The sequence below is a fragment of the Borostomias antarcticus genome, assembly GCF_949987555.1.
Source record: "Borostomias antarcticus genome assembly, chromosome: 10".
Taxonomy (NCBI): Eukaryota; Metazoa; Chordata; class Actinopteri; order Stomiiformes; family Stomiidae; genus Borostomias; species Borostomias antarcticus.
Window position 1 is genome coordinate 17,974,636 of NC_140243.1, and position 71,795 is coordinate 18,046,430.

The 71,795-nt window shown below is 47.8% G+C and overlaps 1 protein-coding gene across 3 annotated transcripts; it reads left to right on the forward strand.

The window, feature by feature from the left end:
* The first annotated feature begins 4,473 nt into the window (after positions 1–4,473).
* On the forward strand, positions 4,474–48,603 carry map7d1a (MAP7 domain containing 1a). 3 transcript variants are annotated; one of them, XM_084444211.1, is made up of 18 exons: positions 4,474–4,817; positions 21,612–21,812; positions 25,740–25,808; positions 26,429–26,449; positions 30,970–31,133; positions 31,514–31,625; positions 35,620–35,742; positions 36,926–37,083; positions 37,217–37,332; positions 38,800–39,059; positions 39,776–40,070; positions 40,999–41,179; positions 42,158–42,262; positions 43,497–43,550; positions 43,685–43,736; positions 44,874–44,955; positions 45,292–45,527; positions 47,437–48,603. In XM_084444211.1, the coding sequence occupies exons 2-18, from the start codon at positions 21,662–21,664 to the stop codon at positions 47,445–47,447; spliced, it is 2,190 nt and encodes a 729-aa protein (XP_084300337.1). In that variant the 5' UTR covers positions 4,474–4,817; positions 21,612–21,661; the 3' UTR covers positions 47,448–48,603. The 3 variants fall into 3 exon arrangements, with proteins under 3 accessions (XP_084300337.1, XP_084300335.1, XP_084300336.1); XM_084444209.1 differs by having other exon boundaries at positions 4,474–4,788; XM_084444210.1 differs by having other exon boundaries at positions 4,474–4,788; positions 25,746–25,808.
* The last annotated feature ends 23,192 nt before the right edge of the window (positions 48,604–71,795 follow it).

Consider the following 71,795-nt stretch of genomic DNA (forward strand, 5'->3'; position numbering starts at 1 on the left):
AAGGACAGAGAGCTTTTTGGCATCAGTGTTAATTCTGAGGTTGTTTACAACTTTGACCAGTGCTGTCTCTATACTACGATGAGGGTGAAAACCAGACTGAAAAGTATCAAGGATGGAATTTGAATCTAGAAAGTCTTTAACTGTTGGAATACGACAGGGGAGGTTGGAGATCGGTCTAAAATTACTGACGACCGATGAGTCTAGGTTATTTTTCTTCAGGAGAGGTTTAACCAGGGCAGTTTTAAGGGCCGATGGGGAAAAGCCTGTACTGAGGGAGCAGTTAACCATGGCTAAGGTGTCCTCAGACACAGAGTTAAAAAATAGTCTTGAAAACTTTGTCGGCATAGGATCAAGAGGGCATGTAGATGACTTAAGTTGTGACGCCATTTTGCTCAGTATCTCTGTGTCAACCGATGCAAACAAGCTCCCTGCTCTGGAGACGGAAGGTCAGCAAGCAGAACATTTGGTCTTGCCTGGGTGATATTCAACCTAATGTTGAATCTTATCTCTAAAATATGCTAGAAATTCCTCACACTTGGAAATAGAGAGCATGTTGACAGGTGTGTTGGGGGCGGGATTTATCAGGCGGTCAATTATTGAGAAAAGTGCCCTGGAATTGTTATGATTTCTGGAGATCAATTTCGAGAAGTGATCTCTCCTAGCATTCTTTATTGCCTTATTAAAGGCAAACAGATGTTCTTTAAAAATTAGGTGATCTCATCAAAAGTAGGAATGCCAAGCCAATGTAACTATGTGTTGAAAGCTTCTTTGATCCACAGTGCCAACATTTCATAGCGGCGTTGTTCTCAAATACTGCACTCCAGAAATAACACTGAGCTCTCACTGTATGTTAAAAAATAGCATTTCAGCAATCTGGGATGGTGTCTAACCATCGTTAAGTGGAATTGTGCCAAGTGAAATTCAGTTGGTTTTTGGACGACAGTGCTGCGACCCGTGTCACTGGCTCCTTTGTGTAGTCTTATCACGCTGCATTCCCTCAGCACATGGCAGAGCTGCCATATTCATATTTCTCTGATACAGTAAGGACTTTTATCATGCACTGAGTACACTGTGCATACTCTCCTACAGAGATAATAATGCTATTGCAACAACAAGCTCAGTATTTTCAAAACTCTCCAAGTTTAATTTTGCCATGAGATCTATGTTCATGAGTGTGTGTATGTGTGTGTGTGAGTGTGCATAGTGTGACAGAGAAGAGGAGGCAAAGCTAAGGGTAAGAAAGAAAGAAAGAAAGAGGAGGATAATTGAGAGGGGATGAAAGGATGGGGGAGAGCAGTTAAAAGGGGATAGAAAAGATAAGACGCGTTTGCAGAATGCTTGAAAAGAGCGGTTGAAAAGGAGCGTGCTTCAACATGGAGACTGAAAGGAGTCCATAGATCTTTTCTCTTTCAAGATGGGCTATGAGGGGCCAGGAGAGAAAGGCTCTTGAAATCAAAAAGTTGAATCAGTAACTCCCAGGTGGGACCCTGCACTCAACACTCACATTTGTTGGGGTTTACAGATTGTACCTCTTTTCATCTTCTCACTACAAAACAGGATATCTGTGTGTAGGGTGCTTCCAATGTTCTTCCAGTTCGGAGATGATCGAATATCAAACAGTCTAAGCGCAATGTTCCTCTCCCAGTTACCATAGACTTTACACTGATCCTTTACGCTTAAGCTCTCATTGTGAAATGTTTGCATTTGTTACATATGGGTGAATAATTCAGGAATGTCTCAGCAATTTGAATACAACAGAATAAAGCTCTTAGAATAGTATTGTATTGTTGATCAGGTCATTATTCCGACCTGGTTTGCCATGGATTGTGGACCTACATGGACAATAGTCTTATAATCCAGATCATTGTTTAACAGAAAGAACTGAACTGAGAAAAAAAAAGTAAAAAAAAAAAAAGTGCTTACTCATCAGTTTGTTCATGGAAGAACAGGTAGGATTACAGTGACGAACCAAAAGAAAATGACTCTAAAGAAATGGTTCATAATCCTTTTAAACCTCCAGATCTCCCAAATACTGCTCTAACTTCACACTCATGCTGAATTATATCTAATGACCTACAATCTGCTGGGTTTTGATCCCCAGAAACAGTCATTACAGAACAGCAAGACTTTCTCAGCATTTTCTGAATCGCTAACAGATACCACAATTAAGAAAACATAGTCTATGTGGAGTCTTTGTCTATTACATTGTAATGGATAACTCAAGTTCAAGTAATGAAAACAGATCAAAAGATGTATTTCCCAATATCAAGCATTATTGTATCTCCCTGAATGAAAAACTCAAAGCTTCTGGCCTTCTCTAGGACAAATCTATTCCTGATTTAGAAATTATACAATATTCATTCGTAATTGCCTCTCCATCTGAAATTAAATGTCATGCCATCCCTTGATCCAATTAAGAGTTATTCTTCCTTCGTTTAATTTTTCAGTGGGAATTTTGCTCTCAATAAAATGTGCTAAATTAGCTGGGAGTCATCTGCAATATCTTCCCAATGGTGTAGTAGGCCTACATTACATTATGCACCCAATGATTGGGAACATCTTTGTGCCTGGTAGAACACCAACCGCAAGAAAGGACGTCTCTCTTGCCACTCTTTTCTTAATTCTCCTCAAGAGCCCCCCCCACACACACACACACTCCATAAAAGCCCTAACCCCCCCATCCCCTCCCCAGCCCTGTCGTTTCCAGCTGCAGTGACAGGTGGCCCTTGGGGGTTTGTGCTAACGCAGCTCAACAGCTGCACAAAGGGAGAGGACCGCACCAACTAACCCAAACGATGAAGAAGAAGCTGCACAAAGGAGCTCCACAGGGTCTTTTTCAGGGGGACGGGATGTCCCCTCTCAAGCGTGCCGATCACCCCCTGCCCAGCGCCCCCCTCCCCATACTCCCTTAGCAGATGCTCTCTGAGAGCCACAGGTGGTGGATAGCGCGCTTCAGTTGGAAGGGGGAGATCCACATTCAGGGTAAGCAGACATACTGCATGTTTGCACTACGTTAACTCATGAGATGGACTAAAACAAGGATTCTGGATTTTCTGTCCAGTCAGATCGTGCAGGGGCCTTAGACGTGTGTGGGACAGAAAATACACAGAGACAAATACCAACAATTCTTCTTCATTTCAAAATAGTGTGTGGGCCCTTATTGGTATGACTGTTCTGCGAACACAAACAAACACTATCTTGGGTGGAGCATGAATTTCTAAACAAGACCCGGTGAAAATATAATCCATCACACACTAAAACATAAAGATTAGATTCCGAATGAGAGGGCACTGAGCTCTTTTAAATGCAGTTATTTCTTCTGAAGTCTCATACAACATGGTACTAACTAGCCTCAATTGAATATTGAGAACCATTCGTAATTTTCAGTGTTAGGCAGTGATCATTGCTTCAAAATCAAAAAGCCATGCACAGTTTCACTGTTCTGTTCCAGTTCAGCACATCGGCCATCAGCCTTATGAACAAGGCTCCCCTCTGACTCTCTCCTCTGACCCCTGCATTTCTGCACTATTCTGACTACTCCACCGTCTCTTTTGTAGGACAAATGCACTGCTAGTTTTTGTATTTTGCACTGCCCTGTCCTGGACATTGTTGTGTTGTTGTTGGCTCCACAATGCCGCAAAGAATTCCTATGTATGTAGTACAATGGCAATAAAAGGATTCTGATTCTGACAGTCTCGCTGTATGCACCCTCTGTCCCTAGTTTAGTCATAATCCCTGGAGGTCTGGAACAGTCTACCTCAGCTTCTTTTACTCACTGATAAGTGTTAGAGGGGGCTTTCATGTGCTGTCTCACTAAACTATCAGTCTGCCTGAGGTGGACTGTCTGGGTAAGATGCTGAATCAGTGATGCAACTCTCAGGAACATATCATTTTGTTCCTTGTAAATGTGTTGTAGCCCAGGTGTTAATCATTGGTTCACTGCAAATGACAAACAGGGGTCTCACAATCTTGCAATGGGTATGCCTAAAATCCTGGCATGAGAAATTACAGTCCACAGAGCAAAACCCTTGAACGAGCATGGGTAAGATAAAACAACGATGTTTGTATGATATGGTGCCTTACAGATGCAGTGAACAACAGCTGTGCAGAGCAGACTTTCTCAAAGATTTGTATTTTTCTGGCGGGTTAATCCATTTGAAATTAAGGGAGGGGGGTGAAATTATATTGGATATTTAATTTGTCGATTTGAATGCAGCCGTCGGTCTGACATTATAAGCGCGGTCATTATGAACTTCAGGTGTATCACATATTTAGTGGTGATTGAATAATTCTAGATACAGCTTGGCGGTAGCGGTGATCTAACATTTTACACCCCGTTACGTGGCATGGAACAGTCCGATCCGGCAAGGCTTGGACCATCTGCACAATGAGCATACCATCAGCTGTTGTGTCGGTGTGACCAACTTCCCTTCTCTCCCCTGCCGACTTCCCAAAGTCTTTCTGCCACTAAAACTAAAATTCTAACCCCGTGGAAACTCTGCCGGTGTAGTAGCCGCCAGAGTTCCCCCACAAGAAATACACGTCTATATTTGCCGCTTAATTAGTGTTGCCTTTTTGTTTTACAAAGAATACGGTTCCATTAGCCGCTCGGCTGTGCGTTTCCAGCGTTTTCCATTTGGACATAGGAGCGCGCGCTGCCGAGCAACCGGAGTGACTCGACCAAGTTTCCCTCTGCCTGAGGAATGAGTGGACGAAAAGCGCATGGTTGAATGAACGAAATGGAAAGCAACATTGATACCGACCTGGGGGAAAATGTAAAAGCAACGTGTAAGTCTTTCGTATTCGAGTAACATAATGTAAGCATAGCCTATGCATGGTCTGTAGTGAAGTGTTCTGACTATTCCTATATGTCATACACAATTTCCCACATTCTCTCACACATCCCATCTCGCAAGGGAAACAGTGACAGCTGTTTCTATTATCGCTATAAATCATTGTCAAATTGTTCTTACTTAGACGCATGGACTTTTTATTCTAATCTGATCGTGCATGTATCGTGCATGTATCGAATGCACCATCAATTTGTAGCTCAGTGCAGACATGGTAAGCAGATATGCCTACAGTCAACAACCCTACATTGATGTAGGGCATGCTAGAAAGCTTATTGCCATCCTACTAATTCTAATCCCTACGATAACAATAGATACATTTCTGATCTTTGATGATACATTGCGTAGACTCACTGTTGCCGAGACCGTCTATTTCGGAATCAACTGTTGGAGCGTGTTCATCTTGTTAACTATTTTTCATGCATTCGAGTGTGAAGATGAATATAATAGAAACAGCTCTTGATGAGGTAATCCGCTGTCCCCCTCCCCCTCATTATGTTAACGGTATGCGGTCACCGGTCTGGCATCCGCGCCTCCTTTACCGCTCGACCATATGAGACGAGCATCCGTCAACCGGGCAATGGACGCCTGTATCTCAGTCGCTGTGTTGCTGGGGATCACACCTCTGTATTTTACCCAGCAGGTGCCTGCAAGAGCTCCAAAAGGTTACACAACGAGCCTGCTGTTTACTGAGACCAGAATGCTCTTTAATCAGAAGCCCAAAGTGCAGGCACTGAGTCAACCTCATCATCTATCCAGAGACTTATTTACTGTAGAGGTGGAAGTGCATGGGTTGTGGTTGGTTTTATGTGTGCAGCTGCAACTGTGTGGCCCCAGGGTGCTTCAGTTCAAGGGCAAAGTCACCTGTGGTTGTAAGGTGGTTCATGCTTTGCATGAGGGCAAACAGCAACCTGCCAGAGAAGGGCATGTCCAGGACGGAGTCCCACTTAGGCCAAGCAGTAGCAACGCATTGTTATTATTACAGTGGCTGTCCAGAACTGTGTGAGAGTTCAACCATCAGCTACTCTCAGTTGTGTTGACAGCCGAAGACACACAGCAGATCTGCTCATTAGACCACAGTGGCGTGAGCTTCCTTCCTGCTGCTTGAGGGGGTGGGGGGTTCTGGGTGGGAGTTGAGGCTGTTTTTATATAGAGTCAGGAATGGAGACCTGCACTGCTCGTGGGAACCTTGACCAGAGAACCCACCTCTATATCACTTCTTGTTCTCGTTCTAGCACCGAATCTATCGCCACTAGTAGACTACCGTTCTTCAGAAGGTGTTATATCATCATTGTGATGTGTCGTTAGAACACCTTCACTTAAATCCACAAATCCACTCAGAAGTTAGGCAGGGCAAGAATGTTTGCAAAATAACTTAAGTATACAATGTGTAGGATGCATCTAGAACCCCTTCTTTTGTAACCTATCGTCCGACGGAACACGGCTGTCATTATGCACACGCGGTAACGTGCGTACGGATCGTGATTGGTGGCTGAGGCGCTCAGCCGGCTGTGTTACATCATGTATGCCCTCCACCCTGGCTGGAAGGGATCAGACGCCGTGCTGGAGCCGGCTGGAATGAGTGGTGGTAACCGGAGCCGGAGCAGGAGTAACAAAGGGAGGACTCACACAGCGCTCCCTGAGAGATAGGTCCAGATCCCCGTCACATACCTCAGGCAGGCAGGGAGGGAGGGAGGCCATGTTTCCGTCAGGCTGGACCGGCTCGTTCTCTGGAGGTGGATGTGTTTTTTCTCACTCCCAAACAAAGAAGCTACAGTGTCCGACGAGGATTAGCTTGGAGAGAAACAAATGTTTGTATGTTTTGAAGGCCAAAAACTCATGTAACTTTTGCTGTAATCCATTTTGTATGCATTGCTATGTTGAGAGGGTGGAGACATGGTTTGCTCTGGGTCAAATCATTTGGAAAGTTTATTGTGGTATTCATGTCTTCACACACTTCAAAATATGTTCTGTTATCAATTAAAGTTACACTTTTTTTTTTTCTTATCCCGAATTAGTTGCACAGTATTGTGGGGGGGGAAAATATCACAATACTCAGCTTTAGCGTTTTAGGTTTTTTTGTTGTTTTTTGCACAGCCCTAGTTGGAATTCTTACTTCTGTTTACAGAATTCATACCTAAATACCCAATGATAGCCAGCCATAGAGCCAGTGGACCAGGGCCCCTTGCAGTGGGACTGCAGAGAGTCTCGTTAGTCTGGTCAGGCATTGTGGAATTCTGCTCTGTCAGGACTTTAGAGGAACATCTTCTAATCCCTCTTTTCTTTAGATTTGCATTCAGGCACTCTCCTCTCTCTGGGCTCACTCGTCCCATGGCCTTTGCAGACGGCACCTTTTTCACCTGCTCTCTGTCAGCCTGACTCCACGAAGGCGTTTCTTTAATCTCTTCTCTTCTCAAAGCTGCCATCAGTTCACCTGTCTGAAATTGTTATTGTGTGAACTTCACAAGCGCCGTGATCTTGGCTAGCTATAGCGACTAAGTTAGAGCCAAGGCCATCACCTTTTAAGCACCTTGTCAAGGCGCCCGGAGGGACAGAATGAAGAGAAGCCATTTTGACATGTGAATTCGGCATCAGGTGCATCATCTGCATACTGATGTAATGGTACATTATACATTTAAATGTCGACGAGATTCCTCTTTAATTATAATTTCCTAACCATTTTGCTTTCATCTGTTGCCTACACCTCAATGTGCCATCTTGTTGGAGTTAGATATCGGAATATTAATGTGTTTTTTGCCCTGGCACGTAATCCCTGTCTGTCTGATGTCAGAAAAATCATATAGATTAAACGATCATAGTACGTCAGCATTTTTGCGAAGTCTGAGTCGTAGCGTGCGCATCCCTGGGAGTTTGCATGTCGTTGTGGCGCGCGCATCCCTGGGTAGCGCTGTTTGAATGTCAAGTGCACATCTGCATCATAAACCTACATCGTAACTTCCTTATTCACCTGCACGTCTGTTCTTTAACCGTGCCCTTAAGATCAGAGTAATGCTTCTTGAGCTCAGTAAACCAGCAGATCAATGACTTCATGGTCAGTGTAATTTGCTCTTCACGGTTCAGTCTGAATGTAGCTATTCATTGGGCCATAATTCAATGTCACTACTCACTCGTAATCATGGCACTATCTGAGCCTGTGGGTGAGTGACTAAACCTTGTGAATTCATGGCTCATGGTATCGGTGTTGTCATGTCACTATTCGGCTAAATGAATGTGATTTGATCTGGCAGAGCACTCAGGCTCCCCCTCCCAGCTTGTGCAAACACGCTGGTCAGTTTTAAACAGATAAAGAGCTTTAACAGACTTGCGGGGAAGCTGATCATGCGTGGCGCTCTTCTATTGTGTAATGCCGGGAGCCTGCGCCAGTCTGAGCGGTCAGTCCTGCAGGGAGCAGGATCAGTCAGGGTCAGTCTCTGCCTCGGCCTCTGGAGCTCGACTGACTGACCGGGAGAAAATGGTGTCCCATGTTTTTGAGAGAAAGCTGCGTCTGTGTGTCTGCGAATTAGCAACGGGCAGGAAACGAGGTGCCTTCCGAGGTTCAGCTCACAGCTGGGGGGCGCGGCTCCCTGGTCTCAGAAGAAAACGCCAAGATCTCACACGGTTACTTAGGTGTTTCATTATTGTTTGCTGAACTTCCATTCATTTTGACCGTAAATTTGCAAATTGGGACCATAAGTGTGCCTTTATGTGCGAGTACCCTCTAGCTAGCATACGTCCACTTTGTATGCACAGTAATCAAATGGGTGTCATACTGTAGCCTACATACTACATACTAGCCTACATACTACATACTAGCCTACATACTGCATACTAGCCTACATACTAGTCTACATACTCCATACTAGCCTACATACTCCATACTAGCCTACATACTCATACTAGCCTACATACTACATACTAACGTACATACTACATACTAGTTTACATACTACATACTAGCCCACATACTCCATAGCAGTCATTGCAGCGCTCTCTCATTTGGTTTCAACATCAAAGCTGGCCCAGAAATGTGCCGTGTGTGTTGCTGTGTGACGAGCTACCTACCGGCAGATGAATAAGTAATTGCCTCTAAAGACCTCAACATGCATGCAGAGCAATCTTTGACTGGAGGGAGGAAACGGTGGTGTGGAAAAAAAAAAGTCTTGCATAATCTCATAGTTTTGCCTTTCGTCTTTTAATCTCATTTATTTATTACCAGATACAGTGCAGAGGGAAGGCCTACCAAAAGGAACGCTCTACCCGCGTAATCCAAGTAATCCCATAGTATGGTTGTATGGTTGCAACTCAAGATAATGTTGCCACTCCAAATGCCGGTTTCTCAACATATTAATCCTCTTAATTATTTTGGAATACTTTAATGTATGCATAGCAAAAAGGATTAGGCAACATCCCAGTATTTGAATTAAAATCAGCACAATAAGGAGAATAAGGCTGAAGCTAAATATACTAAAAATACTAAAATATGCTCTTTTCAGAGTTATGGCTTTCTGCTGGAATGCTGATGGACTCCATTACCCCTCTTAGCCCCTAAGTTACGCCGATGTCTCTTAAATGGTGCGGTAGGGGAGTTTGAAAGGGGTGTTAGCAGGGAGGCACTCTTTCCCACACGCTCAGAAATTCATAAAACCCACACTCGGCATACTGTACAGCGGGGTTTTGTTATGAATACGGACAGGAGGGGAGAAGAGAAAGGCGTCGAGGCTGAGGGCTGCGATGCAGAACGTGACAGAAGTGCTGCCAACATTGTGGGTTTTTTGAAGTCTGGTCTTCAAACAGCGTGCAAGTCTATGCTGGTAGAGGGGCTAATGTTGTTCTCTCCTGGTGACAACGGGTGGGTGGTACTTCACTCTTTCTCTTCAATTATAGAGGGGGCCCTGTCTGTGTGTGTGTGTGTGTGTGTGTGCGTGTGTGTGTGCGTGTGTGTATGCGTGTGTGTATGCGTGTGTGTGTGTGCGCGCGTGTGTGCGCGTGCGCGCGTGTTTGTTTGGATGTTAAGCATTCTTTTCATGCTGGTACATCCGTCGTTTCAGCAGAAGAGGCTCCACCGTTGGCCAACCACGAGGGAGGGAGGGAGGAGGAGGGGTGGAGGGAGGGATGACAGAAGTGTATGGGGAGAGGGAGAGAGGGGACTAAGTGAGATATCCTCCCCTGGGCCGGTCTCCCCGCATGCAGACGGGATCACGTCATCCCTGGTCAGCCCTGCAGCACCCAGCTGGCGTAAATCACATCGGTCAGACGCTGACCTCTCTGAGGGGAACGGAGGGCTGCTACATTTCCACCCCTCCTCTCGGGAAAAGACAAATAAAAGCAGGGCCTAAGTAACCAGCACTCAAAAGTGAGCAAACTCAAACCTCCCACTACATCTTCCCTGGCTGAGGATACTAAAAGCCAGGTGATTTGTGCAGATGAATAACGACACGCAGTCTACGTTTGTTTTAGTGAACTTTTGACCCTGCAGAGACAGACATGAGACCGAGCTGTTGCTTGGCATGATTGATGTTTCTTTCATGGTGGGATTCTACCGCACACACACAACAAAAACAAAAACAATCGGTGCTTTGTCTACAAATGTGTTTTTGGAACTGACTCTCCAAACATTAAGAGGATTAGCAGTACCTGTATGCCTTATGAATGAAAAATCTTACTTGGTTTAGTTTTAGATGTCAAGAACACGCTGAGTGGTCGGTCAAGCTGGTTTCAAACAAAGACAATAGGTTTATTCTGATGTTTACGGGTTTGCAAAGCGGACTCTGCACAGGAAGTGTTTCCTACGCGAGAGTGGGGAATCTCACTCTGGAGTGATACCTTATAACGTGAGAAAGGAAGTGACATGCAGTTTCAGGATGAAGAGGACAGGGAAGGGATGTCACACAGAAACAATTTGTAATTTTAACAGACTGATTCTAGGGGAACGAACTACAAAGTTAGAACAGTCAGGTAGGAAAACAAAGAAAAGAACAAATGGTGTGGGTAACATTAGTGAGACTGAAATTTCATTCACAGCCTGAGTATGAACACTAAAGTTTACTGGTTCCATTTGCGTTGTGGTCTGAACCTCTTCAATCCCACATTTCACAGGCTGAGTCATCATCCAACAGATGTAGCCTATACTTCACCCGCCTGAAAGAAGTAACAGCTAGTTCTTCTTCTACTGGCTCATGACAGCCATTGTTTCAGTGAATTTAGGTTCCCTTGCTTTTGGGGCCCATTCTTGTGATGATAATTTGCTCCGTTAAGCACAGTTGTGTGCATATTCATGCTGATTTACAGCCCATTACATACTGTTAGTCACACTTTTAGCCTTTTCTGAGAGTCAGGGCAGGGCTCAGCTAGATGAGTCTGGTTGAGCCCTTATAAGACATGGAAGCTTCCCCAAATCCCCAGATCTTTGATGTTTCAGGTGGACCGGACATCTTCTTTATGTGTAATTCTCTAAGGCTGATGCAGGCTAACAGCTTAAGGCGAATTGCAGAGGATAATGAAGCTCTTTGAAATGGATGTCGCGGTTTAGTGGCTGAAGTCACTGAAGATGAGGGAAGGCAACTGCATAACATTTCAACAATTTCCCCTCAGGATAAATAAAGTACCTATCTAGTATCTAACATCCAGAACAGGTTTTTTCATGTGTCGTTTGAGGAAGTTGATTCATACTACTATCTTTGAACTCAAGTCTGTAGGGACTCTACCAGGTGCTGCACAGGAATTGAAAACCAGAAGGCCTAACAGGAAGTGACCGAATACCAGAGACGCACGCTTTCTCACAGCTGACCCCTCACTCTCAAAACACGAGGGGCCCTCAGAAGTGCGTACGCGTATGTCAGCTATTTAAAAAAAACTCAAATTTTTTCCTCCCCCCACCCTCTTGTCCTCCCTAATTGTCTCACTCATCTCTCTCTCCTCTGTGACTTGTGAAGACTTCAGAGCTCACAGCCTAATTATATTCCCAAACAGCTGTAGCCCACTTTTCACTGGTACGACACAGCAAGGACAAGAGGAGACGGACTCTGGCTCTGGACTCCATAGACACTTCCTGCCACCACCTCTCCTCTCAAAATAAACCAGACGAGCAGCACGCTGGTGGTCTGAAAACCCCAGTCACCAGACCTGCCTGCTATTATTAGACAGGTGCTGGTCAGCGAAAGGGCACGGTCTAGTTCTTGTGTGCTGTGATCCTAATCAGCCCCCCCTTCTGGTCGCATGGAATGTCCATCAGAGCGGTCACTGCAGCTGGGGTCCATTTTCGGACATCTAGTTTCGTATGTGTTGAGGATAAGTGTAATATCCTAATTTGTTGAACAAACTGTTCTTCCAGAAAACTCAACTCCTATGAAAGTGTCCATAAATACATTTAGCTCTTTACATCAGAGTATAAGAGGTGGCTTTTAGTAAACGGCCCTCCGTTAGAAAGCCAGTCCCTCCCATGGAAACTGCAGAATCTGGTTTCTGTGGGGGTGAGATTGAACGTTACTCGTGTTAGTGGCTGTGTTCTTGTGAAACCTATAATTGGAGCTCTTGCCATCCAAGCGTCCCTGGACTTTGGGCGGGACCATAAAAACCCAAACACCAGTCTAACGAGGACTATAGGACTCTCCTTAATTGTATGTTTCACTGCTGGAACCTGATGGTGTTTTCCTGAGGTAATGACTCTGAAAATGACTATGATTGAACAAAATGACAAAGTTCATATCCTACCTACCTCCTGTAGAACACACACAGTCTGAGACATGTCGACATGTCAACAAGCTCATAATGGCATAAAATGACCTTTATTACTGGTGCCTGGCCTGCTTGTTTTCGTGAATGACACCATCTCCATGAAGCTACAGGAAGCATTGATGATGAATAACCCACATTAACTTGTTTTATCATCTTTATTGTTCTTCTCCTATCTGGCTCCAAATCACAGCTCTGAGCTGAGCTTGAAACCCAGTCACCTGACAGGGGAAACGTGGCTTTCTCTGTCACTGGGGAGGTATAGAGAGAGGGTAGAGGTAGCCAAGGTGTTCAAAGCAGTTTTAATGACTAACCCACCTCGGCCAGACAGCTGTGTTTTGTAATGGGTATCTGGCCAGATAAAGGTTGTGATTTCATTTAAGTCTACTCTATGCATGGCTGCTTTATCTGAACTTGGCCTTCCTAGTCACATCATGAGATCCATCTAATCACACACACACACACACCAGACGCCACCCACCTTGAACCTGCTGAACGGCCAATGACGTCTATTAGTTGGGTGAACTGTTTTTTTTGCTTCCCTCTGGAAAATGTATGGGTAGAACCATTGTCCAGCCCCCCCATTGCTCTCTTTAAAGCGCATTGGCCCTCATTTACTAAGTGATCGCAGGACAAAGAACTGTGCGTACGGTCATTTCCATGCCAAGTTCGGCATTTGCAGTATCAATCTGGATGTGAGCGGAGACTGCGACCAAATCTCACATCAAGTCTCAGCTCTGTAGCAAGTTTGAGAATTGTCATGAGACTGATTCTGACTGGCATCTAAGCACAGCCACATAGGCCTATTCATCACTTCAAAACATGTAGCCTACCCTATGGCAAAATATTATATTTTGTAAAGGCCTCTTCTATGTGTCATATATCCCTAACATAAATCATAAGTCACTTATTGAAATAAGGGCTTTGACAGTCATATCGGTAATGTCTCTGTAGAAGACCTATGCGTCCTATCGTTGAGCCAGTAGCTAAAGTCTTTGGCCGTTGTGAGCCATTCCCTCCACTCGGAGCTGCTTCTCCTCCCTGGTTCTGTGTGTTCTGCGTGGTGACGGCGGTGTGGCGAGCCAAGCGACCACCTCGCTGTGATCATGACAGGATTGAAATATCGCCTCTGTTCCCGACCGCCAAGGGGGCAGGGAGCAGGTTGCCACCGGCGACCGTCCGGCATGCCGATGGCGGAGTTCCCGGTTATGAATGGCGGTCTGCGCGACAGAGATATCCCGCCCACCGCCGCTCTGATGTCATTGAATATGGCAGCGGCCCTGACGTGAGAGCAGCAGCCCTATCATTCTTTATTACCACTGGGTCTGTGTAGAAACCGAGTTGGTCTAGAAGGGACCCCAGGGAACTGCCGTTTCAGATGGAGTGCTTGATCGGGAGTCTGGAGCTGAATGACGAGTCATCGTTCTACGAGGCCAGGTGGCAACACTCAAGTGGTGGCAGACATGCCTATTCACTATCAAACTGATATAGTATGAACAAAGATTACCTTTTAAAGCTGGCTTGGGCTTGGGCTCATGGTTGCCAAATCTAGTTTTAGAATTCATTAACGTCAGGCTTCCATATCAACTAGATATTAGCTATGTTTTTTTAATAGCAAGTGTTGTTACTTTTTAGTTCTACTGCATACAGTTTGTTCATGATTCACTGCCTGTGTTTTCCCTGCGGTGTTGGCGGCAGGTCAGGCCATAGGCTTGCAACGTGAAATTCAGGACGCTCACTCACTCAGTTTAGTTTAGTCGTTTAGTCGAAACTCCGTGGCCGTTTGGTCACGCGCGTTGCGCAGTAGGCCGGCACACATACGAATGGAATGCTACTAGCTACTAGGGCTGCCGCGGAGAAGACATTTCCCAAGCGGTTATATAGGGTGGCTGAAACGTCCTTTAGCTGCGAGAATGGTCACGGTAGAAACAACTTATGAGCTTGCAACACCAACACTGTAACATATGTAAACAAATGAGCCCCTCTACGCTCTGACCAGGCCAGCTCACACAGCTTGCTCCCGTTCTCCCATCCACACCTATTCAACAGTATTCACAGTGTGCCCTCATTTATAGGTCTGGACTATCCGAACCCATTTATCCAAACCCGTTTATCTATAATTAAACAATAATACACCAGTCGATGCGTAGCCCCGCTGTCGTCTTCGCCGTGGGCATCAAACCGCCACCCGCGCTTGTTTTCACTACTCCAGTCCTTCCTGGACACGAAATGACAATCAGAACGTTTGAACCCCAGCGACACACACACACACACACAGAAAGTGAATGAGCTTGGCGTAGTCAGGGGCTGTTGTTGACACTGTGCTTCCAGTGTGTCTGGTCCCCCAGCCCCCCGCAGAGCCTGACGTCACCCCATCCGGGGACAGAGGGTCGAGGGGGTGAGCGGGGGGGGGGGGGGGGGTTGGGGGGAGGGGTGGCGGTGAGGTCATTCATTAGTTCCCTCTCCGGCTCAAATGAGATGCAGATCCCATTCTCTCCCCGCCTCCGAATTTCCGCCTCTTTCCCTTTCCAGTCTTTGATTTCACGGCCTGCACTCAGAGATATTTCCTATAGGGTCTTGGTTGCTTCATTTCCATTTTACAAGGCAGTGCAATGGGTTTCCCACCCTGTTTACGTAGAGCTCAGTTTTTGGCAATGTTAATTTGAGACTTCTGTGTTCCACGTCCTTGAGTTTTTCGAGGTAGGCTAGTTGTCTTGCTTCTGTCTGTCTGTCTGTCTGTCTGTCTGTCTGTCTGTCTGTCTGTCTGTCTGTTTGTCTGTCTGTGTCTGTCTGGAGATGGAAAATATGTGCTTGAGAGCGTAGTTCATAGCTTCATCAATATTCCATGGCCTGTCCTATATTTCCTGTCTTGGCTGTGACCTACATCTCCACCCTGGATGAAACAGTGGAGGGCAGCTACCTACTGGCAGCTGTACCTCATCTGATTGGTCGCTCTTATGTGACGTGTGTCATTTGGAAGTCATCCACTCACACCCTGAGTTGGCTCTCAGCCAAAGACTATTACCATTCCCCCAGCTGTTGAGCAATCTCTGTAATATGCGTTTCTTGAATACTTGTGTGATTCAGTCACACAGTGTGTCTTTGATGTGGATTGGAACCTCATTGCTGATTGTTGCTCAATGCCCTCATGACAACACCTCACAATCACATGAGCTGGAGGTGGAAAAACAGGTCGAAGAAAGAGTTGTGGCACTAACACACACACACACACACACACACATGCTGTAAAGGTATGGTATGTGAGAAGGACTATCCATCCAAAGAGCTGTTTTTGCATGTTACTATTATGCCAGAAATAGATTAGACAGAAATAGAAATAGACAGAAAAAGGGGATTTTTTTCTAGCTGCGGTCATTGAAAATATCAAGCTCTGTTGTGAAGTGTTTGTGTTTAAAGACATTCATTTGGTGTTATTCATCAGATACATTCCCCAAACATCGAGTATGAGCCAGATTAGCAGCATCCAATATCTTTGGGAAAACAAACACACAATGTCTGTGATATCTGTGAAACAAACATGCTAATGATGTCTATAATTAAATTCCTAATTGTATTTCAGCTGCAATATCTCCAAGTGCTAATGTCTCAGTCAGCGACTTCTTCCATTAAGATTGTTGCTGTGCGCTTGTTTTGCTGTCTCTCTCTCTACCTGCAGACATAGTAGACTCTGTCTCAAATTAGACTCCCTGCTTAAAAATGAACGAAATGAAAAACAAGAACAGTACGATACTCAGTGATGGAAGGAAACATAGGCCGTGTTTCCATCGGAATCAAACCACTCTCCTCCTGTCGGACAGGAAGACGCTACTGAGAAGATAATGACCTGCTGATTCCCAACCTGCCGCTCTGTTTGGGCCCGGCGCACGCGCGCCCAGGTGGGCCGGGCCGACGCTGAGGGGTGTGTTGGTTTATCCCTCCGGTGGGGTCAGATGTACCAGTGGACGCCCAGATCACACAAGGAGGATCCTGGCTGTCGCGCTGACACCTGAGGAGGTCCGCGAGTCAACCTGCAGCGCGACGATCGCCCCTGTGAAGGGGAGCGGCAGGCCGCAGATTCCTCACGCTTGTCTGACTCGCTTCCCAGGCTCCGCTCGCCCCCTGTCCCCCCCCTCTGTCCCCCCCCTCTGTAGTGTGTTAAACCCACAACATGGCACTGGGGGGGACTGTGGTGCTGTACACACTCTCCCAACAAGCATGAAACCAGCGAAAAGGCGGTGTTTGTGTGTGTCTGTGTGCGCATCTATCCGTGCGTTCCCGAGTGCATGTGTGTGTGCCTGCGTGCGTGTGTGTGTGTGTATGAGAATTGCTATTATCAAGCATGGAAATGCGTGGCATTGTGGGCCTTTGATATCCATCTTCCTGTTCCAGTCCAATAATGCACTAAGGCCAAAGTGATTTTCCATGTTGGGCAGAGGAGCGGGCACCTGGGAAACTGTCAGAGTGAGTGCTGGTGGGGGTTATTATTTATGAGTATGAATAATGTGTCTCTAGAAGGAGGCCTGATAGTGTTTGACCGTCTGCTTCTTGGGAGGAAGGCATCAGGGAGCCTCTGGTGTGAAGATGACACGAGTGGAGGCCCTCTGAGACAGCCCAGTTGTAGATTTGAGGATTATGAACAGCCACAACAAGTACCTGTTAGCTTTGAATAGCCTGTTAGCTTTGAATAGCCTGTTAGCCTATTAGCTTTGAATAGCCTGTTAGCCTGTTAGCTTTGAATAGCCTGTTAGCCTGTTAGCTTTGAATTAGACCTCCGTAGGGACTGTTTTGTGAGGTGATGTTTTGGGATGAAGTGGGTGAATTCCACATATGAGCAGACCACCGGAGAACAGTGTTGCTGTGCTAGTGAGTTACTGTTAGAAGTCAACAGCTGTGCCTTTGGATGACTGTGGTTACAGAGACCAGCCTCAGGGCTGTATTTGAACGATTACTTAACAGATGCCAAAATCCATCAAGTTCAGCTGAGCAAATATCAGATGAGCATGTTTAAAAGCACATCATGCTAACTCATCAGTCAGAGAGTGTGGGCCAGTTCTGTTTGCTGTCAAGGTTGCATCTCACCTGAGGTTTAAACAGTGCTGGTTGCACTGATCACAATTCAAGCACCACACCAAACCACACACACTTTGGTCAGTGTTCTGTATATAGATTCGATCATGGATGACCTAGTCTCATGATACCAGACAATTAGAGATCTCCGCCTACTAACCTATGCCTACTGCTTTGGATTGGTTCAAACCGGAACAACCCTACGCCCTAAAGACTTTGGATTGGTCAAATCTTAACAACCTTACACCCTAAATACTTTGGATTGGTTAAAATCTGAACAAACCTACGCCCTAAAGACTTTGGATTGGTTCAAATCTGAACAACCCTATGCCCTAAAGACTTTGGATTGGTCAAATCTTAACAACCTTATGCCCTAAAGACTTTGGATTGGTTCAAATATGAACAACCCTACGCTCTAAAGACTTTGGATTGGTTCAAATATGAACAACCCTACACCCTAAAGACTTTGGATTAGTTCTGCAATGTTTTTTTTTGGTTTTTACTCTCTAATAGTTTCCACCCAGTTTTAGCAACAAAAGCTTGGAGAATGTTCTCAGTTGAGCAGATAGTTTAAAGACTTGACTTGTGAGTCTATGGATGACCTTGCAGATGATTTAGGATGATGTTTTTCTAGTCCAAGTGGATTCTCCTTCCTATTTGGTCTGTGTGTTCTCTGTTCGCTCACGGTGATGTGTGTGTCTTGCTGTGTGTATCAGATGCCCTCCTGTGCTCTCTGGAGCGCGTCGGTGCCGGCAGCATAAATCTCACCCTTCCTTTCTCTCCACTGCTGCTCTGCACTGCAACACTATGGAATATTAATCAGCTGAACATACAGCTCCTCTCTCCTCTCCTCTCCTCTCCTCTCCTCTCCTCTCCTCTCCTCTCCTCTCCTCTCCTCTCCTCTCCTCTCCTCTCCTCTCCTCTCCTCTCCTCTCCTCTCCTCTCCTCTCCTCTCCTCCTCTCTTCAGGTTACTATGGTATTCCGTATTAGAACTTCGGCCAGACTGGGTGGTGGTGGTGGAGGGGGGGATCTTTGGCCCAGTCCCGTTCTCCATCATCGCCACCATAGATCTTCCTGATGGTGGGCGCGGTCTTCCTCCGCACCGCCAGACTCACTGAGCTGTGTGAGCCCAGACCCAGGAGGCTGGGACCGCTCCCCGAGGAGCCTCTGAGGAGGCACTCTGTACCTGCACCCTCCCCCTCCTTTGGACTTGGACGTCTTCCTCCAGGCAGATGGCACACTGATGTGTGTGTGTGTGCATGTGCGTGTGCGTGTGTGTGTGTGAGAGTGAGTGAAGCGATATACATGTATATAGAATGACAATGGATCAGAACATAAGGTTTTGCGTGGATACTGTCCCAGGTGGTGTGACATGTCGGTTTTATGATGCGGCTCGACTGCTTCTCCGCGATGAGACTGCAGTTTGCTGCCGGGGAGCAATAAGGCTGCAGGAGAGAGACTGAGACGAGAGTGAGTCAGCAAATTCATCTGGACAGTTTTACACTTCGGATTAAAAATTGAGCCTTTTTGCAGAAGTCTCAAGTGACACTTATTGTTAGCTACAGTGATAGGATGAAGTGTTCTGCCCCCTGGATAGTTTGATTATCTTGTTCTTTACAAACTCTAGAGACCGTGACAGGAGCCAGTTCTGCGGTATTGTAATAGTCTCCCTTGTGGGACATTGTAGTGTGGAGTCACTTGATGACTGGACCCGGGTGAAACCAGGGGTGAGATTGATCATTACTTATCTCTCTCTGCTCGGCGTCCCATGTGAATGACATCACATCTTAGCAACGCCCAGAGCGTATGAACCCAGTGGTCAGTTTTGGTGGTGGAGAGTGACTTCCTCTCAGTCGTTTTAGTTTTAGAACAACACTGAATGTTTACAAACCCTCATGAACTATAGGTTATATTTAGCCGCTTCGCCAGGTTATATTTGGGTCCTGAAAAGGGAAGGAACTTGATTCATTCGCCATGTGTTATTCCATTACCAGGGAACTGCACTGCATTTTTTATTATTTTGAGATTGCATTTTAGGTTCACTTCCCATGTACAACTGCCAGTCTGGCTTTGTCTAAGTTGGTCGAAATCACCCACGTTCCCCAACTCGCTCTCTCTCTCTCTCTCTCTCTCCTCTCTGTCAGTGCAGTGTTGTGGTAGCAGTCCCATTGCTATGCAGGGGCCCAAACAATGGTGTCTCTCACATCCACGCCGGTGGAATGCTTATTTAACAGTGGCAGGCTTTGAGGGGACCACAGAGTCTCGTCTCAGTCGGACTCCCTTCATAGACTCACTACAGCTCAGTTCAGCTCACGCCAGCGTTTCTCTCTCTCTCTCTCTCTCTCTCTGTCTCTCTCTCCTCTCTCTCTCTCTCGCTCCTTTTCTCTCTCTCTCTCTCTTTTTCTCTCTCCTCTCTCTCACTCTCTCTCTCCTCTCTCTGTCTCTCTCCTCTCTCTCTCTCACTCTCTCTCCCTCTCTCTCTCTCTCTCTCTCTCTCTCTCTCTCTCCAGTCAAGGTCTCATCTTCCAGCTTGTGGCGCCTGATCCAACTAAGGTCCATCTCATCTCTCGCTAAACGCTGATGATGACATGGCTTTTCCATAAGCTGTGTGATCAGCCAGGGGTTTCCGTGATAGCTGAGCCAGCCAGCGCTCCCTAGTCTGTTCTCCACACCTCCCCTTCCTGACCAGAGCAGGGATCATTTACAACTCTGCTAGGATTCTGGGTCCCCCAAAAATTGAGATAGCGAGACAGCAAGAGGTACACCCCTAGATGACTGACTGGACACATGACACTTATCAACAACACAGTGTGCCATTGTGTTGTGGAGGCAGTTAGACACGCATAAATACACTGATACCGGATGGATGTGCAATTTGCAAATTATCCAGAAACATGTGCCTCTTACACCTCTTGCTTCATTGCAATGTATTCACATATAGATAGGTTCACCTCTCATCTCCTATCCAAAGTCCTCAGTGACAGTCCCTACTGAGGTGCGTTTGTTTTCAGCCCAGGGTGAGCTGTCCTGCTGTCTAACCACTGAGATTGTGTGGAAGGATGTAGGACCCAGCCAAACACGGCCTACGTTAGCCGTGCAAAGCCTGGGAAAAGTTATGTTTAAGCCGGGGATTCAAACTCCTGCCAAACGTGACTCGCGCTGCTCTGACCCGGCCAGCGAGCGCGAACAACACCGTCCGACCGTCCCATCATCTGGAGGTTCTCGGCATCTCCGCCCGGCTGAATGACTGATGGCCTTTGTCACGAAGAGAGAAAACCTGGTTCTATTTCGAGCGGGTTCGTTTGAGAGAACTCAAGCCGGTGTGCGCCTGAGGAGATGACTGCGGCTGAAATGGAATCCCTCTCTCCCCCTCCTCCTCTCACTAAATCAATCCGCTCTCCTCTGTTGAAAATGATCAAGAGGCCGTGAGGTGATTACAGTGAGCCCTATTCAGTCAGCCCCGACATCCATAAATCAACAGGCCGCCAGACACTGTAGGAGAGGACTGAGGGGAGTAGAGTCGGAAAGCCAGGCTGGACTGGGCCTATACTGCTACTGGGCAAAGCATGCCATTAGTACGGTAGATATTAGGGGTTTTAGAGTGAGTTTTAAGGCGTGCTGCACTTGCAATATCGATTGTTTTATGGTTATATAGATTCTACGCTGTTCTCCGAACCTCTTACACTCTTTGAAGTGCCCGACTGCGCTGCAGTCAGTGTGCGTCGTGACAGACGATGAAGACCGTGCATGCGTCTTGAACTCGGGGGAGACGGTTTCCTGACAGTCTACGCCTCTCAGCTGATACAGGAGACTGACGGATAGGCTCTGCAGACGTCATCTTGGCACCCTCCCACACCTGTCCCGAGGAATGAAGGCGGACCGGTCGGATTCCAGCCCCGGCGCCCTGTTGTGTAACGTCTCTCTCTTCGCTGCTCACTCGTCTTTCTCTCTCTGTCCCGCAGCTCCAAGACCAACACCGGACACCGACCCCACCAGGCAGGACCCCGAGGGAATGACGAGCCCCCCGAAGACGGACCCCATCCAGAGGACGGACTCCCCTGCAGAGAAAGACGCAGAGCCGAGGGGGCGGACCCCCACCAGACCCGACGTCACCCCGGCGTCGCCCGCTTCCCCGGCATCGCCCGGCCCGCGGGCCAGAAAAGGTACGCTGAAAAACAGCTTTCATTTTAACTCTTAACTTTAACTTTACAGTGTCCGGTTTTCAGGTTGTGTGCTGTATGAAAACAATATCACGGCTGATGGTGTAATGGAACTTGGCCCTGATGGTTTTCTGAGAGCTAAGTATACCAAATTAGGTTGGATGTACTCAAACCTGATGTGATGATTGAGCAATTACCTCAGCACTTGTGATGTGAAATCATCCGACCCCTTGAGAAATAAAATGGTTCAGTCCAGATTTTCACCGACCGCATGCTTTCAGGGGCTGGGTTAAATCCAATAAACTTGTAGCTGTTCATTGGTTAGGTCATACTCCACCAAGAGGGAATGGCATTACTGTGGATTCATAGATAAATCCAGTTTCTCCTCCCATCTGAGCTGAGGTAATGTCACAGTGACGTGCACATTTGAGTCGTGTGGCCGGGTGGATGGCTCATGCTAACATCGCTAGCAGGCTGTCTAGACTGGGTCATAATCACCTTTGGACTGTACTAAAAGGTGAACCGGGGGGAGGAGCACAGGGCAGTGAGACCAAGAGGGCCCACTGTTATGCTATGTCTTTTCCCACAGTGCCAGATCTTGTGTTGTTCTTGGGTTCTGCTAGCTGGGACATGCAAGCGCTAAAAACATGCTCTTTTGTTGTTGTCTTTTTTAGCATAAACTTATTTCCCCTCACTTTTTTATTCTTTGTTCATTAATCCATCGATCATGGTCATGATCTTGGCTGCACGTAGCTCGGTAGGTAGAGCGGCCAGCTGGGGATCGCCGGTTCGATCCCCGGTTTGATCCCAGCTCCCGGCAGTGTGACGAAGTGTCCTTGAGCAACCCCAAAGTCGCTCACGTGCGGCACGGTGGCGCAGTACCTAGTACTGTCACCTCACAGCAAGAAGGTCTCTGGGCCTTTCTGTGCGGAGGATGCATGTTCTCCCCGTGTTTGCAAGGGTTTCCTCCCAAAAGGAACCCGATAAGAAAAACATGCAGAAGAACAGATCGCTAACGCTGTCTGTCCCTGGCGAAGACGGACAGGAGCACTTGGTTGACCCCCGGGCGCGTCTCCTGCACGCTGCCTACTGTCTGCCCCCAGCTGCCCTTGGGGAAAGGACGACGGGATGGGTTAAGAGCAGAGAAGAATTTAATCGGTGGACGCCCCTTTCATTTGAGTGTTTGTGTTTCGGCATCACCGCCTCCCTACTCCTTGTGCTGTGTGTGTCTCACTGTGTGACGAATAAACATGTTTGTTTGTTTGTAAAGGTGACTGCGCTAAACCAAAACATGCCCGACTGCTACCAAAGATCCACAGCCCGCTCTTGCAAATGTGAATATTTGCCTCGGGACACCAGGTCAGATACAGTCAGATTGTGGAGCTCATCTTATTGATTATATATATATATATTTAATATTTTCTGATTTACGATTTTCTGTCACGACAGACAAAGTTTTCTGTGTTTTTTATTTAATTTAATTTTGTGCATTATTGCATTAGTGCAACATTAGATGTCTTGGTTAAGGTCTGGCCTATTTTGGTCAGGTTGAGAGGTACCTGACCCCAAATCCCTTCCTTTCTCCTCTGAGCTCCTCAATCACTGTCCTTCTCATTAGCGGAAGCTTCTTGTCTTTCATTTAATTCTTCCCATACAGGAAAGGAAGTAGACGAGCCACTCTGCGGCTCTTAATTAGGGAAATGAAATGGTGAGGCTTGTGCCTGAATTGGGAGCACAGGTCCTGCAATGGTTGGTTTAATTAAAGTTCGGCACAGTAAATCTCACCCACTCTCGCTCCGACGGGCACGGAGATGGCGCTTGGCCCTCTTCCATGGGCCCCTGGGAGCTTGTCAGGGGTCTTGTGTTCTGAGGGTTCTTTAAAGAGCAGGGATAGTACCCTCTAAGGTGACTTGTCAGGGGGTCCACTGCCTCAGCTTAGTACCCCCCCCCCCACCCCACCCCCCCAGTCAATGGGACTGACAGCTGGTTGCTATGGATATAACTTTTTTTATATATTTTTTTTTGCTGTGAAGCACCAAATGTGCTTATAAATGTTTGGACCGACTGTATAGGCTAATAGACAAGCACTCTTTTCATCTATGTATGGGGCTATAAAGTAATGTATATTACATTAATTCTGCTCAGTAGGGGTTTAAACGCTCCCCTCCATGCCCTGACCCTTCTCTAGTGCTCACGGTACAGAGAATCACACACTGGTGAGAGTTTAGAGGGGCCCCCTCTGTGTGCACCGTCTGGAATCCGTGTTCTGAACCAGGCAGTGTTTTCTGGGTCGGCCTGATTCTGTTTCCGTCTTGCAGGGCTAGGGTGTGTATGACGCATCGTCGGAATGATCGCAAGCTACCCTCAACGCGTGCACACACACACACACACACACACACACACATACACACACACTGCTGACGTACAAAGCACAATGTGTTTGATCTTCCTACTGCTTTAAATAATGTGTCAAAGTGTATCAAAGGTTGGTGGGGGGGGGGGAGGGTTCTGTCCTATCTGCGGTCCTCTTGTTGTTCTTATCTGTCCTTACTGAACGAGGATGCACCCTGACAGAGATGAAGAATATATTATATGTGTCTGCCTTGAGGAAAATGATGAGTCACTAAGTTGAACTTGAATACGATCCATATAAAGACATTTGCTGCATATGAAAAAGAAAATGGCTGCTTCATGCAATAACGGCTTTAAAATAGGTTTACGTTGACTTGATTACGTATTATTATTCTAAAATGCAATCGAGGGCAATTCTGTTATGTCACATAATAGAAAGATAATATTACAGTTATACTTTGGAGGACATCCAAAAGCAGCTGAACAGTAATTATGGGTGAAGGGCAATGCTCCCCAGTCATTACTCTAGACCAGAGGTATCCTAGTCTGCGAGGATTGGCCGACCACAAGGTTCTTCAAATAGTGTTTACTGCAGTCCTGGTGTCGGGAGGGAATGTAATGCATGACTAGACACCAGAGAAGTAGCAGAGAGAGGAGATATGTAAACACTCTGCACGTAAACACACACACACGCGCGTGTCCAGATGGCATCTTCCGATTTAGTATGTGGCTGGAAGCATTTGAAGAACATGCATAGCGGTCTGAAAACCTCTGTTGTTCTCTGTACATTCTGTTGGCTTTGACATATTTGCCAAATGTAGCTCGTGCAGCTGCCATTTTTGTGCAAATTTCAAGCTGCCACATACACTCATTTTGTACCACATTGTTTTTGTGGTACATTTTTCCTGCTGGCTAAATGCACACTAAAAAGCAATTTACTGCATTTTTGACTTGGCACAAGTGAATATGAACTCTGTTCAAATAAATGCCCTGCTGAGAAAAAGCATTTCATGTCTGAATTATTCAGTTTCTGGTTCAGTCATGAGTCCTCATCAGGGGACCTCAAAACAAGGTCTGACCGACCAACTGACCGACCGACCGACCAACCAACTAACCGACCAACCAACCAACCAACCAACTAACCGACCAACCAACCAACCGACCAACCAACCGACCAACCAACTAACCGACCAACTAACCGACCAACCAACCGACCGACCGACCGACCGACGGACCGACCAACCAACTAACCGACCAACCAACCAACCAACCGACCGTCATATCCTCCAGCACCCCATCTGAATCCTCATAGGGGTTTCCACCAGTGCTCAGTGACTCAGCAGGAGACAGGGTGTTGATTAGAGGGTGGAGCCTGTAACAGGGTCTGGTTCTGGTGGCAGTGTTCCAATGGTTTTTAATCATCCTGCAGATGTGGGGGTGCTTGATCTGTGTGCAATGATCTACCTCATTCATAACCCATCTCTCTCTATCTCCCTCTCTTTCTCTCTCTCTCTCCCTCTCCCTCTCTCTCTCTCTCACTCCCTCTCTCTCTCACTCCCTCTCTCTCTCTCTCGTTAGATGCAGTCAAGACAGAGGACAGACAGAAGCTTGCCAAGGAACGAAGGGAGGAGAAAGCCAAATATCTGGGTAAGCTGAGACGAGGCTGAGACCCAAGCTCTGTGCGCAAGGAGAGAGCGCCCCCTAGTGTTAGGGTGTGGGTGGCTGGGGGCAGTTATTGTTTGTTTTGTTTTAAACCAGTCTGAACTTGGTTTTCACTGTATGGTGTGCACATGAAGCCCAGCAACATTTGAATTATGTAACTTTAATGTTTTGCTGCAATCACGGCTATGGCTGAAGTGAAAACCAAGCCAGCATTATAGTACAGTATGCATGAATATGCATACAGTATCAGTTTCCAGCACGCATGCCCAACCTCTTTGCAGTTGCAATATAATAGCATAACCTACAGTATGCACTGTTTGACTGCTCGACAGCTCTGACCTTTCTGTTTAACCCGGCTTCAATTGATACAGTTTCATTGACAGTAATGTTTCTCTAAGCCATTGCTTGAATTTGTTATAACCCCCAAAAACAACTGTCGTGGCCCTGTTTCTGTTGTCAGTTGAAATAGTTTCTCACTGGCTAAGCATTTTGGTTGCTTCACACCGTTCTGTCCCCGGCTAAAAGTATGGAGTCACGCTAGGGATGCACTGCTTTGCATGATTGACATGACTGCTCTTGTCTTCTCTCTCACCTCCCTCGTACAGACGAACGCGGCCAGTTACAAGGTAAGCCACGCCCTATGTGTCCATGGTGATAGTGGTGGTGGTGGGGACTCGGGTGCTGTCGATGTTTGTGCTCGGAACGATGATGTCATGTTTTTCCTGTCGCTCACACAATCAACCCCTTCCTCTTTTTGATTTGAATACTTCTAAAGTAATTGCTTTCTTCTCAATGAGACATTGTGATCATCATCACCATCATCATGAATCATCATCATCATCATCAAATAAGTCAATGCAATGTGAATCTCTCTCTTTCTCTTAAAGTAATCAGGACAACACAACTGCAGTTTGATATTTGATTGAAAAAATGATGCATCAAAATGTATCAAATTTTGTTTTTGCACTCTACTTTTAAACTCTGAGCAGATGATGGTGCTGCCGTCGTTCTTTATTGGCTTGTTGTTCTTCATGGACTTGGTTGCAGTAGTCAGTGCTCAGATGGCAGGCTGTGTTCTGGCCAGCCCTGAGTTTGACCTTTCCATCTGGTCCCAACCCAGACACCTCAGCTCTGCTCTGCCTGCTAGGCCTCCTGTTCTCTGCTAGATCTCCTATTTAAAGACCCATAAACTCCAGAGCAACCCTGGCCGGCCATCTGACCCACACCACGGCTCGGGGAACACAAGGATTCCAATTTAGCCGGGTGTGAATTTGCTTTTCGAGCTTGCTGAAAGGAAATTAATGTTCTTGTGCAGAAAGAAGATAAGAAAGAGTGGGAAATAATGTGTTTTTCTCCCTCTCTTGTCAAAATGGAGAGTGCTTTTTTCACAGGGGGTTCTGTAAGGCTGCGATATGTGTCTGTCACACTCATCCATCCACATGAAGCTGGCGTAGGAATAGAATATAGAGCATCGACAGAATTGATAAGAACGCGCCAAACGTTCCACTGTCACGTTTAGAGCATAAAGCCACTGAAGCCCCTCCCACACTGCAACATCCTGCTTCCGGGTCCTGCCTGCATCACCATAAGCCTGCGGTGACAGGGTCTAATTGTGGGTTTGTCATTAAGTATAGTAGTTAGATTTGAGCCTATCCAGTTATTTCACCGAAGTGATGTTGTTCTGCTGACTAATGCTTACTTTCTTGGGACTGAGAGGCCTGGTGAGTCAGAGTCTTGGCTGAGTGGTCCTGTCTGGGCTCTCTGGAGGAGATGAATGCTTAATGGAGGCCAGGCAAGGAGCAGGACTGGGCTAATGGTGATTTGTTTCGGCCCTGGCCTGGAATGCCCTGGTGCTGAGTGTCAGTGGTGAGGAACGTCAGCGGAGATGCTCTGCTGTTGGTTTCAGCACGCACACACACACACACACACACACACACACACACACTTTGGAGCTGTAATAAACACTTTTCAGCCGAAATCCTGCACTTCCTACTTCGATTCAGAGGAATTTGGACCCAACGTCAGAAACATTCCCTGGCGTTTTGGGTTCAGTGTCTCCGGGCTGTATGCCGTCGGCCTACATCCCCTGCCGTAGTAGCGTGACCACTGCGCTGCTCGTATCTAACGGTCAAGCGGGATGCAACAGTTCCAGGGCTGAGGCAGCGAGACATGAGGGAAATGCAGAGAAGTGTATAGTCATCTCAGCCAACCCTCCACTGTCCCCCTGGCCACTCGAGGACCCCCCCCCCTCGCTACACCCACCTCCTCTTCCCCAAGGCTGAGATCAGGGGAGATAAGCATGCGATTCACACTGCTGGCTCTCGCAGCTTTGTACTGACGCAAGTTAATAAAACATCACTGGACGAAGTCAAAGCGCTGTCATTAAAAGGCCTTTAATCGAACCCAAATGTCCCCCCATGCAGACGGGAGGCGGAGCGCGTGTTCCCTCGCTGCCGAGGCCCTGTGGTGGGTGTGCTGTGCCGGGGTGCAGCCTTTTGCTCCCTGTCTTCCTCGGCAGCCCGCCTCTCTCAGATTAAAAGCCCCAGCTGTGGGCCTCGTGATAAACCTAACGGTCGCCTCCATGTCCCAATGTCCCTCTACCGTAATCTGATAACCCGCTAGGAACCACGTTGCTTTTGTCGCGCCGCGTGCTTCAGAGGAATAAGCCTGTTACCGCGTAGAGGTGTATTTAGAGATTTATTTAGACCCGCCACAAAATATAGTGGCTTATGTGTGAAGAGCGGCAGCCATAGCGGCGGTATAATACCTTCTTTACACTCTCTTTGAAAGGCTCTGAGGATGTGCTTCCATATCGAAAGTGCGGGGTTTATTGACGCCGGCACGCAGGCTCGATACGATTAACGTGGCGAAGTCACTGCGGAGATAATCGGGTTCCCCTCACAGAACGCAGCCTTGCGAGAAATCAAGTCGCTAATTCAATTCCAATATCCGAGGGGAAACCGGAGATTACCTCCACGGAGATTTGGTGAAAGGAAACGCAGCAGTGTGTTTTGGTAGCCTTCTCTACTGAGCTTTGAGATCTGAAGCAGATTGAACATCACAGAGCGAATGAAGCTTTGTTTAAACAGGCTTTCTGTAGAGGGCTGTAGCCTATTTAAATGCCTGTTTTAAGATGAAACATAGGCTACGAGAGAATCATTAAATCAAAGACATATCTGATGAAGAATAGGCTACATTCAGAATTCAGCCTAAGAATGCAGGGCACGTGTTTGGAGAGGGAGTGTGAGTGATAAGTTATCCTCACACTAGACCTTCTAATGGCCCTCACTCAAGTTATATCAACTCATAAAAGCTTCAAATGACGGGTTAATCGAGCAGAGGGATGACATGTAGGGGAGAACCGGGTCAAAAGTCGCACTTTTTGGTTTGATTCCATTTACTCCGAAATTAATAGAGATAGAGATTCCACATGTTATGACACACAACTTGCACATGTCCTTCACTATTATCAACTGTAATTTTCGTGCTAGGATATAAGAGCTTAAAATAAATAGGGCGAGAACGGACCGAGTGCAATGCGACATTTGTCCCTGCCGAGCGGGACAGAAGTCTCATAGGAGAGGGGCAAACGTCGCACGGCTGCAAAATGTGTCCTATCTCTGTTTTTTGGGCATGTAATTCTCTTTACTTTCAACGAATGTATTATTAGACATAATATCATGTTTGTATCAAAGTAATCAATGTTATAGGTTCAAAATCCATAGAAATAATGCGGGGTTAACAGCAATGTTTGGCGATAGGATAGCCTATCGGCAGGAAATTAATTTATTAGACGAATGGTTAGTCTGCACTAGTCATTTCCTTGTCTCGTTTCCACTTGAATATAACAGCCTATGAGCTGTCTTTCTTCCAGGAATGTAACAGCCTAGCAGCTATCATCCTTTCAGGAAAGACCACCCCTAGTTGACCTCACTTATCCAGGTGCGCGCGGAGACCCTTACCAGTCAGTTGCCAGTGCGTTCGCTCGAAATGAAATGTCAATTTATCACATCAAGTCTCGTCTGCTTCTCCACAATATTTAGGCTATAGGTAAGTGATAATCTGCATACAAAGTTGGTCAATAGCATTAGAAAGATCATTAAGAGAGCTTTCATTTGACCTGTTCATTCTGCCCAAATGTCACTCGCGCACCCCTCTGGTTCTAAGCCATCACAACGCGACTTCTGTCCCTCTACGGGATGCGACTTCTGCCCCGCCACGGTCTCCTGTCATTTCTCCCTGGCTTGCAGGCACGACTTGATCGCACAAAACTTGAAACCTATGCTATCATGTAGCCAGCAGATGTGCTAAGAAAAGTGCATATGTTTGCAAACTAATACAAGTGAACACAATTTTACAATCGAAAAATGCTTATGAGACCATTATTTTACTTATATGGGGCAAAAGTGGTTTTCCGTCGTTCTCTCCGTCAAATATGCTGCGGTCGCGCCCAAAATTTGAAGGGAGCTCGTACACGGTAATATGCGCAGGCATGTTTAACCACGTGATTGCAGGTCCAGTCATTCTGGAGAAAATGGCAACGCGACTTTGGTCCCGCGCGACTTTTGACCCGGTTCTCCCCTAGTCCTACAATTCACCTCCAAAAAGAGATGGACAGAGAAAGTGGTTCCTGGCTCTCTAATTGGCCCTATAGTTTCCAACCCTCCTCTCTAATGCACCTATCACTCTACTGGATATTTTAAATCCTAACCGATTTTGAAATGTGGTTGCATCACGCACATAAGGACAATCTTAACCGATGTTCTTATCTGGAATCTCAAACAAGCACACAGTATGAGGGCTCATCACACAAAACAAGATCTTATCGTGCCCGAGGGAGCAATGAACCACTCATCTCACCGTCTCGCTTGTAAAGTAGTGACGTAATAATCTTAAATATCAAACGTTTGATATTCTCAGGGCCGCCCCACTGTGTCTGCGAGCCGATCGGGAGGTATAAAACTGGATCTGTAAACCCTGTGGGTTCTGTAAATTGGATCTGTAAAAAGATAATCTGGGCCGAACATCGGTACCGACCAACGTTCCAGACGAGATTTCTCCTCCGATTGTCAGGAGGGATAATCGGCCCCAAAATCCCGTAGTGTGACCCCAGCATAACCCTCTTCTCCCCCCCGGCTCTCCCTAGTTGCTAAGAAGTCCCAGTGGCTGGATAAGGAGGAGAAGGCGCGTCACCTGAGGGAGCAGCAGATCGAGGAGCGGAGGAGGAAGTTGGAGGAGCAGCGTCTGAAGATGGAGCAGCGCCGGTCTGCCCTGGAGGAGAGGCAGAAACAGAAGCTGGAGAAGAACAAGGTGGGGAGACGCTGACAGGACGACCGAACGGAATGGAAAACAAGCATAGATGAAATCCACCGCCATTAGTTCAGTTGGCATTGCCTTTGGGCCGTAGGCTACGTTGAATACCGTTTGAATTCAAAGCAGTTGTTTTTGGCTAAGATTGCTTCGACAATCTGTCAGATATCATTAGGGGTTAATTTGCTCTTTCATGACTACATTAGAGGTTAGGGGTTAATTTGCTCTTTCATGACTACATTAGAGGTTCATCTAAAACCTCTATATTCCTCAAATCAATACTGTTTGATCTATCCCCGCGAGTCATTCTGTGCTTTGCTTTCATCTCTAATAGTGACTTACAGTACATCCGTGTGTGTGTGCGTGTGTGTGTGTGTTAGGAGCGCTATGAGGCGGCCCTCCAGAGGTCCACCAAGAAGACCTGGGCAGAGATCCGGCAGCAGAGGTGGTCCTGGGCCGGGGGGCTCAGCCAGAACTACAGCCAGAAAGAGGGTGAGTGCTGCACCACCACCAACCAGAACCTCCATCTAAACCTACAGTCACTCAGCAAACACTTTTATCCAAAGCCACTTACAATAATTTAACATAGGTAGTCAGTGTACCAATACTCGCCAGAACTCACAAGTGCATCTCCTTTCTGAACAAGTGACTAAGATTATAATCTCAAGACAAAGTGCAAGAGTAGCAAAAGATAAATACAATAGATGCTTAAGAGGGAGGATCTTGGTAGTACGTGTAGAAGAGGTGAGTTTTGAGCCTGCAACGAAAGATGGGCAGCGACTCTGCTGTCCTGACATCAGTGGGCAGCCTATTCCACCACTGTGGGGCCAGGACAGAGAAGAGCCGTGACCGTGTCGATCGACCTCAGGGGCCTGAACATAAACTCAACCCCCTCCGGTGTGTGAAAGAGCCCCACGCCGCCCCAGCTAGCGAGCGCCGCCTTAGCGCTGGAGCCCACCCACACGTTTTCACTCTCAAAGCTGTTAGTGTGCTAGATTCTGTTTAGTAAGCAGAGCTAACGCAGAGCTAGCTCACAGCAGCGGTGGAGCTGTTTCACACATGGTGGGTCTGGGTTATAAAGTCCCCCCATAAGGGCGATGGCTTTGGACAGATTACTTGACCCATATGCAGCACTCATTCACCCAAGAGTCATATTTGATTTGAACAATTATAGTATTAGGTAATCGGTATGGTCTGTTATGGACCATTCGGGGACTCTTACTGTATAATACAGCTCTCTCCACCTCTAAACCCCCTTGGACGGCCGGCTTCATGCTACAGTAACTCTGACATCAATCATTCTCCAGAGTTCAACAGTTCCACATGACTCCATCACAGCTATCGCTAATTAAATCACTATGAGAGAACACACACACATATACAGTACACACACACACACATGGGAGGTGGGAGGATGTCCATATCTGCTCTCAGTGGGATAAACTGCTCTAATGTAATTTCCTCATAGGAAGGGGGGGGGGGGGGGGGTTGGTAACCCTCTTTATGGAAACAGCATGGTCGTGTGCAGGAGAGGTGGGTGTAGGGAACAATGGTTTTAGGTGTGCGAAGGCAGGTTTCTGCTGAGCACGGCATTTTGACATTTTGTTAGTCTTTAAGTTACAGCTATGACATGCCTAAGGGATAGACAAATAGCATGGAGTATGCGAGTTGCAGTATGTACTGTACTATATAGTATGTAGCATGTAGTATGGACATTCGGACACGGCCATAGATACAACACCATTAAACATACACCTCAGATTACTGAGTCAGCCTATGATGTGCACCGCAAGTGTTTGGCTTGATCCAACGCTCTGGGTCATTAGCAGAGAGGGTGTGACGCAAATATTGATTTTGCAGTGCAATTCAATACGCTTGTCTGCCGGATCAGCGACCGAACGCAGGTAGAGTTGTTCATTCATGTTGACCTAGCGCTGATTACAGTAGTCCTGACTCACCTTGGCCAACGAGCCCCCAGACCAAACCGAGCGTGAGGCAGCGAAGAGGGCGGAGCCTGCCTGGATCTGCTTTCCTTCACACATGCGTCTGAATCCCTGGAGAGGCCCTTCAGGGATCCTCTGCCGCATAATCACTTACGGCGAATGTTATGGCGGTCGCGGACAGTCAAATTAGACTCTCTCCCTCTCTCCCCTCCCTTTCCTGTCAGGGGGCGGCAGTGAACAAGTCCAGACTTGAGCGGGCGAGAGCTTGGTTGTTCAGGAAATGACGCAGAGCGCTACCTCGGCCTGGGGACAAAAAGAGTGCCTCCCCGGTGAAGCCAATCAGACGACTACTACTAACAGTCCTAGGCCCTGGGCGTGGCTAACGCCGCCGTTACCATCTCAGGTCCCGCCCACGTTCTGCCCCCTGGCCTTTAGGAAACGGGACCACTTTGTTGGTCTGTGTTAGAGGGGCAGGGGAGGAGAGAGGGTTTCCAGATGGTTTGGCTCTGGACTTTGTTCAGGGTCAGTTGTGTTACGCCGGTCTGGTGAAACGGCATTGTTGATTTTTAAGCAGCGCCACCTGCTGCTATATGTGGCGTGTGTCGGTCCGTCCGTGTGTCCTCTGAGATCTAGACCAATCGAGAGTAGCCAACACTGTTGCACACCAGCAGAGGGCAGTAGAGATTGCTCATAAACCATAACTGCTTACCAGCTGGGTGTGATTTTTTGGCTGCATTGTGATATCAGTGCATATATTCATTTAGGGATGGTTTGATCAAACAGCCGATCTGACGAGTCAGCGCAGTGTCAACAGGCACGATTTTTTTTACCCATCCACCAACTACGTTTTATTCAGTTCACAATGTGGAACTTGTGATGAATAATGCATACTAGTACTGCTACTGGGCAGTCTGCATAGTATGTGCTAGCATGCTTCTTTTTTTTTCTTTTCTTTTTTTAAAGAACCACTTTTCTGATTTCCACCTGGTCGTCACGCGGCATGTTGGGAACTCTTTTTTGGATGCAGACTCCCCCCTGGAGTCATGTAGAGTGTGTCGAAATGTGTTTCCAAACCCACACTGCTCTACAGGGACGGTACACATCGCCCCTTGGCCAAATTAAATGTGTGCTGCACGGTGTGTATTTCTGTGGGTGTGGAGGGGGGGTCGGGGGATCGGATTTTACCGCAGCGAATCCAGGGACCCCACCACCCCACCCTCAACATCTCTCTGTGGTGCTCTCTTGCGTCCGCAGGCCGGTGCTCGGTATCGGCGGTCAACCTGCCCAAACACGTGGACTCGGTAATAAACAAGCGCCTCTCCAAGTCCTCCGCCACCCTCTGGAACTCCCCCAGCCGAAGTAAGACTCCGTCTGGTCCCCGGCCGACGCCCACCCCCCTCCCCTCCCTCCGTCCGTTCCACCGTGTCCGCCCACCCCTCCTACCGCCTTCGCCACCGCCAGCCTCCTCCGGCTGCCTCACATTACGTCTTATGATTTCTGGTTTTGGGGGTTCACAGTACTCCCCCCCCCCCCTGCCCTCCGCCCCGCTTGGCCCTGTGATCGATCACCGAATCATTTCCACTTTCGGTTTTCTCCAGTATGTGGTTTGTGGATTTCAATTTGTTTTCTCCCCCAAAATCCGGCCCCCTATGATTTTGTTGGCTGGTCCCAACAAGCTCATATGAATTTATGATTATAATTTGCTCTTTCGTCATATTTTGTCCTCCATGTGTTCGTTGACCTTGGGTTGTTCATTCCATGGTGATGGTCCTTTCGTTCCATTTGTTGTTGTGTTTTTTAAATCTATTTTTACCTCTCTGCATCATGGCTCGCTGGAAAGTCTTTGTCAATGTCTAGAAATGTTTTAATGATCACAAGTTTGGGTGAGTGGTTTTTCATGTTTACTGGAAATAAACTATTTTTTTTCTAGGTTACGGTGACAGTAAAAGTTTGATGGTGCCACTTCCTCAATTGCACTGTTTAAAAACTGACTCACAATAAGCCTATTGAAGCGCACTGTGTTGAATAAGAGCAGGTAGAACTGGAGTAGACTTCTGTACAGAAGTCTAAGTAGGTCAGTTTGTACCCTCGCTAACAAGCAGACAGTCTGAAAGAGTCAGTGAAGCACACAGCCATCGTGAGTCAGCACTCTGAGAGATTATGCATTCTGAAAACTTCCCAGGAGCCCTGGGGATGTTTACAAATATGCAAAGGTGAATCCAAACTCCCGCTCAGCCTCTCTCTCTCTCTCTCTCTCTCTGTCTCTCTCTCTCTCTCTCTCTGTCTCTCCCTCCTTCCCTCCCCCTATACAACGGATACGTTTGAATAAAGTCCAGTGTAAGCGATCCTCAGTTAGGGGGCGCTGATTAAATATTCAGCTATATTTGAATATATTAAATATTCAAATATTCATATTCTTATCTGATTCCCCGATCCGTGCGCCCACGCCGCACGCCGCCACCCCCGTCTCCCAGCGGCGTCTGCGGAGGCGCTGACCGGGATGCATGCTAACGACCGCCGGTGCTGTTTGTCCCCCGCCGCAGCCCGTAACGTCCAGCTGAGCCGCTGGGAGAGCAGCATCGTGGACCGGCTGATGACCCCCACCCTGTCCTTCCTGGCCCGCAGTCGCAGCGCCGCCAGCGTCCTCGGCAGCAGCAAGGACGGCCGTGAGTAGCTCTCCCTCCGCACAGGTTTAGTCCGGTTCATTCCGGTTCATAAGTTCATTCTGTTCATCAGTTCATCAGTTCATTCCAGCTCATCAGTTGATCAGTTAATTTCAGTTCATCAGTTCAGCAATTCATCAGTTCATCAGCTCATCAGTTCATCAGTTCATTCCAGTTCATCAGTTCATTTCAGTTCATCAGCTCATCAGTTCATTTCAGTTCATTTCAGTCATTCCAGTTCATCAGTTCATTTCAGTTCATCAGTTCATCAGTTCATTTCAGTTCATCAGTTCAGCAATTCATCAGTTCATCAGCTCATCAATTCATCAGTTCATTCCAGCTCATCAGTTCATCAGTTCATTCCAGTTCATCAGTTCATTCCAGCTCATCAGTTCATCAGTTCATCCGTTCATCAGTTCATTCCAGTTCATCAGCCTATCAGCTCATCAGTTCATCAATTCATTCCAGTTCATCAGAAGTGCATTTCACAGCAAGGTCTTGAACACACTTTACAAAAGGTTCAAATCCTTTATTTATTTTTTTTAAGGGGGGGAAGGGAAGAATGAAAGGAAGAGAGGTGTGAATATAGCAGTGAGGGACGCGCTCAACCAGCACCCTACAAGCCGCCATGCTGACGGAGTTACATGTTGTGTTCTGTTCGTTGTCTGCCGTACAATAAGATCGGTCTCCTGCTGTCTCCCCTCTCCTCTTCCTCTCTCTTCCTCTCTCTTCCTCTCCTCTTCTTCCTCTCTCTTCCTCTCCTCTCCCTCTCTCCTCCTCTCCCTCTCTCTTCCTCTCCTCTTCTCCCTCTCTCTTCCTCTCCTCTCCTCTCCCGCTCTCTTCCTCTCCTCCTCTCCCTCTCTCTTCCTCTCCTCTCCCTCTCTTCCTCTCCTCTTCTCCTTCTCTCTTCCTCTCCTCTTCTCCTTCTCTCTTCCTCTCCTCTCCCTCTCTCTTCCTCTCCTTTTCTCCCTCTCTCCTCCTCTCCTCCTCTCCCTCTCTCTTCCTCTCCTCCTCTCCCTCTCTCTTCCTCTCCTCTTCCTCTCCTCCTCTCCCTCTCTCTTCCTCTCCTCCTCTCCCTCTCTCTTCCTCTCCTCCTCTCCCTCTCCTCCTCTCCCTCTCTCTTCCTCTCCCTCTCTCCTCCTCTCCCTCTCTCCCTCTCTCCTCCTCTCCTCCCTCCCTCCTGCAGAGTCGCCCCTGTGCCCTCGCTCGTCCTCCGCCAGCCCCCTGGCCCTGACCAGCCCCCGGCCTCCCCCCCATCACCACCACCGCTGCTCTGACCACTGGGCCGTCACGTCCAGCACGCCGGACATCACCCAGCGGCAACGCGCCCGCGACTCCGTGCCTGTACGACCAACAGCTCACGCCATCATCACCGCCATCTTTATCGTCTGTTCTGGCCAGCCAATCGCGTTGCTCGTCTCGTCCCCTCTTGACCGATCGCGTCCCCCCCACCCCCCCTCTCTCTTTTCCCTCACAGATGGACAAGAAGAAGAAAGAGAAGGAGAACGAGAAGGAGAAGAGCGCCCTGTCGAAGGACAAAGTGCTGAAGAAGAGGCGGTCCTTACCCAGCATGAGGCACAGGCCTGATCCCAGGTAACCCACCGTCCGACATCATCGGTATCGTCGCTCAGAAGCCACGCCCACCTAGAACACGCGACCCCGTGACGTCGGGTCAGGGGCGCGGGTCGCCGCGAGGGCAGAGACGCCCGCCTCTCCGCTCCGCTGCGTCCGAGACGCTTCTAATAAGAGGAGGGCGGGAGGAGAAGAAAAAAGGAGCGCCTCTGACTCGACAAAAGGATCTGAGGAGGCCGCGGGTGCCGGCGGTCGAGGAGGAAGAGCCGGTCTGGCGTAACGGAATGTTCCCCTTCTCCCCCGAGCGGTGCTGGGAAGCCTTCCCCGTAACTCCGATGGTGACAGAATGCGGCATGTGCCGAGGCCGCCGGCCGGGTCAGGTCGGGTCAGGTTGCTCCTCTGTGGTCCCACGCGCCCGCCGAGGCCTTTTATAGCCTTCACAGAGAAGACGGTGGGGGGGTTTATCAGCGTTCGACTGGTAGAGGCTTTAGCCATTAGCATCGCCCTAGCATTCATGTTGACGTTGCCTGAAAGAGATGCTATGTTTAATTTAGAGGCTCTTTCAGAAATAAAGCCAAATCTCAGGGCAGAGTTTTACTCGAGTGGAGACCGTATCGGTTGGATGCGTCAGGGGACGGCCGTAGCTCTGGAGGTAGAGTAGCTGTCTGGGAATCCAGGGTCCAGCTCTCCCCGCCGTCGTGTCAAAGTGTCCTTGAGCAAGATACTGACCTGAAGTTGCCCCCAATGAGCAGGCTGGCGCCTTGCATGGCAGCTGCCGCCATCGGTGTGTATGTGTGTGTGAATGGGTGAATGAGGCAAGACAAGTTTGTTTGTATAGCACATTTCAGCAACAAGGCAGTTCAAAGTGCTTTACACGAGACGTTAAAAGCATCAAGACAAAGTGCACAAAACACATTATAAAAGGTCATTTAAAATGAAATGCAAAAAAGGACATTCAAAACAAAATGCAGGAAAAATAAAATACAGGAATAAAAGTTACAGTGCAGTGTATGAATGAATAATTATTTGATTTAATAAAAAGCAGCGTCAAAAAGAAAAATCTTCAGTCGTGATTTAAAAGAGCTGAGAGTTGCAGCAGAGGGAATGCGAGGCCATTGCCATTGTGCTTTGGATAAAAGCTCTGTATAAGTGCAGTCCATTTAACATCTTCTCTCTCCCTCTCTCTCTCTTTCTCTCTCTCACTCTCTCCCTCCATCCCTCTCTCTCTCTCTCTCTCTCTCCCTCCATCCCTCTCTCTCTCTCTCTCTCTCTCCCTCCCTCTCCCTCCCTCCCTCTCTCTCTCTCTCTCTCTCTCACTCTCTCTCTCCCTCCCTCTCTCCCTCCCTCCCTCGCTCTCTCTCACTCTCTCTCTCCCTCCCTCTCTCCCTCCCTCCCTCCCTCTCTCTCTCTCTCTCTCTCTCTCTCTCCCTCCCTCTCTCTCTCTCTCTCTCTCTCTCTCTTCCTCCCTCCCCCCCCCCCCCTCTGCAGCCCCAGTCCTTTGTCCAGACAGCGAGCAGGTTCCCCCGCCACCCCCCGGTGCAGGCCGTCCTCCCCCAGCCCCGCCGCCTCCCCCTCCCTCAGCCCCTCCCCCAAGCCCCCCCCCTCGGCCCTGGCCAGCCCCTCCACGCCCAAGGCCCGGCCCAAGAGGGCCCGCACCCCCGCCCGGCTGACCCACCGCACCTCCTCCCCCGCCGCCCTGGAGCGGGCCAGGGAGACCCGCCACCCCGCCACGCCCGACCGGACCAGAGGTAGGCGCAAGAGCGCCCGGACGCTCGGACGATTGGTGCTCGTTAATCCGTCTCACCGCTGGTTTGAGGTTATGTCCACTGCTTAACCCACCATGGAAACTGTAGAATGATTATACTTTTTTTTGTTTTTTGTTGAGACCACTATGTAAAGCCATACATTTTCAAGTTCCTTTCCCCTCAGAAAAGCTGGACAGGAACTCTGTCTCTACCCTCTGGGGAGGCGCACTATTTTTATCCAGCGGTAGTTCTGGTGGGTTTAGACCGTGTCCCTGTGAAGCTGAAGAATGCTTGTGAAAAGCTGAATAGAACCATGAAAACGGTTTCCTGTCAGGACACGGTAGCTGGCAGCCTTGTCCGAGGAGATTACCATCACACGTAATTAGGCAAGCAAACCACCAGAGCTCGTTAAGTAAATTACACAGCTCCTCTGCCTCTTGTCTTCTCCTTCACACAAGAAGCTGTGCGCTAATTACAGTAAATGCTATAATCACAAGGTTCCCAGACTCCAGAAATTTAAAATATCTGCTAATCGGTGCCCCTTTAATTTCAGTCAATGGCAATGCTAATGTCTGACGTTTGTATGAACAAAATATATAGTAAAACGCAGTAGCAACAAAACAGAGGACAGTTGGCAAAATGATTTTGAAACATTGATGGGAGCTTGATGATTGATTCACAGACCACAACAGCTAACCGCCCCTCCTCCCCCCCGCTAGGTTCCCCCATAGCTCCTGCCGTCGTGGTATCCTCCGCCGCGGCCACGCCCCCTACGCCGAGCACGCCGGCCACGACGCCAGCCTCCCCCGCGGCGCCAGAACCGGCCCAATCGGCTGCCGGTGTCCCCGCGGCCTCGCCCGCTGCCACGCACGCCCCCTCCCCGGCAGCCAAGCCCATGGCCGGCACCAACGACCCAGAAGAGGCGGCCCGGACCCTGGCGGAGAAACGGCGGCAAGCCCGGGAGCAGAGGGAGAGGGAGGAGCAGGAGCGCCGAGAGCAGGAGGAGAGAGAGAGGTCAGTGACTCCTCGCGGTCGCCCACCCCGCCCAGTGCAGAACCCTAGCTAACCGAGCCTCTGACCTTGACCGCGAGCTGCCCCGTCCTGAACTGAACATGAACTCAACCCAACCTCAAAGCGCACCTCTTTCCCAGGCTCCGCAAATGCGCGCGGAATGGTCGACGGGCATTTAACCGACGTCATATCAATGTGTTTTACGTGCCCGGCTCTAAGCTCTGCAGCATATGCGTTTGAATCAGGGGGCTCCTCAGCTCTGGCTATCGTGTGTGTGTGTGCGTGTGCGTGGAACCATTTTAACCCGGAGGTGTGGAGCTATTGACATTTGTCCAACAGCTTGGGTTCCCCTCGCCAGTCCAGTTCAGGAGCTAGGGAGGATTTCCTGTGCCGCCCTGACCACAGTGACTATGCGCATATGTATTTATATCAGGACAGCTGGGCGGTGGGCTCTGGTTGCCACTCTCCATTTCAGTCCTCAAGAATTTCCACTCTGATTCTAATCATTTCATTTCCTGCCAGCTGAATGTGGCTGTTTGTGAAACGGGAGACATCGCTGAGACTCTCATCACTCAAACTTTAACCTCTTAGGACCACATATAGGCCAATACAAATTTCAGGTTTCAGGTCCGTTGAGACAGATAAACGTTTACATTTTTAGTCGTTTAGCAGATGCTTTTATCCAAGGCAGCTCACATTTATGAGCTGGTGTCGGGGTTAGGTAGGTGGTAATGGTTGATGGGAAATCACATGTCAAGTGCCCTGGCTGGGTCTCAAACCAGCAACCTTTCATTTACCGGTCAGATGCTCCAACCACTGGGTTACATACCATAAGTTATACATAACAGCAATATACGGCATAGAGACAGACACACTGCTGGTTTTGATACGGTATAGGTAGTCGTGCTGAATGCCCGTCCCGCGTGTTTAGGGTCCTGAAAGAGGAGCGTGCGGTGCGGGAGGCGGAGGAGAGGAGGCGCAGGGAGGAGGAGGCGCGGGCGATGGCGGAGGAGCAGCGTCTGAGGGACGAGGCCCGGCGTGTGCAGGAGGAGAGCGAGACGGAGGAGAGAGCCAAGCAGGAGCAGGAGGAGAACCTACGCTTGCAGAAACAGGTAAACGAACGCGACGTGGACTACAACTCCCAGCAGGCCGAGGGGGCTCTACGCATAGCGTGTTGTGATGTGGGCTCGTGGGTATTGGAGTTCTATACCAAGATGTGCTTCAGGAGAATGGATGTTAGTGGCCCTGAGGTCAGATGTGCCTTGGTCCCTCAGATAAGAGTTAAGGGCTGGTAGTTTTGCTGTAGGCAGTGATATCGGTGACAGAGCTATGACTTCATCATATTCTAACACACAGACACCTAACACACAGACAGACACACACACACACACACTCGAACAACACACCACCCTTATCTTTCTAACTTCTTATCTTATCCACACAACCTGCTCCTGTGACAACGGGGCATTCGAGAAAACTGTCTGGCTTTCAAATCACATCATAATTGCCTTGACCCAGTTTGTCAACGCTTGACCTCGTTGGATAACACATCTCTGAAGCAGTCCAACCCGAACCTGCATCAACGTCAACTGTAGTTGTTGTTAATGTCTGTCAATATTTGTCCAATGGCATCAGGTGGCCCTTTCCCTGTTTGAGTGAGTGATACCCAAGCGGTCTGTGGTTCCCTGTGTTGCTCAAGCAAGGGAAGTTAAGGGGAATTACCTGTATTTGTTAGAGCAGGTTTAGTGTTCTGGAAAACACCATGATTCAGAGATTGTATGAATCATGGTGTCTCTGATTTCGGTTTTGTCATGCAATCTCTCTCTGTCTTTTTTTTCCCCACTGCCCTCTACCACCCCCTAGTGGTCTATCAATGAAGTCAGTGTTTTTACATTGTATGCTGTTTTTTCACACAAACTTCAACATTTCACACTTATATAATCGCCCCAAAATGTTCAACGCTAGTTCCAGCGCTAGCTCGGAAAGAGGCTTTCAACATCCGTAAACAACAATTCAAGAAAACCGCCGTGCGCTTGTAAAAGAACCGTGGCACTGTTGTCCTCTCTAACAGATGTGTGCGTCTGTTTCAGAGAGAGGAGACCGAGGCCAAAGCGCGCGAGGAGGCCGAGAAACAGCGCCAGGAGAGAGAGAAGCACTTCCAGAAGGAGGAACAGGAGAGACTGGAGAGGAAGAAGGTGAGAGCGAGTGGCCGTCATCCGCAGTCAACATTCTCACATGGAATACATGCCTTTTGTGGGCATGGATAATGACGCCCCGCAGCCCAGGAGAGGGATGTTTTTGGCCGCGCTCGGAAACGGGCAATGTTGTTGTGATTTCTCAGAGCTGCACGCCGTGTGTTTCCGTGCGTGTGTGTGTGAGTGAGGGCGGATTCAAATAAATAAAGCTGTGATGGAGCGGAGAGAGAGAGCGCTAGCTCGCCCTGAGAGAGAGAGAGAGCGCTAGCTCGCCCTGAGAGGCGGTGTCTCTGCTCCACCACAGTCAGGCTATGGAGCAGATGTGAAGTCTCTCTCTCTCTCTCTCTCTCTCTCTCTCTCTCACTGTTGCACTCTTCTCTCGTTCTCTCTATTGCACTGTTCTCTCTCTGTTTCCCTCCTCTCTCTCTCTCTCTCTCTTTTTCCCTAGTCTCTTTCTCTCTCTCTCTCTCTTTCTCTCTCTCTCTCTTCCTCTCTTTCTCTCTCTCTCTGTTTCCCTCCTCTCTCTCTCTCTCTCTCTCTCTCTCTCTCTCTCTCTCTCTCTCTCTCTCCCTCTCTCTCTTCTCACACCTCTCTCCCTCTGTCTCTCACCTCTTTATCTGGGCCTGCCAGCTTGGCTTGGCTTGGCTGCATGTGTTCAGCCCAGGGCCCAGCTGAACGAACCCAGGAGAGAACGGCATGTCCTCTACCCAGAACCCTGCTGAGTCACCTCACATGGCGCTGCTGAGTGTGGTGGCCGCTTCTCTGCCCGACCACAAGTCTGTAGGGCGTGCCTAACTAAAGCCTGCAGCTCGGAAACAGCATGTAGGCCTAGTACAGTACAGTCAGCGTTTAGGCCTAGTACAGTACAATACAGTACAGTACAGTACAGCTAAAGAGCTGTAAAAAGCCTGTTCCAGACGTATCATTCCCCAGCGAGCCTCTCCTCTCTGTAGGGCTGTCAATTTTTTTGGGATTTTGATTTTTTCATTTCCCGCGCTGTCAAAAACACCTCAGCGAGGGGTAGCAGTGTTCACAGTACAATATTACAGTCAAGGGTTATTTTATTAGGCTATTATATTCATGAAAAATCTTTAAAGAAAAAAAAGAAAAAACATATACATTTGAATATCGTTCGAACTCTACTAAATTAATTTGAATATATTCAAACTCAATTTCATGGCACTTTTGACAGCCCCACCTCTGTGACTAAAACGGCATGTCTCCCCCCCGCCAGCGCCTGGACGAGATCATGAAGAGGACGCGCAAGACCGACGGCGGAGGAGAAAAGGTATGGTTGACCGCGAGCGCCGCCGGGGGGGGACGGGGGACAGGTCAGCAAAGCTCCGCCCCTTGTACGCCGACTCGCCACTTTGTCGGCTTCAGCTGAATGTCGACAACTCTGATTCGGTCTTCTGTCCACAGAAGTCCCCACCCACCAGCCGGTTCAACGGCGGCGAGACCGGCAGCGGCAGAGGTAAGCAGAGACGGCTCCGTGCGTCCGGTCCCGCTCGCTAGGGCTGCCGTCTCCTCCGTGTCGGGCGAGTCGTTACCGACGACCGTTCGTCTTCGGTGAATCCCGGGCGGCGATCGATCGGTGATATGATATGTGATATCGGTGATATGATATGTGATATCGGTGATATGATATGTGATAAGACAGCACCCTCCGCCCACGCGCTGTCCTTCCATCCGGCCCCGGATATCATCACCGACGTCGTGCCGCGTCTCTGGTCGTTTGTCAGACTACGTTTCCGCCGCCACCATTTATCGAACGTGAGCACGCCGTGCACGATCCTCTTCCCGTCCGAACCGCCTTCCCATCCGACTGTTCATATTACAGCAGATATTGGATTACTCCTGCCTCATGGTGTGTGAAGCGCAGCTTTGATGCTCCCACCTGAGACGACAGGCAACATCTGCGTTACGTCCACAGACAGGGAACGTTCCACGTACAGGAACGCCAAGGCGCCAAGGAGTCGCTGTCAAACGCTCTTAAAAGCACTTTGCAGCGATAGTTCGCTTCTCAGAATGAAACGTTTTGAAGGGAGGAATCGCCCCCCCCCCCCCATCATCCGTCGCCCCGCCCCCGGAACATCAGCGCGAGGCCCAGGAAGGAACGGGAGGGCGATGGGGGGGGGGGGCGTGGGGTACGAGGCCCGGGGAGAGAGGCTGAGTGCGTGTGTGTGACCCGGTGCCTGGTAGGGGAAGCCATTACAGGAGCCCCTGATGTGGTGAGGAGTCCCCCCACCCCCCCTCCTCTAATCAGGCGTGTGGGGAGCGGGCCGCAAACCCCGGCAGATCTGGGGGGGGGCGGTGTGGGGGAGGAGGAGGAGGAAGAGGAACCACTGAGATATATAATCAAGAAGTCCAGCTCCGCTTGATTTCCCATAGTGAATTCTGGACGTGCTTCGGAACGACGCTGAAGGACAAACTGCCAGCTGTGTGTGTGTGTGCGTGCGTGCGTGTGCGCGTGCGTGCCTGCGTGTGTGTGTGTGTGAACGTGGGTGCACGTGTGTGTGTGTCTGTGTGTGTGTGTGTGTGTGTGAAAGTGGGTGCCGGTATTATGTTTTCATGCAGTGGATCAATTGATGTCTTTGTTTTATTTCTCCAGCCTCTGCTGACCACCAGCCCAGCCCAGAGGTCAGCCAGTCCAACAACAAGACGGCGAACGAGCAGAGTGCTCTGAAGGAAAGGTAAGCACTCTAATTTATTTATGCTTCTTTGTCTAAACCTCCTTCGTTTGACATCTGAAACGGTAAACCATACGAAATGGACCACCATGATCGGTGTAAAACAAGCAAATCAGAGAGCTGTGTGTGAGTTGTCTACTAATCAAGACTCTACAGCAGAATTGTATAATTTCAAAACCACATAACAACAGAGAGCCTGGGCCCAGGCCCAAGTTAGAACTGTAATGATATTGTTAAAATAAGCAGAGTTTCATCTGATTTCTAGTTTGCGTCCGCTAAGAGACCTCTTGAGAGAAATTCCCTATAACCGACCAATTCCTCTCCTCCTCTCTACTGCAGCCCTGCAGTACATGTGTTCAACGGTGTCCAGCCCAGCAGGCACGAGAACGGCCTGTCCACCAAGGAAGACAGCGCCCATTTTGAAGATATCATCCAGCTAGCCAATCACGGCAACAGCACCAACGGAGGGCGGGACAAGTCGCCGAGTGACATCCCCGCCGAGCCAATCCTGGCCTTCGAAAATGAGGAGCCCTTCCTGAAAAAAGCTGGTCCCATGAAGCCTCAGCACGTTGCAGGTACCTGTACATACAGTCGATAAAACCTACGGTAAAAGTCATATCAGAAAGATATATATATATATATATATATCCCTCAATCAGACAAACTATGGTTGGTTCTCATACACACATGCAAAGAACGACTATCAACCCCACTGCCCCTCAAAACCCTTGAACTTCTCTAACAGTGTCCTTAGCTGCAGACTGAAACTGGCTTTGGTCGCTTCTCCTCTTCCATTTGACTTTTAACATTAGAGGCAGGGTTCAAATCACGCTATAAAGATGGCAGGGCTCAAATCACGCTATTAAGATGGCGGCCCAAGGCGCCGCGGAGTACATTTACCGCGGCTGCCCTTGGCACGGAGGTGGCACGGGGACAGCGCCACGCTGAGCACGTAGCTTCGCTGGCATCTCAGGGGCAGGTCATCGCCGGCGTGAACACCAGGCCCCCTGGGGAGAGGGAGGGGGGAGGGAGGGAGGCGAAGGGGGGGTGGGGCGCTGGGTAGGGGACCCGCTGTTCTAAATACAGCTCCCAAACAAAATTAAATCTGTGCATCTGAATAGTTCATTTAAAAAATTAAAAAATCAATGCCGAGTTAATTAGCAACTTTCTAGGACACTTCTAAATTTGGACTGGTTTCTGAACTTGTGTGGGTATTATTTCCATAAATGTATAATACTGATGTTTTTTATTAGGTATATTAGTATAAAAATTGGATATTAGTAGCATATACACATCTTGATATACTGTACATATCACTCCCTTTTCCTGTCTGCCTCCTAGCCTAGAGTTCAGGGCTGCAATGGAAATAAATCATGTGTATTTTTCAAAGTGTCTCATACAATCAATCAATCAATCGACCAATCAACCAATCAACCAATCAAACGGTTAGGAATATTGGCGCGGGTCGGAGTGTGAGGGTATCTTGGTAGCGACATCTCTCACTCCTGTCCCTCAGCCCGGCGCCCGGTCCGTGTGGAATCCTGGGAGAGGTCCATGCGCAGCTATAGTAGCTGCCGGGGGGATGGAAACTGGAGCCCTTCCAAGTTATGTACACCCCGCTCCCAGGGACCCTCCTCCCCAACAGCGGCGTCAGCAGCGCCCCCCCTCCCCCCTTCCCCAAGGGCTTGGCCTCCCCCCTGTCTGCCGACAGCCCCTCGGCCATAAATAACATCCAAAGCAAACAGAGTGGGGTCGTTCATTCCAGCCACTCTAAAATGACATTTTTAATCAGGCATAATTTATTGGGGCCCCGCCGCGCTACAGTCACAATCTCAAGTCTTCCAAACAGAGTTGTTTTCTATTCTGTCTGCGTGCCCTGCTCTCCTTACCTCTGCTGTCTGGGATTCATGGCTGGGCTGTGACTAAGGAGATTGATGCGTCTGGGATGTTACAATATAATTCCATAGATGAGGGAATGTTTATTTCCAAGCATACCGCAAGGGCTAATTTGAATGTCGCTACCCATGAGCGCCCGGGCCCTTCGCTGACAGGTGGCGCCGTCAATCTGCCGGTGTCGTCGAGCGCGCGCCAGGTGGCGTTGCGTTGCGTCATGTTCGTGGCTATCGCTCTCTGAGCCTCCTGAATGGTGTTAAGTGTCCGAACAGGAGCCAGGGTGCTTCCTCTGTGGTGTGTGTAGCTTCATCCACTCGCTTTCTCATTTGCCTATAAAAACAACACGATAAAGGCTCATGAGTACACTCCCTCCGCAACATGTACCAAAGACCTTTTTGCGGTCACTATTGTGGCCAGGCCAGAGATGAACAGGCCATGCCATCACTAAGGTCAGCCACGACAGATTACTATTCACTTATCCATGCATATGCCATTTTGGCTCTGCCGTCCGTCCTATTAGCTTTGTGCTGTCCGACGCCAGCTTCGCGCTGTCCTCTGTCTTGACCCTTACCCCCCCTGCTCCTTCCCCAGAGGTCCTGTGAGGTGTGTGTGCCCCTGGTGAAGATGAGCCCTTGCTGTTCCTGGGGAGGGGGGCGGGGGGACCCTCCTCGACAGAGCACAGCCCTATGACCTGTGCCAAACCGATCGCTGACTGCTTTCTAGGCCCCGGACACAAAATAAAAACTTTTCCCTGGAAAAATAAAAAAAGAAGAGGGCAAAGAAAGAAGCAAGTCTGCGATCTGCAACCGGACACACGCGAACACCATCAAGACTTCACAAACCTGCCCGTCAGTGTTACCATCAACGATCATCGTGGCACCAGTTCTTGCGACCCATGCACCTTAAGACTTTACAGTATCAACCGTTGTAGAACAGTACAGGTGTTCGGAGAAAGAAACAAACACACTATATGACAGGAGTAATTGTTGTTCTAATGAAAAACATTTTTGTTTGTCTGTTTTGTTTAGTTATTTAACTGGAAGAGAAATGTAATGACTGGGAACCGTTTTTATGTGAATAATGTAAAGGGAGGGAGGAGTCTGTGGAATATGCTGTTGTATGGAAAGGAGCCCGGTATCTACATCACTCTGCTCTGTACAAGCCTTTCAAGATATGCCAAGTAGTCACTATATATCAAGACATTCTGACGTGCTTTCTGTGGAGTTACAGTACCTGTTCTGATTCTGTAAAGTACATTATGCATACATGCAAAAGAATGTTTGAAAAACATATCCATACCGTTGCCTCATGGTCAATCCAAGTCCTTGAGGATTTCTGTTCAACCGGTCCCCTTCTTTGATATGATTGATTGTGGAAAAGTGAATCTGACTGTGTACAGTAACACGTCTGTTTTACTGTGAAGCAAAAACAGTATACACAGGTACTACAAAACCAAGACTGGAACCGTGATCCAGTAAGAAAATCAGGGTTGTAATAGAATGTACACAAGGGGTCCCCATCCATTTTTAAATCAGTATGCAGTTGTTGTTGTTGATGTTGCTATTGTTGTTGTCTTTTTTGTTTTTTTAAGCCGAGCAAGCATGATTCAGTGTGCTGTCATTTGCATTGAGATTCCACAGACCTGTGTATTTGAAATGCTGGTGTATATGCTATACATATATTTTGATGTGTGTTCAAGGGTCAGTGGGACCTTCTAGACCTATCTTGAGTCTTAATAAAGACAGACATTGTTGTCCAGATTACCTCTCCTTCATTGTGTCTGTCTGTTACTAGTCTCGCAATACCAGATACAGCACCAGATGTCTCAGAGTTTAGTCTGTTTACTTGTTTGAAGTGACATGCATTGATGAATCCTATTCTGGTAGAGAGAAGAGACAGAGAACAGAGAGGAGAGATACTGCTGCCCATATGTGGAACACGCTGACTGGTACAATGATTCATCAAAAACAGGCACAAAATCCATGACAAATGTCAAACAGCTTTTTCAGTTAGAGTCCCTGTCCTGTTGACATTTTGAGTAGGAAATTGCAACCCATACAACCAGATCAGAGACTGTGTGAGAAGAAAGAATTTCGTTCTGGGGTACACAACAGGGATGCCCAAGCTGTCCCTTTTAATTTGGTCCCCAAAAACCCAGCAGGGGGTCCATGCCACTAGGCTTAACCCCTACCTCATATATCGCATATTCTCTCTGGCACGGCCATGAAGCATTTCGCCGTCAAAGGCAGCTGGACTTCATTATCATGATCATTACCAGGACCGATGCTCCCCACTCCTGAACGCAAGCACATGGTGTACTCATTATCCCCCAACAGTGAGGTACCTGTCCCACGGTGTTGTGATCTGGACTTTAATTATTCTGCGTGGTTTCAGAACATTTGAAGGATGTTGGCTCTCTACGAAATGAACGTTGGTCTGCCAGGCATTACGCCATATCTTATTTTAACAGAAAATCCGTTTTTGGATCTCACTTTACCGTACAGTTGCTTTGGTCAATATTGATATCACTTTTCCCTGTATGGTATAAACTGGACAGCTTGCTTGGTTCTCCATTTCAGCATGAGCACATGCTCTAAGAACAGTATAAACCTGATCTCACTGGTTTATATGTAGAGGCAGATGCCTGGATCAGAATCTATAAAAGCGTTTAATGGCTGTATTCGACGGCACCAGCAGGGGGCAGCTCTGCAACACCAACATGTCAAACCACAGATCAAATTTCCTCAGCATGGTCACACACACCTTTCAGGCAGAGAAAGAGACACTGTGTTTCACACAGGCAGATTCACCATTTAAATCCTGAGCATATCCAAAAGGCCTCGTAAACGAAGTCAATACAATAGAAATGTTGTTGCCATATTTCAGCTTTACTATGTGGCCTTGTTGATCCACTCCACTAATCAAGGCCCAGTTGCCATCCGGAGGGTATGCCTCAGGGGGGTTAGGGAGCACTATTTTTAGGAGGGTGTCAGTGGGGGTGGTGAGTTATAGCAACAAGCAAAGCCAAGGTGTTGAATTAATTCACCGAGTACGAAGGGTGAACCAAGGGATAGGGTGGGTGGAGGGGGTAGATTGGAGGGGCTTAGAGGCTTTGACAGACATGTAGCAGAACAAAGGCCCTGTCCGTCAGAATTAGGGACCGTCACTCACAGCGGACTGGAATAGCTGGGCTCGGGAGTGCTGCGGTGGCATCCCCCTGTGTTCGCGTCACAGTGATGGATGGTGCTGTTATCTACTCAAAAGGGCCCTGGGGGTGGGTGTGCTGGAGCTGTCCCAGCCCAGCCCTATTCTAGGATCCTTCCCCTGAGGCCAGCGTGAGGACATAGAATCTGCCCTTATACAGGGTAATCGTGATACCCCGACTTTAGTCGGCCACAATGCTACGGTGTTGAGACTTGAGGATAAACTTGGGTTGACCAATAAGGCATGATTCCTCGACTGCTTATCAACTCTGCCTTCTCATCTAGCAGTCCCTGTGTATCGACGAGAGAGTAAGAGGCTATAGCCTAATGGCCTTGCAGGATGTTTTTTGGTAGCCTCGTGACACCATCCTGATCTCGCAAGCCCACATTCTGTCACTCCGCAGATCGGTCTGGGCGGGTTTAGGTGTGACGACAGCGAAGAGCAGTTGAACATGATGGACAGATGGTTCATCCAATCACCAGAGAAGTATTTTTGAAAGTGCCTTTCCAAACAGTTTCCAATGGAGAGTTGCCAGATAATTGTGTGAAACAAACAATTGGCGGGTCAGGTTGGTCTTTCGGTCCCCCTCAGCCAAGCTTCCAGTTTGAGAAGTAATGCAACTTGTGTTTTGTTGTTATTCCTGTCATAAACCCTGGCACTTTCTGACCCAATGGAATCTTATAAGCGTTATGGAAAAGCACGTGTCGTCTATCCTCCCAGTTTTAACGAGGTTAGTGGGTCTGTGAGGGGTCAAGCCACGGAGTCAGACGACGTAAAACAGAGACCACCATCGCCTCAGACATGTGGGCCTCAAACCCATCAAAGTCCAACCTTTGCTTAGCGTTTACACACAGACACATGCCCAGTCCTCGCTCACTGAGGCCCCCTTATCTGCTCGGCAACAGGAGCTTTTTGTGCAGCTGCTATCTGCTGGTGAGGCAATAATAAGGTGATAGAATGGCAGGCACTCTAAATAAGTCCATCTCTTGATCCCCTGGGGTACTGACCAAGCAGGCCTCGTCAGTCCCAACTGTTCTGATGAGAGACATGGCTTTAACGGGTCCCCAGACCCCCATCACTGGCCTCCTTGCAGCGTCAGTGTCATGGAGCCCCTTTGTGAAGTGCCAACGAGGTTTGGTCGCGTTCCCAAGGCCGCATCCCACTGGGGGTAGCGGCAGTAGCCGCAGAGCAGCTGGGCATGGATAAGCAGCAGCTGGATCATTGTCACAACCTTTGGTGTTCATTTTCATACAGGCACTTGGGTGGGCATCCTTTGGTGATGAGGTCCCCCGCTGGGTTGATATGGCGACTGACAGTCGGTACTACCATTTGGATTCACATTGTTGTGAGCTCAGGACATGTTTACTTCTATAAATGAATTAATGCTTGCTGTGTAAAATAGCAACAGGCCTTGAATATTTTCCAGGGGACACACCAAACAAGAAACAGTAAAAAAGTTTATTTTATAAATTGTCATTATCTGTCTGCCCTTGAAAGACCAGTGAGTATGGTGATGTTGTTGCCGTCCACTAATTAAGATAAGATAAGGTAAGATATAATTTTAATATGATGTTTTATTAGGTACATTTACATCTAATTACAGTACTAGCAAATGACTGCTTGTTTCCCCATAAAACCTTTCTGAAAGCATTAGCAATGACATGGTGGATGGAGTAGGCAAGGCAAGTTTATTTAAAGTGCTTTATATGAGATATTAAAAGCATTAAGACAAAGTGCAAGAAACACATAAAAGGTCATATAAAACTAAATGTAAAAATAGGACATTTAAAACAAAATGCAATAGGGGACGTCAGGTGTAGCAGGCCCTGTGGACAAGGACACGAGAAGAAGTGAAAGAAACGGGGAAAAGAGGTGTCAGAAGAAGACACTGGAAAGATGATGCCATACGGCGTTGTGAGGAAGTCCAGTGAGCTTTTCCCCCCCGACGTCTTATATAAACACAGTGAGGGCTTTGCTTGCGAAGGTGGTGGCAGAACATGTCGTCAGTATACAGGACACCACACCGGACCACAGGACACTGACCGCATTCGTGTCTCAGATTCTCCCGTTGACACTGCCTTGATTTTCTGGATTCCTTGTCTCTTCATTTGGGAGCTGACAGTGGGCATGTTTTCCGACATCGCCGCCCGTCAGCACAACACTCGGGCTTCAATTCTGCCAGCTAGCCGGGTTGGTTATTTTCAGTTGACTGGGATAGCTGTGTATTAATCTCCTCTGCACGCCACAAGCAGGCCGTAGTACAGAGCCTTTAGGACAGCTTCGACTTTCATCCTTTAAGCTCAACTGTGGAGGAAAGTCCCAGACAGGGGGGTTACTGTGCTGATGGCCAAATTCGTGTGAAATGGGAAGGAGATCCTAACGTGGCAGACGTCTGCGATTGTTGGCTGGCTCAGTCAGGCCTCCTAACACAATGGCTGTAATTCAGCATTAAGAGATCGGAGTGTCCTATGATGAGGTGTCCTCTGTCCCACAGATTTGCCCCCCTGCGTTCCAAACGACTTTTTGAACAATTGGAACTTCCCCACCACGTCAGAGCAGAATAACAAACTACTTTGAATATGTTTTTGTTCCATATTGTCACTATTCAGTACATGGCCTTTTCTTGTTTGTCCTTGTCAGTGCTACAACTTTACACAGCAGGACATTGAGACTGATTTGAGGGGCTTACATGCCGCCTGCTTTGGTCTGCTTAGTTCAGTTAGTTACTAGAACACTAAATCCTGTACTTCTGTATTTACTTTACATGAGAGGGCCATGGGGAAGAATTTTTATCTCAATGACCTCCACTATCTGCAACTAATCTGTACTCTCATTATAGTCATTTATTACCATGGGGTCAATAAGGTGTCATGTGTGCATGTGTGTGCGTATGTGTGTGTGCGTGTGTGTGTGTGTGTGTGTGTGTGTGTGTGTGTGTGTAAGATAGAGAGCATGCCAGTGAGTCAGTGAGTGGGTGAGTGTGTGAGACACATGAGAACAGCCGTTATGGGACCCTGGAGAGCCTGAGAGAGGAGGGGGTGGGGGGTTGGGGGGGGGGGGGGGGTCTGAAACTACATCCACCTGGCAACAGTGTCCCTGAGAGTGAAACAAGTGGTGGGGAGAGAGGAGTGGAAAATAAAAAAAAAAACAGCATGACTCAGACTTCTGGTTTACCCAGAAGCGCTCTCTACGACCCAACGCTGGCTCCCTCAGACTTAACTTATCAGAGGAAGGGGAAATGATGGTGGTTCCCATGACATCGTTGATGGCAGTATTCACAGAGACTCTCAGCAATTTCAGGTCTACTGAATCTATAGTACCTTCATTTGGATTTGGTAGAGTGGTTCCAGAAGTGCTCAAGGTTTTAACTATGTGCTCCTTCCCAAAGTGGTCCCTCACAGTAGGGATTCTGACCAACAGTATAAATTGCACAGCAGCTGTTTATCAGTGTGATTCACCAAAAAATCTGTTTCCACCGAGACTCCAAGCTCTCTGATTTTCTTTGATTTTCTTTTTAAAGTGCTTTATGTACCGTATAACAGGGACCACTGAGTAGTGAGTGAACAGGCATTGTGTATCTGCATTGAGTATCTCATACATTCAACTGTGGATGGTCTGAGAAGAACCAGCTTCAACTCAACATCAGCAAGACCAAGGAGCCGGTGGTGGACTTAAAAAGGAACAAGAGGCCCCCCCAACCCCCATCAACATCCAGGTGGAGGAAATTGAAGTTCCCGTGAGTGCACTTGAACAACAACTGGACTGGATGGACAACACTGAGGCCCTCTATAGGAAATGACAGAGCAGATTGTTCTCAGGAGGCTGGGGTCCTTTGATGTGTGTAGCAGGCTGATGCGGCTGCTCTTTGCCGTGGCGTGCTGGGGAGGCAACACCAGGTCCGGGGAGACCAACAAACTTAACAAGCCGGCGAGGAAGACCAGCTCTGTCACAGGGCAAGAACTGGACAGCCTGGGGGGCGCCCCGCGCCCCGGTAGCTCACCGGGTAAGTCGCGCACCATATGAAGGCTAGTCCTTTGCGCGGTGGACCCAGGTTCGATTCCCGGCTCGGCTCCTGTGCCGCATGTCCTCCCATCTCTCTCTCCCACATTTCCTGTCTCTCTACACTGTCCTATAACATTTAAGATGAAAAGCCCTAAAAAATATCTTTAAAAGAAAAAGAACTGGACAGCCTGGGATTATTAAAATTCATTTTATCTTACTGTTTATGTCTCCTAAGTCACAAGGTCTGACATTTTGACCTGTTCTCATGCCATGCTGCCCAACTGTGTTTCATTGTTACAACATATTTAGATTGAAGTGACACTTCAAATCATTCCCAGGTTTGCTTTGTGTGGCCTGATCTAGCATCTGTGTAGAGGCATGGGATTGAGGAGATTGAGGTTATTGATATTTTCCGTCCCTCTTCCTTGATTCAAACGGATAGCCTCAAAACACATGGATGTTATCCAGCTGTGTGGGTTCCCAGTTCTATTGTCCTGCAGCAACAGACTGCAGATGCATAAGTCTGAAGAACAAAGGTTCCATGACAAAGGCACACTCTTTCAGAAACATTGGGCCTCATTCACCAATATCTTCCTCTTCTTTCCTAAGTTTTTTCTTAAATATGTTCTAAATAAAGGTCCTAACAAAAGTCTACAGGGTATGTCTGACTCATGGGTAGTGACAGGTTTGCACCTGTGTTTTTATCGAAAACTGAAAGTGCGTGTCAGTTGTTCCTAATGGAGAGGTCTTTATTTGTCACACAGCAGTACACACCAACACACACGTGCAATGGGTGACACGAAGAAACACATTCACACACACACGCATTAGGGTCGCCAATGAAATGTCCGCCATGGGGACCAACCAAGTGCTCCTATCCGTCTTCGTCAGGGATGGACAGCGTTAGTGATCTGTTCTTCTGCATGTTTTTCGTATTGGATTCTTTGGGAGAAAACCCTAGCAAACACAGGGAGAACATGTAAACTCTGCACAGAAAGGCCCGGAGACCTTCTTGCTGTGAGGCGACAGTACTAGGTACTACGCCACTGTGCCGCACCTGAGTGATTTTGGGCTTCAGTGTCTTGCTCAAAGCCACTTCTGCACAATGCCAGGAGCTGGGATCAAACCGCGGACCTTGTGATCCCCAGCCGGCCACTCTACCTCCCGAGCTATGTGCCACCCTAATTAACATATAGGTACCCCGCCAATCCCATAAAAGCCCTAATTCAAAACTGCACTCACAATACTGTACTGGAAATGTATATCTAATTATCACTGGGCTATACATAGTTCCTTACTTCAGTTTCAGTTCCAGTTTTCTGAATAATTAAGAAGATCATAACAGTGATTCACCATTATCTGACTGAGGTTATCGATTCATGTGCCACAAGTTATTGATGCAATTCCTGTTCATACTTATTTTCTCTTTCTCTACAGACATAGATGTAGTTTCCTCGCGGTGTTCAACAATCTGCATGCAACTCTTTACATGCTCGAGAAAAACAAAGACCCTTTGGGTGCAGCAAAGAAACAGGAAAAACCCTCTCCTCCATTCCATCCTTTTACTCCACTGAGATGAAGAATTCTCTCTCTCTCTCTCTCTCTCTCTCTTTCCTTCTTCCTGGTTTACTCTCTCCGCTCCCTTCCCAAAGGAGGCGTCAGGCGCAGATGGTTTCAGCTTTTGAAACATATGGAATGTCAGTCTCCTCTTGCATTTCTCTGCTGATCTATTTTCTCTTATTTCTCTGCTAATCTCTTTTCTCTTGCATTTCTCTTGCATTTCTCTGCTGATCTATTTTCTCTTATTTCTCTGCTAATCTCTTTTCTCTTGCATTTCTCTGCTGATCTCTTTTCTCTTGTTTCTCTGCTGATCTCTTTTCTCTTGTTTCTCTGCTGATCTCTTTTCTCTTGCATTTCTCTGCTGATCTCTTTTCTCTTGTTTCTCTGCTGATCTCTTTTCTCTTGTTTCTCTGCTGATCTCTTTTCTCTTGCATTTCTCTGCTGATCTCTTTTCTCTTGTTTCTCTGTTGATCTCTTTTCTCTTGTTTCTCTGCTGATCTCTTTTCTCTTGTTTCTCTGCTGATCTCTTTTCTCTTGTGTCTCTGCTGATCTCTTTTCTGTTGTTCCTCTCTGACGTGTGAGAGGAAAGCAGCTCACCGGCGGTGGGTCTCTCTCTCTTGGTCGTTGTCGTGACGTGGCTCACCCCGGGACATGTGGCGTTCTTCAGACACCAAAGGTTTATTGGGTTGTGATTTATCGTCTGCAGAGAGTCCTTGATTGGCTTAATATGAGAATGTGAGAAAGAAAGAAAAGAGAGAAGAAGTTAGATGATAAATCTAATAATCATGTGTTTTTCTGTCCACTTAACGACTTAAAGTATGATTGGATGTTAAAATGTCTCAAAATGATCAACGAGCCAACAGGATCTTCAATGGGAACTGTCTAGCATACGGTTTCTCTTGCTTACGGTGGAGGATGCTTCACTGGGTACTCTAGATAGCATACGGTGGATGACGCTGTTGGCTGGGAGTGGAGGGTATCCCTGTGGTTAGAGTATCTGACCGGTGATGAAAAGGTTGCTGGTTCGAAACCGGGCCAGACTGGGCCAGGCCATTTGCCGAGTGATTTCCCATCACTCTTACCCATGCTATCATATAATTGCTTTGGAGAAAAGTGTCTCCTAAATTACTAAAACTGCATATGTTTGTCTGTATGTATGACTGAACTCAGAATCAACTCAGCATCAACCTCTTTTCAATCAATCAATCAATCAAAGCTTTATTTGTATAGTGCATTTCATACCCAGAGGCAACACAATGCGCTTTACAGAGAACAAGGGAGGTGGCCATACGACCCACCTCTACATATTCCAGAGGGAAGCAAAAAAACAGTAATCACCCGGGGGCCAGAACCTCTTTTGTTAACATTTCTAGACATTTTTAAAATCTTGTATTACATCCCAGACATCTACCCCAGATGGACACAATCCATCACATTAAATATCGCAACACGCAGACCATAGTGAAGTGGCATATCCACACACATAATGGAGAGTGCCCTCTGCTCACCCATCTATCTCTCACTGTTCCAGCTGGCCGTCTCTTCAGGTAAACCTTTGGTCTACATGTCTAAACACCTCCAGATAAACTTTGTGGTGACCCACCACGACTGCCTCCATACCCAGGCCCTATAATTTCTTTCTCTCCCATGTCAGTGGGCAATACTATAATTACTGTAAAAATAAACAGTTGTCGGATGGACACCCACTGAGGTGACGAGTCCTGGGGTCAAGGGTCAGGTTTCTCTCTCCGGGGGGCAGAAATGCCTGCCCTCCTCCTGCGTCCACAAGCCTATATTGAGAGAGAAGCCTGTGTTTTCATGGAGATGCCATGAATGCAGCCACTCTTGGGAGCTGGCCTGCCAGTCACTTATCTACCCATACCCATCTGTCAACAACAACCCATAAATTGTAATGCAATATCCTCACTATGGATTGAATACTCGGCACTGTTGTGGCTTTAGTTATTGTTTTAGACTTAAACTCAAATGGGATTTCTTGGGATTGGGAAGAATGGGATTTCTTCAAGGCTGAAGACTTCCCCATGGATTTCAATTGCATGACAATGAGTCCTAAAAGCTCCATACTCCTTGGGTTTAAAGCCCAGTTGTGTGCAAGCTGACTTACAGATGCCTTTGCCAGGCTAATAAATAGCTGCTGATGGCTGGCATTGATAAAGCAACGTGGTAGGCGTGGGCTAAGCTAAGCTGGCCCCTCTAGCGTGCAAACGCTCTGGGTTTGATTCAATCCATGTCCAGGAACAGAAACATCTCAAGTCCAAAAGCAGTTAGTGTTGCCAAGAAGGGTCAGTAAGACAGTCCACAGCACGGGGCCACAGAAGATGCACACATATACATGCACGCATGCAGACAGACAGACACACACACGCACACACATCTGCATGTCCTCTTCTGGTCTTGTTGGTGGGTGGAGCAGCATCAATCAATAATGGCTGGTTGAGAACAGATAGGACATTGTTTAAGAGGTGCAGGGCAGCAGATCAAACAAACAGAAAAATATTCTCATATGTATCAGCCTCTTCTTCTAAAACCAAAGCCAAACGACTTACAAGAGGGATCGAGCAGGACCAGGAAGTGGGGGTTGATTATATGTTAGGTGGACTTTGTTCTCTGCGTTGTGCTGGATGCAGCTTGAGTACCAGGGGAGGCTCAGCAAAAAACCTGCTGTGTGATCCAACCAGCAGTGCATGCTGGTGAGAACTGATTGTGCCTATAGATTTGCTTACACATGGAGGTTAACAAGGACCACTATATTAAAAGTCTTGAATCCATTAGCCATTCTAAAGGACCACACTAAGTGGACCGTTGCCAAAACAAAGACACATTGGAGCTGGCGCAGTACTAAACACATTCCAGCTGAAGTTGATGGGGACTGGTCACCTTTCGCCTTGCAGACTACTATTACAGCTCAACGGAGGCAGCCTAATTAAGCTTTATTTATATCTCGTTGAGTGGCCATGGGTACAGTATGCTGATGCAGTGTACCCATATGCACAAAAGAGAATTGTTCAGTCCGCTGTCTTTTCCAGTGGAAAGAGACTGGAAAGAGACAGAGCGTAATCGAAAGTCAGCGACATGTGTTCCTCATCTGGTATGAAAGAAGCACAAAATTGGAATTCTGTGGGGAAAGGCAATCTCAACAGGCTTTGACTCACTAATACAGACTGTTGAGAATGGATGGGAACAGTTTAGCAGGTCCAACTCCAGTGCTACAGTCTCCTAGAACAACATGTCCATGCAAACGCCCTCAGCGTTTTTGCACACAATAGCAGTAAAACGTCAGAAAGGTTCTCTCTGTAAGAAACCTGTTCTTCGTCTTTGCTACTTCTAAGAATAGCCCAGAATAAACACTTGTTTGTGAGGCCGGAGAGGGGGGATGTCATGTCCAGTTTGTGCAACGTCTTGTCTTTTATTAGGATCCAGGGAAGGGGGGCGTAGCGGTCTAAATACGGGAGGGAGATCAGGCTTGGGTATTGTTTTTCACTCTTGTATGGATGCCAGGTCATTCTGATAGTACTCCTGAGGGCTTCACAGCAGGGCTCCGAAGAGCACTGCGGCGAGCAGATGTTGTTGTTTGGGTGTGTCGGATGGATGAATGTTTGAGCCGTGTCTGCTGTTCTGCTGAAGAGTATAGTGATTATGTGTGGTGGATGACAACGAAGGGAAGGATCTGAGGGTGTACTTTAATGTAGAAAACATAGAACTGAGGTGGTGACTCAGGTCCACAGTGGCAACTATGACTCAGGGGTTATAATGGCAATGCGGATGGAAGAAGAGTTGACTGTGCTTTGGCGTTACTGCGGAGGTCATCGACAAAGAAAAGCTTTTCAGCAGGGGTAGGGTGAGAGAAACTAGATGTGAAGTTACTGGCCTTTCATTGAAGCAGATATACAATTTCACCATGGAGGGCATTAACTTGTTTATGGTAGGAAAGATCACTGGAGTTCCCGGCGAGTTTACAATGGCTTCACATGTCACCACTGCTATTCCTGAAGGCTGGTGGCTTTTGAGGCCTTCAGATTCGGCCATTTTGATGACAGACGTCTCTCCCTCTGCTCTAGCCCTGCGTAGTCCTCCATCTGAACACGAGCAGGGAGGAAACTGTAACTGTTTGCAGAGGCCCGAGGCTGTCAAAATATGCATGTGAGGGTGGGGGAGTGTGTTCGTGCATATGTGAATTGTGTCTTTGTAAGTGAATGCGTGTTCAAAAAGGCCTACAAATGGCCTCGACTTCAAGACTGTGAGAAAGTGCATTCGGGGTACATGCGTCTGCTCTTGGGGCCAGACCGGAGGAGTACAGGGGCAACACGCTGCTTAACCTAGTTTTGGAGAGCACCCAAGAGCCACAAGACTGTGTCCGGATCCAGCATCACTAGCTCCCGAGAACGCTGTGCAGGACAGAGCAGAGCCGAACAGTGGGTCTATTCAAAGCAAAACCCATTTTTCCCCTGGCAGCACTCGGAAAGGGTATAAAATGAGATCACTCTTTTTTCACATTCACGACTTTGACGTCGAGCGGAGAAAAAAGAAGGAAAATAGAAAGTATTTCTTTCCCCCTTCCAAAACAGCAGCCGGGGTGATTGTGTCTTACAGAGGAAGAGAGGGAGAGAGAGAGAGTGGGGGGGGGGAGTTTGTTAGTCAGTTACACACGGAAAAGCACCGTGAACCTGACGGGGCCTCATTCATTCCTCATCGGGTTGTTTCTCTTTGGAAGTGGAAGAGACATGATGGTGGGTGAATAAATCCTCATTCCTATAAGCCCGCTCCCCTTTGACCCTCTCCTTCCCTTCCTGGCCCCGCCTCCCCCTCCACACGCCTCTCTCTCTGGCCCTGTGGAAGGAAGCGGGGTGCTTGTTGACCGCAGCGAGCTGGCCTGGCCATCAGAGGCCCATTATTCACAGTAGAATTTTCAGCAGAACATTTTAATTGTCGACATCAAACACATATTGGCCATGGCTGGCTGTCGCCGTTCCTTGTTCCAATGGCCAAATGAGGTGTTAATCACTGTCTAGAACTTCCTGTTGATGGATGGTGTGTCTGTGTGATTGTGTGTAATAACTTCCAATCTGATGGGAATGGATACTGTATCAGGGTTGTAGTCCAGGCCCTACCCTAGAGCTGAAGGCCTGTGGGAAATGATTATCTTCAGTTAAGTATCCAGACATGGTGGTGAATTCGATCCAGCTGAAGTTCCCTGGCACATAGACTGTGGTGGGACTACCTCCAGGATTTAGATAATAGTTCACCAAAGTGGATTTTTGAGTTCCTTCAGGGTAATAAGGTTAGATAACCCAACTGGCTCTCTTGAAACGGCGGGCGGCTGCTGCTAGTGGAGAGTGGAGGCTTTACTACAGTATGTGATTGACCTTGTGCAGAGGATGGATGGGTATGGACAGCGGACAGATGGTCAAGCAGGAGACTGGGATTCAGAACAGTTCAGTGTGTGTGTGTGTGTGTGTGTGTGCACCTGTCTCAAGGATGAAGGTTCAAGGTTGTTGACAACGTGTCAAAACTGACTGCATATTGGTTGCAATCTACTGTAATCAACCACTGATACACAATGCTCTTTCTCCAAATGTGTGGTTGATTAATGTCCTTGTTTGCCTCTCTGTTAATTTCTAACCACAACCATCCTATTTATCCTTCTTCTTCCTCTTCGTGTGAGTTTCAATGTTTCTCTCCCCCCCAGGCTCGGGGCCGAGGGGCTATCCTTTTACCACTCCGAGCCTGGGTGAGGGGCCCGGCAAGCGAGACATGCTGTGGTTCCTGTGCAGCGGAGGCCAGCAGGCTGGATGCCTGCAAGGATGGGAAGGTTGTCCACAGGAGTGGGATGCAGGCATCCTGTCACGATGTGCAAGGCTTCGTTGATAGGTGGGTCGATGAGGCGGATGTGAGCGCTGCGGCACCAAACCACTTCTTGCGCAGTGACTCCAGGTGTCAGCGGAACGTGAGCGACCTGTCCAATGTCATGCCGAGATAGGTTGGTTGAGCGCTGCATGGCAGGAGTGTTCCATCGATGTGCTCTCGGAGCTCACCTTTGGCTTCCTTGTTGTTAAGGTGGAAGGCCGCCGACATCGTCTTTGCCTCGCTGAGCTTCAATCTCCATTTCCGGAGGTATACCGCTAGTGTCTGCATGTCCTGGCTCAAGGTCTCCTCCACAGCCTGCCATTCTCCAGCTGAGTACACCAGCGCAAGGTCGTCTGCTTCCTGGAGACTGTGATCGGTAGGTCGTAGGTGTAGATGCTATAAAGGAGGGGGGCCAGGACAGATCTCTGGGGGATGCCGTTATTAAGGTGTCGCAACCTGCTTCGCTGTCCGCTACTGGTGGTGAGTGTGAAACTGTGGTTTCGGACATGATCATGCTGACCATGTGCCTGTCCGGCCGCGGTGCTATACGGTGTCGTAAGCAGCCGTCAGGTCTATAAAGACAGCTGCGGCCTTCTTTTTAGCTGAGAAGCTGTCCTCGATGTCTTGAGTCATCAAAGTGACTTGATCTACGGTCGATCTCCCGCGTCAGAACCCGGCCTGCTCCTGTGGGAGCAGCAGGTCGATGATTGGTTCGACACGGGCATAGATGAGACGCTTGAGGATCTTGAAAGGGGATACAGAACAGAGAGATGGGGCGGTAACTCTTGGGGTCCCCTTCAGGCTTGTTCGGCTTAGGGATCGTGACAACTAGGGCTCTTCTCCAGATTTTGGGGATCTTGAGTTGGCGCAAGCAGGAAGAGAGGAATGCTCTTAGGACTTCAAGGCAGGCGCGGCATGGAGTATAAGCTCCGGGCAGATAGAATCAGGCCCCGGAGCTTTCTCTGGCTTTACACGCTGGAGGGCAGCAGCGAACTCCTCCGGTGTGAATTTGCTGGAGATGTTACCGCCACTAGGAGTTGTGACCTTCCAGAGGTCCAGAGACATGACGAGTTGCCGTCTTTGCCCTCGTATGTCCAACTTTTCATTTTGTTTGTAGAGATGGGGCAGTGACAGGGGGAGTGTCTAGATCTACCAGTGAGGTTGTTAAGGATGCTCCATGCCTTGCGGCTGGAGTGTGAGAAGTCGATGGAGTTAATGGCCTCCTCCCAGCGGTCTTGTCTCCTTCGGCTGAGTCTAGACAGCAGGGCTGAGGCAAGTCTGTCTGACTCAGTTCCTGGGGGGGCCGGGCCTGGAGGAAGGCACAGTAGAGACTCTCACACTCCACATCCCAACACGGTTTGTAACTATTGCGATGTCCGTGACGTTCCCGGTATGCCTCGTCCACGTTGTTGGTGTTAGGTGGTGGGAGGTACCTCGTGGATCTATGGGTAAGGAGGCAGTAGCGTTTCCAGTTGGCCTTTTGGAAGTTCCATCGCTTCACCGGCTCGCTTGGGACGAGGTCCACGAATTTAGGCATGGTGATCAGCGATGGTCGACGCGTCTATCAGGGAGCCGGTTATCAACACCGACGCTTGCGAATGCCAAGTCAGTATTTGTCCCAGATTTCCAGCGACCTCAGACAAAGCTGGCTGCGCCCTTGGGATCGTACAGCAGGACCAGGCTGTTGTTAGCTGCCCAAGCAGCCAGGTTTTCTCTGTCAGATATATTGGTGCTGTACCCCCAATACTCGTGCTGTCAATTGAAGTCGCCAGCATAGAGGCAGGGGTGTGGAAAGGCTGGGAGATATGCTGGTGTGATTCGCGAGGGTGGAGGCTTGTAGATGTTGACGATTTTAAAGCTGCCAATGCCCACGCACAACCACTGGAGCCGCTAGAGTTCAGCTGCAGAATTCTGGGTTGGGAGCAAGCTCCGCCGGCTGCTCTCCCCGCCTGTGGCAGCTGAACACCAGCCCGGGTGGTGGCCCTCAGTTGGCAGACTTTGGTAGTTAATCGCAGCTACTGATGGGGGGCACCACGAGAAGGTGTCTGCCTCGTGTCAGTGAGAGTGAGAGCTAAATAAATCACAAAATCACAACATTGAATGGATTTAATTAAACTGACTAGTACATTTGATTCTATTTTTGTATTATGTCTATTGCATCAAACACTGTACTTTCCCCAAAAGCCTTATTCAAGCCAGACCAAAATAACTCACCTGATTATTGCAGTGGCATTTTTGTTTACTCAGTTCACACACACAGTCCCTTTTAAGTGGAGGGAGGTAGGCAACCATCTTAGAGATGGAGAGAGAGAAGAGAGAGAGAGGGAGAAGGAGAAAGAGAGAGAGGGAGGGGAGGGGTTAGGGAGAGAGAGAGAAAGAGAGAGAGGGAGAGAGAGAGAGAGGAGTGGATGGCAGTTTCCCCAGAGTGCCTGTGGAGCTTTATGAGGGACCTGGGGCAAACAGTAAACAGCTGCAATCAGCTGAAGCTAATGCCTCCTTGGTTACAGTTGCAGCTCTGGCTGCATACACAATTTTTTCAATCAAATATCAATCCAACTGCAGTTGGGTTGATATTTGCTATTGATATGTGATTGAAACTAGACCAGGTCCAGCCTAGCTTATGGGCTGGGCTGGCTTGTTTCTGTTCAGGACTGGTTAGTAGGACGGAATCAGCTTGCCATGCCACCGAAATAGATGTGAACTGAAATGACATGAAATAATGTCTGATAAATTGACAAGGTCATGTCACCTGGACACATCAGTTCCAATGCTAAGCCAGCACAAGACCATGGTAGGCAGTTAGCTCATGAGCTCACAACTAGCAACAGCTTTCATAACATTAAAGGTAGCTGTTGGTGGCTAAAGTACTTACACTGATGATTCCTGTAACATTAGCTATTTGGCTGCAGTTGGTTCAACTTGTGTTTCTCGTGCATAAACAGAGGCGAACTCAAACTCAAATTAACAGCTAACATTACAGGAATCCTCGTAATGCTAGTTGCAAATGTCCAGCCAGCTCTTCCTACCCCTGTTTATTAATCCAGTACAATAAGACTGTGATAGCCAGTTAGCTCACAAGTTAGCAGAACTTAATTCATAACATAATGGTAGCTGTCGATGGCTAAAGCAGTTAGCTAACATTACAATGATGATTCCTGTAACATAAGCTATTTGGCCAAAGTTTGAGTGTGAAGGTGGTCTCGCGCTCAGAAGTGAACTCATGGAAGTAATGGTAAGTTGGTTGTATGAATTTTATGTCGATAGGCATACTGTATGTTGAGCATTCCTGCATTTTAATAGAGGATGTTTGCAAGTCACCTTTTTACTGTGCAGGCAATTTGAAATGAAGCATAGTTTTCATTTGTCGCTGTACATTATTCATTTGACAAATAGTTCTGTGAACCATTTTTATGCTGTAATATCTTATCGTGATGGATATTTGCAATGTATTATTTTTATACAGTACCATTCTACTGATGATGATGTTAAACGGGCAGTCGTGAGGGAGGAGATGGCGATGTATGGAGCCAACAATGCCAGGTTCGACAATCATATTTGGAGGCTGTACCGGGCAAAAGATCAGAAAGTAGAAGTATTGCTCAAGTGCAACGTGGAACATGAGAAATGTTTAGTAAAAGGTCACTTAAGAATGAAGGAACTGGAGGAAAAAGTGGCAAATTTCTAAAGTGCTGCCTCGTCAAAGCCTGGTGAGCTTTGCTAATGTGATACTGAATTGAAATCATTAAATCTGTTTAGTCTCCACCTTTAGCTGTCTGCGCGGCAGGGAGGCAAAACAAATGCAGCTTACATTACAGGAATCATTGTAACAACGGTGGCTATCACTGCTTAAAGCAGATAGCCCTAAAGAGAAAGTATAGAATGAAACAGTTCTCTTCACATGTTCAGGCAATATGAAGCTGTGCTGCTCAGCTCAATGTCTTGTCTTCATTGTTCGTAATTTATTTATTTGGCTAAATGAAGCCTACGATGTAACATAGCCTAGCTGCTAGTACTTTCCACGGGAGTGGCTGCTAGGGAAATAACCTTTGACTAAGTGGCAGAGACTAATAACAATTTAAGGTGGCACTTTTTCATATGTACCTTGGATCAGAATGTGCCCCTGAGGTCTGTTCTGGTGAAAGGTTTCTATTCGATTTACAGGTTGCCACTAGCCTGATGCCATGTCCAAAGCCAAACTAAACAGAACACCTATACCAAAGAATACTAATGGAGCCATTGGACTGGGCCTAATTATTTGCTAGGGAAACGTTTTCCTAAAAAGGGCAATCAAGAATCTATTTTCCTTCTGAGATTGCTTGGACTAGAGGAGCAGAAATGCAACCTCCCCAGCCCTATCATTGAGGTTGTGGTCTTGGCTCTCTTCATCCGCCATTTTTCTGGCCTGTGGACATGATTTGACTTTCTCAAGTGATATTTCAACGCTGTTCACGACTGACTTGGCATTAAGCCACAGTCTGTTCATAGTCCATTCTAACGGTCTATAGAACAGCAGTTCCCACCAGCTATTGGGCCCAGGAGAGTTTTTTCAGAGAGCTGAGTGAGAACATGGCATACCTTCTACACTGAGATAATCCAAAATTATAGTGGTCTGGCCACAGTTATGGTGACTATTGACCACTACCTAAATGGATCCACACAGGTTGACAACAATCACAGGAATGGATTAGGAGCCATGCCCTAAAGCTCCTTACTCTTCACACGTCCCCAAGACTGGTGAAAACCAGGGCTAAGGCTGAGGCATGCCATGGTGGAAGCCATCTTCTCCGTCTAGACATTTACAGTATCCGCCTCTTTAATGAAAATGTGTTCAGAGGCACAGCGCTGGTGGATGACTCATGTTGTGGTCTCTGGAAAGCACTCTTTTTGGTCCTATCTCCTGAAGGGAACAGCATTTTTATTTCACAAAAACCACCAAAAGGAAAAAACGACCATTGCAATGTTTTGGCTATGATGTCATTTATGCGTATCAATCAAAAGGTTTTATGCCAACACTTGTTAAAAGCAGCTGTATCCTCTTATTGTGATGTTTTGTTGTTTGATATCCTTTTTTTGTGTTTATTTGTGAGCTTTGACCTTGTTTGAACGCTGTTAGCATTGCGGTGTGCTGAGTGGGCATCTGCATGGCCATAACAAACCCAGGATTTCATCCTCCACAGGGGTGTGTTTTCAGTCGGCTCTGGCATCATTTCCATGAGATACAAACGGAGATAATCCATATAAGGAACTGTGTCATGTACTGTAGGACCCTGCACACAGCCTCTCCCAAGGTAATGGAGTAAGAGGTCGTCATCTCCACTTTCCCATACAAACTGAGAGACCAAGGTGCATTAGTAATGGTTTATTGGTATACATTGCCTTTGAACATGTTTAAAGTCGCACAGAAACGGACGTTTGAGATCATCTAACTTCCTTAGTTTGACGTATTTCCGATGCAAACAAGCTATGAGGGTGGGACATACATTTATTTTGATTGAAACATTGACAAGTGGACGGGTTTTAAGAACTTTAGACAGATCCGATAGAAGGATAGCGTTGATTGACGGGTGGATGTCGTGAAGTTATTGACCTAAAATCTAAGGTTCCTGTTGTCGTAATTGCACGTGACCTACTGTACCATTTTCCAGGAAGTAAGAAATTATATACTTTGATATAAGATTACAACAAAAGTAGAATTTTGTAGTTTTTTTTTGGCATACATCGTTGAATAGGTGAACACTATGACCAATTATATGAACCAAAATGGGACAGAATGCTTTTTTCATTTCTGTGCGACTTTAAGACTTTGATGCGATGATTTATGAAGGAAGGCAGATGTGAACTAGAAGGGTGAAATACAGATTGACGTCAGATAGGATGCAAAGAGAAACTAATGCAAAACATCCACATTGTAAATAATAAAAGTAGAGGAAGTCAAGTATCATAACTTATGGACCATTCGTGGCATAGTCACATATGCTCTCTCTTAAAATGCAGGAGGCTATATGTGAAATGGTAGAAAAGACACGGTATATGGATATCCCCACAGTTCTAGAAAAAAATGTTGCTGGGCCAAAAAAGACTTTCAAATTTAAGAAAGGAAATGTCCACACACAATGTCCAGGACATGCTGTTCCGTGCTTTTTTCATCCCTAAAACATGACGTTTCGCCCAGGAATCTGATGAGGCCCTTCCTGGGCGAAACATTGTTTTATGGGTGAATAAGTACGGGGCAGATGTGTACGGTGTGCAGACATTTATTTTCTTCATATGTTTGAATAGGTCAAAGCCCACAAAGCAATTTTCTGTTTTTGGTGCTGTTCCACCATTTCATTTCTGAGCAACAGTGTTAGTTTTCACAGAAGATGTGTGAGTGTAAGACATGTTTGGGCGTTTGGTGTGTGTTTTGTTTTTTTAAAGATATTTTTAGGGCTTTTCAGCTTTAATGTTATAGGACAGTGTAGAGAGAGCGGACCCGAGCCGGGAATCGAACCTGGGTCCGCCACGCAAAGGACTAGCCTTCATATGGTGCGCACCTAACCCGGTGAGCTACCGGGGCGCCCCGTTTGTTGTGTGTGACCTATGAGGAGGCTGTCCAATAGTGCTGGGGAGTGGAGCACAGGGCAGGGTCATGACTGAGGGTAAGATCACTTGCGGTGAAGCCTTGGCCCTGAAATGAGCTTGTAATGTCATGCATCGTATCGAGTTGCTTTACACGTACTATGGTGCTTGAGACCAGTCTGACTGGGCCCTGGCCTCCTAAAGCTGGCATTAAGACAGTGGTGCGATTACGTTACAGCGAAGGAGCCTTTGGAAACAGGCCGGCCCATAAATTAAAGGGTGGATACACCAACACATCAACTGACAACCAGCACCCTGTATTAGCTTTGCAGTTCCCAAAAGAGGAATACAAAACGTGTTCTGCTTGAGGACATTCAGGAGGGAACAAAATTATGCCGAAGGGGCTCGTTGTAACAATAAACCACAAGGGGACCAGAACCAATCGAACTAATCTTCTGTGTTACTAAGTAACTAAGTTTAGATGAACTTCACTTGAGCCACTCAGGATTGCTTAAGCCATCTCTTAAGCCTCCTTTTATCTCCCAAATTGTCCCTTTAGTCAATTTTGCATTGGTGGGGTGGGGCATTGGAGGGGCATTGCGGGGGCATTGGAGGGACATTGGGGGGGCATTGGAGGGGCATTAGAGATGCTATCTGATTCTCAGGCCTCCAGACAAAAAAAGCTAAATCAACACTCGGGTGTCGCTAAAGGCCATATGCACATTTTATGATTGAAACCGTAGGAGCGTTGACTGTCGACCCATCCCTTGTCGGGTTACTAGTCATACGCTGGAACGCTAACTGTAAGCGAGACCGTTAACAGTCTGTAATGTTGACTGACGGCCCTGGGAGAAGCAGCGTCCGGGGTCGGGTGGATTTGTGCGGCACTAATTTTACCCATGGCACATTGGGGGGAGGTAGGGGGCTGGGGAGGGTGACAGTGCACCTGTGTTAGGGTCTGTGGTGCACCATGTGTGTGAGCGTGTAAGTGTGGAGTGTGAAGTTGGGTAAGGTAACAGGTTAATGTTTGTGCTGTTTCACCTCAAGCGAAAAGAGATCTGTTTACTGTGTCAGAGTAAAGGTGCCTGGAGGAACTGAGATAACACATCACAACCCCCCCCCCCCCCCCCCCCCCAGCGCAGGACTGCGGAGGTGGAGCACATGCATGGACTGGTGGGTTAATCCCAGCAGGATAGTCCTCAGCAGCCCTAGTCCTCCTCTGGGCATCCAATTACACTGGAGGATCTTCCTGGGATTGAGAAGTACAGCTGGGATGCGGTGTTTTCCTCACGCTTCCCTGCACACATATGTGCGCACAAACACACACATACACGCATGCGCGCACACACACACACACACACAAACACACTCTCTCTCTCAAAGCTCAAAGCCAGCAGTTGTCTTAGTATGGCTGCTGCAGAAGCATTCCACCAATTAAAATAACTTTATAAAAATGGCTCAGTACATTTGGTGCTACAGTATCTGAGTTTACTGCAGATCAGCTGGGTTTTATGGCTCCACCCTTTCTCTTGTTGTGGAAATGTAATTTGTCAGCTGCTTCAAGTGCACAATCGTGCTTCACATCTGTCCCGTATTATCTGTCTACCACATGTATAAAGGCCCTCAGACCTGTCAAAGAGACTCCATGAAGTAGACTAGTTACCCATGCTCATTCATCCAGTTCAGACATGGCAGACTCTTCACTCCTAACAGTTGAAACGCGGGCTCAATGTTAGCAATGCAGGGCGACTTCGAATCAAGTTCTTATACTTGGTCTTGTGAATTACTAGAGGAGAATCCTATGTGTCCTATGTTGACCCTCAGACCATCTTCAGAGCTCAGTTTCTTGACCATTCATTGGCCATCAGTTTTTTGTTGGCTTTGCCAGCTGCGATCCCTTCCTGTGTTGAGAGGACGTACACGATTAGAGGTAGAGGTAGAGACACGCCCACCTCTGCCCCTCGATGGCCTGACCCATGCCCAGGGGCCATATAGGGCAGGTTTTTTGGTCAAACACTTTTAGCTCAAACGCTTTCACTCTTAAGTCTCCCCAGGTACTGGTTCACCAAAACCACATATGTGGAAACCTGCCCCCCCCCCCCTCGCCCCCTGCGCTCCACACTTTGACGTAAAGGCTGGACCTCTTTCGCAGTAACTCCAGCTGACCCAGCTGCTGTGTGTGTGAGGAACACGCGGAGGGTGGGAGTTCCTCTTTTATGACTGTGTGTGGCGGTGCAGCATATCGTAAGGGGAGCCTATTTAGGTCTGAGCTGCTGGCAGAAACCTCTAAGTAGAGGCTTAAGTACCAAACTTAGATGAGGAGAGAGGCCTGTCTGTGAGAAGAGAGCCAGAGGGGGGGGGGGGGGGGCTGGAGTGATCAGGCTAGAGGAGGGGGAGCGAGAGAGAGACAGAGACAGAGCAAGAGGGAGGAGGGGCAAGAGAGAAAGAGAGGGGGATTGTTCATGGTTGCTGAGCTTTACAATAGGCAGCAGGAAAAGTCCAGTTTCACAGTGGCTCTTATAATGTGGACAAACGCATCATCGTGCCTATGGCATGTTGCAAAGCACTCTTACAATGTGGTGTATGTTGATTTGTGATGGGTACCTAACAGTACCATACGGCTGATAGGAGCAGATGTAACAGAATAGGAACATTATCAGTGTCATTACAGCATTGTTAACAGTTTGTTCTATTATTATTATTATTATTATTATTATTATCATTATATTTATATGGCATCAAAGTGCTTTGTGAGTCAAGTTTGAATAGACCAACTCTCTTTAACAAGTGAAGTCAATTTGTCTGTCAGGACAGAGGAAATTGAATAAATGTGCATAAAATGGCCGCTTTATGTTTTGGACAGAATATTAGAAGTATTTTTTTTCCTTTTCCACCCTTCGTTCTCCAACATGTGTTTCCAATGCAAAATCACAGTTTTGGAAAACACATTAGCTTCCTTAAGCTAACAATGAACAATTGTTCATGCAGTTTCTGTTTTTAGATTTTGCTTAGGCTACTATTAAGTGCTCTTCATCCGTGATAATAAAACCAGGCCAGGTCCAGCCTGGCTTATGTGCGTGGCTGGCTTGTTTCATTAAGGGGGAAACGGAAGTCCACCGGATGTATAAAATGTAAACAGCAGTGTTTGTTTAGCTACATATAGACTAGAGGAGTTTCGCTCAGCATAGACGGTAATCTCTGAGAATGTCCCGCGTCGGAGTCCAATGCTCTGACCACTACTCTGCTTGTGGAATTTAAGTAAGGGATAAAAAGGTTGGAGTGAAAGGATGAACGTGTGGAGGTTTGGGGTATAGTCCCATAAAGTCATCCCCACCCCAGTCTCCTGGATGGGAGTCCAATGCTCTGACCACTACTCTACTTGTGCAGTGAAGATTGGCGGGTTGATTTTGGTGTCCTTCTTCCAGTCGCTAGTGTGGGTTGGGGTTAGAATAAGGGTTGGGGTTGGGATCTGACCTATAAGGCAAGGGGTAAAGGTTAGAGTGAAAGGATGAACATGTGGAGGTCTGGGGTATAGTCCCATAAAGTCATCCCCACTTTAGATAACCCGACAAACGCTATACTAGCTGCGCGACTAGCTGGCCAGCCACGCACAAAAACAGAAACATCATTAATTTAACACCAAGTAGCCCCTTTTCCATAATAGCATTTAAAAGCTTGTAGTTCTAAGTTTTGAGAACCAATTGTTGGTAGCCTATGTTGGGCTTGTTTGTTATTTTCCAAAACAGGCTAATTTGCCAGAG

Excerpts from the sequence above, each read along its gene's own strand:
- map7d1a (XM_084444209.1), top strand. The coding sequence starts at position 4,731 with ATGAACGAAATGGAAAGCAACATTGATACCGACCTGGGGGAAAATGTA. Across the intron at positions 43,737-44,873 it reads CGAGACCGGCAGCGGCAGAG|CCTCTGCTGACCACCAGCCC; the intron begins GTAAGCAGAGAC and ends TTATTTCTCCAG. Across the intron at positions 44,956-45,291 it reads CAGAGTGCTCTGAAGGAAAG|CCCTGCAGTACATGTGTTCA; the intron begins GTAAGCACTCTA and ends TCTCTACTGCAG.